Source organism: Henckelia pumila, chromosome 2, assembly GCF_033568475.1.
Source record: "Henckelia pumila isolate YLH828 chromosome 2, ASM3356847v2, whole genome shotgun sequence".
Classification (NCBI taxonomy): Eukaryota; Viridiplantae; Streptophyta; class Magnoliopsida; order Lamiales; family Gesneriaceae; genus Henckelia; species Henckelia pumila.
Genome location: NC_133121.1, coordinates 189020434 through 189092522, shown reverse-complemented (window position 1 = coordinate 189092522; position 72089 = coordinate 189020434). Strand labels below are relative to the sequence as shown.

At 36.3% G+C, this 72089-nt stretch overlaps 3 protein-coding genes across 15 annotated transcripts; 2 read left to right on the top strand and 1 right to left on the bottom strand.

Moving 5' to 3' along the window:
• The first annotated feature begins 19880 nt into the window (after positions 1 to 19880).
• On the top strand, positions 19881 to 22936 carry LOC140885027 (PHD finger protein MALE MEIOCYTE DEATH 1-like). The gene is made up of 3 exons (XM_073291945.1): positions 19881 to 20215; positions 20900 to 21143; positions 21235 to 22936. The coding sequence occupies exons 1-3, from the start codon at positions 19909 to 19911 to the stop codon at positions 22820 to 22822; spliced, it is 2139 nt and encodes a 712-aa protein (XP_073148046.1). The 5' UTR covers positions 19881 to 19908; the 3' UTR covers positions 22823 to 22936.
• A 2650-nt stretch (positions 22937 to 25586) lies between these two features.
• On the top strand, positions 25587 to 29276 carry LOC140885450 (protein RGF1 INDUCIBLE TRANSCRIPTION FACTOR 1). The gene is made up of 4 exons (XM_073292409.1): positions 25587 to 25715; positions 25845 to 26123; positions 27416 to 27583; positions 28829 to 29276. Exons 1-4 carry the CDS (start codon positions 25713 to 25715, stop codon positions 29066 to 29068), a joined length of 690 nt encoding a protein of 229 aa, XP_073148510.1. The 5' UTR covers positions 25587 to 25712; the 3' UTR covers positions 29069 to 29276.
• Positions 29277 to 48560: 19284 nt separating this feature from the next.
• Positions 48561 to 54495, bottom strand: LOC140880404 (uncharacterized). 13 transcript variants are annotated; one of them, XM_073284816.1, is made up of 8 exons: positions 54278 to 54495; positions 51506 to 53692; positions 51116 to 51383; positions 50802 to 50986; positions 50389 to 50500; positions 49790 to 49862; positions 48969 to 49066; positions 48561 to 48875 (listed from the first exon to the last, which is right to left on the bottom strand). In XM_073284816.1, the coding sequence occupies exons 2-3, from the start codon at positions 53540 to 53542 to the stop codon at positions 51363 to 51365; spliced, it is 2058 nt and encodes a 685-aa protein (XP_073140917.1). In that variant the 5' UTR covers positions 53543 to 53692; positions 54278 to 54495; the 3' UTR covers positions 48561 to 48875; positions 48969 to 49066; positions 49790 to 49862; positions 50389 to 50500; positions 50802 to 50986; positions 51116 to 51362. The 13 variants fall into 13 exon arrangements, with proteins under 13 accessions (XP_073140917.1, XP_073140904.1, XP_073140908.1 ...); XM_073284803.1 differs by having other exon boundaries at positions 51116 to 53692; XM_073284807.1 differs by having other exon boundaries at positions 48561 to 48802; positions 51116 to 53692.
• Positions 54496 to 72089: the final 17594 nt, after the last annotated feature.

Sequence of the window (72089 nt, the reverse complement as noted above, 5' to 3'; positions counted from 1 at the left end):
CCCTCATTCTCTGTTCCTCAAGCTCGCTTCTGCCCTGTTCCACTCCCGCCTATTGCCATGACACATACAATACAACAATAGCCGGATAACTCCGATGAGAAACATATTTCCCAGTAAAAGCAACTAACATGAAAATCATGTCATATATATCAAACTCAATATATAATAAAAGACAATGCATGTTTTAAAATAGGCTTCTCTTAGAGAATCTCTCATTTCGTCGGTTGGGATCCCGAGAAGAAGATATCGTAACTAAACCACCGACTCTCTCGATCGAGGTGGGGTTACTTATCTTACTTTCCTAGAATTTGAAGCCATTATATATATAAATCAGATGCTAGGCTAACTCAACCACCTAGGCCATACATATATAATCCCTCAAATCGTCTAATCGAACGTTACCGTTCATTTCAAAATCAAGAATAAGTCTCACAAGATGAATGCAACATATATCATCATAATAACATTCATTAACATCATAGACTCATTCAACAATTCATAGATGAGCACATAAAAGCAAACAAGCAAATAAGTATGTGATTTAGGGAACTCGATACAAACCATCTCGAGTTTTAATTCCATTCAAGTAGTAGTCCACTTTTACCTTTCAAATGTGAGGTTTCAAGATAACTTCAAGCTATCCAAATCTGTACAAAGAACCACACCATCTTGCATTAAAATTCTGCTCAAAACCAACCAAATTGTATTGTAGAATTACTTCAACCTTACTTCCAAACTCTATCGGTTCGAAGGTGACGTTCTCGAGCTCGATTTCATTCAAACCAAATCTGAAATGAAGTTTAAATAAGCCAAGATCTTCAGCTAATAAACCATGGAAAATCAGCTCAATACACACTAGCAAAATAGTCTCGAATCATAAGTTCGTCGGCGTAACGGTATAATTTCGGCAACCGAAACTCAAAACTATCAACACTAACAATCATAATATCTCATATCCATCAAAACCAGAAATAATTCTTCAACATATCAGCAGGTATAATATCAATAAACAGCTAAAATCATAAGAACATAATCGATATACATTCTTCAACCCGACTTCGATACAACAAGAATACAAGCTCATCAACCATAATTCAAAAACAAACAATCTGATCTCTGTCATTTTCGAATTCTCAAATCATGATGAACTATATAAAAACTTACATCAACGTGAAGATCTCGTTGTAAGGATTCCAGAACACTTTTCGGAATTGAATTCGGATAACCGAAACACAAGATACGGCAATTCGAAGATGAAGAATAAACTTGAGATTTCTTTTTTTCTTGCTCTCGGTTCCTTCCTCTGAAATTCTGATGAAATTGATGATATTACACGTGAATATGCATAAATCCAACAAGTGTCCCGCTCAAAATAAGGATTTTGCAATTTGGCCCCTCAAGTCTTCAAAATTTGAAATTTAGTCCTTAGTCTTTCATTTTATTCAATTCCAATCCTAATTAATTTAAGAATATTAGAATTTAAATCAAAACTCTAAATATTTCCAAATTAAATATTTTCGAATTAAAATTAAATAATTACGGGCGTTACAATTATTATTATTATTATTATTATTATTATTATTATTATTATTATTATTATTATTATTATTATATTAAAAATGTGAGTTGGATTGTTAATTATCCAAATTGTCTTTATGTTTAATTTATTATCATGAATTGATGTTTGTAATATATTAAAATTAGTGAGTTGAATTGTGTATTGTTCTTATGTTTAATTTAGTCTTAAATTTGTGTTTATATACACATTAATTGTGATTTTTATGTATCTACTGAATATTTTTATTTTATTTTCACTAAATTAAAAGGTTTCTTTATTCGAATTCCACCGTGTTTATTGGAGATAGAATGAAAAAATCAAAAATATAATTGTCATCATTTGAAACCTAATTGGATAAAAAAATAATAGTTGATAACATAAAAATAATTAAAATAATGGTAATAATGTTATCAATAAAAAATGATTGCGTCTACAGAAACATATTATTATTATTACAATTTAAAATTTACAATCTTAGATATCGAATTTTTATTTAAAATTTACGATCTAGATATGGAATTTTTATTTAATAATTTTTAGTTAACTATATTATTTTTTTGATTAAAATAAAAATATAATAATATTAATTAAAATAATTTGTTATGTTAAATAACTTACCGATAATAGCAATAATGTTATAAATAATTTTATTAAATAATACAAAAAGTAAATTAAATTTATCAAAATATCTAAAACAAAAAATCATATAAAAAATTGGGGAAATTTGTGATAAATCCATAATAGCAAACATGTATCTCTCCTCAGTCCCTGTTTCAGAAATACTTTGTTCTCAATCCCTGAAAAAAGTCTGCTCTTTGTTTCAACTCCTATTTTGGCCAATTTACCAAAATGCCCTGATATTGTTTACCAAAAAAAAACATGATTCTGCTGAGAAATCGTTACTTTTTCTCGGTCATTCTTCTTGATTCTCCTCTCTCGAGCCTTTCTCTGCCAATCTTGATCGTTTAATCCATCAACAAAAATGCCGCAGATATATGTTTACTCCGGCAATGTTGAAGATCTGCATTGATGTGAGTTGAAGGTAATTGCCCATCTTTGTGCTCAAAGTGAAATTTTCACATATTTGCATGTTAGATTTAAGATTTGAAATCTTTTAAATTTTGGGCGAATAAATTATTGTCATAGCTTGATGTATGTCTTAAAAATTTAAAATGTGAAATTGATGGAATTTTTTGAGTTTTTTTATGATTATAGAGGTGGTGTTGAGTTTTCAGGCATTGGGTTAGTTTTACAGATTAGCTTACCAATATCAATTTTTACGTATGTTGCTGGGAATGCAGTTCATTTGATGAGAATTTGTGATAGATTAGCTGATATTTCGTATTGTTCTCGATTAAAAAATTTTAATTCTTAATTTGGAGGTTTTAGTGATGTACTATTACATTTATTCACTGAATGAAATTATTAGAATTAAAATATAATATTCTGAAAAATTGTTATTTTATACTGTTTGTGTGTAATATATTATGAAAGATTGTATTATGCTTCGATTTACTGTATTGATGAACATTCCCCTTTTGTAGTTTGAGAATGATATTTGAAAGTGGTCCTTGAAATCTTTAGTTTTTGGGTTGCTGTAAATTCAAGAAGCAGTTGTTTGTTATCTCAATCTTCAGTGGTTGTAGCTCGATGGATGTTTTTGCGAGTCTGAGCAAAAAATGTGCAGAAATATCTCTAGAATCCATTATTCTTCAATACGTAGCTCCATTGCATAAGATGCTTGTGTCATTGAATGATGATGATGATGTCTTTAGTATGATTTATCTTCATCTGTGTGTAAAGCTTACGACGATTGAATTGAGGGCAGAGAAAAGAAATGAACACTTCAACAACTTGAATGATGGGAGGTAAAATACTTTATTAGACGTATTTTCATTACCCTATTTTGATATGTTTAGTAACATGTTTAATAAAAAAATTAAAGTTAAAATATTGTAAATTTCTTTGTATAATTATCAATTAGATGTTTGAAGCCAAGATTAATTTTTAAAATTTTAAATTTTTTTTGTGGTTATTGTTCTTTTTTATCTTATTAATTGTATATTAAACTGGTAAGGGTTGATGAGAAAGACACGCAGTCGAAGAGTAATAAAGAGGTTGAACAGGCCCCTTGCTCCAACATTATAGATGCCTGGATTAATTGCATTCGTGGTGTATGACAAACATTTAAGTGTGCCGGTGAATTTAGAAAATGTTTGGAAAACTTTTCTGTTGCTACAAGACGTTCATTTTTTTATGTAAAAACTGACAACGAGAAGGTTATTGTGATTTGTAGTGAAAAGAGCTCCACGTTTTGAATATCCCTTCTTTTACGTGAAATACTAGCAGAAACCAATGCACTCTCCTATTAATTGGGAAAATGAAGTATTTGCATCTCTTGAAAAAATCTCTGTTAATTTTCTGCAAACAATGCTTAAAGGCAGCAAAGAGTCCCGCAAAGAAAGAGTCGTACTCATTGAAATCTTTAGTTTTTGGGTTGCTGTAAATTCAAGAAGCAGTTGTTTGTTATCTCAATCTTCAGTGGTTGTAGCTTGATGGATGTTTTTGCGAGTCTGAGCAAAAAATGTGCAGAAATATCTCTAGAATCCATTATTCTTCAATACGTAGCTCCATTGCATAAGATGCTTGTGTCATTGAATGATGATGATGATGTCCTTAGTATGATTTATCTTCATCTGTGTGTAAAGCTTACGACGATTGAATTGAGGGCAGAGAAAAGAAATGAACACTTCAACAACTTGAATGATGGGAGGTAAAATACTTTATTAGACGTATTTTCATTACCCTATTTTGATATGTTTAGTAACATGTTTAATAAAAAAATTAAAGTTAAAATATTGTAAATTTCTTTGTATAATTATCAATTAGATGTTTGAAGCCAAGATTAATTTTTAAAATTTTAAATTTTTTTTGTGGTTATTGTTCTTTTTTATCTTATTAATTGTATATTAAACTGGTAAGGGTTGATGAGAAAGACACGCAGTCAAAGAGTGATAAAGAGGTTGAACAGGCCCCTTGCTCCAACATTATAGATGCCTGGATTAATTGCATTCGTGGTGTATGACAAACATTTAAGTGTGCCGGTGAATTTAGAAAATGTTTGGAAAACTTTTTTGTTGCTACAAGACGTTCATTTTTTTATGTAAAAACTGACAACGAGAAGGTTATTGTGATTTGTAGTGAAAAGAGCTCCACGTTTTGAATATCCCTTCTTTTACGTGAAATACTAGCAGAAACCAATGCACTCTCCTATTAATTGGGAAAATGAGGTATTTGCATCTCTTGAACAAATCTCTGTTAATTTTCTGCAAACAATGCTTAGAGGCAGCAAAGAGTCCCGCAAAGAAAGAGTCGTACTCATTGTTCTGGACCTTCATTTTTTTCCGACTCTTTCGAGGAGATTGAACACTTCTCTCTACGTTAAACAACACAAAATAACATGAAAAACCAAAAACCTAACTCAAATGTACAATAAATCACTGATCACGCTTTTACATTTTTACTAACCTACACCAAAGTGTCCATGTAAAATATTTCACTTCCATTATCCATACTGTATTTTTCCATCATGCGCATTTGAACATTGATAATTTCATGGCTAAAAAACTTACCAAACAAGAAACCACAGAACACGAACTCTGACAAATGGACAATTTCATCTTGCCAAACCTCGACTCTACAAAAATAGATGAATTCTATTGTATTAAACATGATCCTAAAAAAGTGATGAGAAAACAGAGCGAGCTTTGAGTGAGAAATTCATACGCTATGTCATCCCTCAAAAGATAATCCGTCAACAACTTTTTCTCTTCGGCAGTGGCTTCTTCATGTCCACAGAAATCTGTTCTACCTTGATATTGACTAGTCCACTTCTTATTCAAATCATTAATTGGTTCAAGCTTCTCAACATAAATTAATTTTCCTACCTATGTCAGGATATACAAACATGGTCAAAATCAGTAAAACAAAGTAAAATATAGAACTTCAAAATAAAATAACCAAGGTGAAAGTTGGTTCCGATCAAAGTCAAACCTTTTTCCTGCCCTTCCTCTTTGGTGTGGTACTAGGTAGAGTCACAAACATTGATGGCTTTCTTTTCTTTACCCGATCACCCCTCGTTCGGACATTGTCGATGATAGAAGATTGGAAATTAGTGCTTTCGCAACCTTCTCAAAATTATCATCACTCTCGTCTACCCCACGACTTTTTTCAGAAGTATATTCACCAGTATCCCTTTCAAACACATTGGTTAATGCAGTCGTTGATATATCAACCTCGGAAATATTATTTTCTTTAACCACTTTCGTTACAAGATTATCCAACAATTGATCAATATCATTTAGATCCTCAGTAAAAGAATTCTGTCCATCGTCTTCGGTACTTTTCATTCTCATGTGACCACTTTCTGCATTTTTTCCCCCTCAGGCTCAGCTCCAACAACACCTTTTCCATATCCCAAGTCATCAACACCTATAAATTTTTTAATCTCAAAATCGGCACCAACCACACCACTTTCTGTATTTTTTTCCTTCAACTAGTAATCAACACAATTCTCGACAGGCACATCAACAAAATCAAATAAATTACCATCTACGTCATGTCTCAGACTCAATTCCTTTTCCTCATCGGTCTCATTGATTCGATCAGCAACTTCATCAACACTCGGACTATTATCAACTACAAGATCCTTACCTTTGAGATTTTGAGAAACTTTTTTCTCCCACACTAGATTTTCTTTCGCATCAACCATCTTTATCTTTGGACTAACTCTCTCACGTTTAAATTGTGCACACATTAGTTTCAATATTTTAATCTCAGTTATTTGTTTATTCACAGTTTTTTCAAGTTCACAATTATCTCTCCTGCTTCTTTGTTCCTTCGAAACCGGCAGCAACAACTACAACAATAAAGAAATTAATTAGCAATGTTTTTTTTTTCTAAAACATTAATTAAAGGATGCTACTCAAATTACCTTGTTGTCCAACAAGATTTCTGAAACGACCCTAACTCTACTTTAAATTAAAATAAATAAAAAATATGGATTTTCAAAAAAATTTCGGCATGACCCCTCTATAAATATTCAAACCCGCCTGTCACAGAAAGCAAATTTAAAATGCAAAAAACAAGACTAAATAACTAAACCGAGAAAGGAACGAGAACCGGAGAAAAGATTCGACATTTCGAACATCAAAATATTAAGCAACTACATATTTACATGCCCACAAATAATTCTATAAATCCTTACAATATCATTTATCCAATCAACAAAATGAAAGACTTTAAAGTACTAAAATAAACTTTTACGGAAGAATGGCATGGTCAGAAGGATGTGTCGTGCCCGCATCGTGGTCCACTCGATACTCTTGCCCCTAGATCTGAATAATAACTTATACCTGCACCAAGTAGATGTAGTGAGCCTAGGGCCCAACAAGAATATGGGGGAATAACGAATAATAAATATACATGCACACGCCAATAAAAATAGCTTATAGTAAAAATACATTTTATTTTCTTAACTGAACCTCTGGCAAAGAGAGCAACTTGAAATCATCGCATGCAAGACTGAATCTAACTGACTGACACTGAACTTAAACTGCAAATGCATAGCAAGACTGAATATGAGGGCTGAAAGGAATGAACTGAGAAATGATAAACTGAAATGTTATCTGATAATATAAGATGTAAACTGATAAATTGAACTGTTAACATATAAACTGTAACTGTAAACTTAGATCATATATTGTGACTCTGTGATTTCGATCATGATCATGGCTGCAGTGCACTATGCCGCAAGAAAGTCAGGATATCTCCCATACTCGTCTTGCCCCTGATTGGTATGGGAAGTTGATAAGTTTATTTTATATGTGGGTGTTTTGTTATTTTTGTGCTTGCAGAGAATTATTGAATTATTTGGAAAAGAAGAAGAAAATGAGAATTTGTGAAGAGAAATGAATTAAAAAAATAAAAGAAAAAAAATTGAAGAAACGAGAAAGAAAAGAACAGGAGAAGAGTTAATGGGCTTCATAGTGGGCTTAAAGGTTAGCACTTATTTTAGCGCTACACAGAGGAGGAAGAAAGCTATCGCGCAAGTGAAGTGAAGAATTGAAGAATAGAGTCAGAGAGTCATGCGCGCCCGCCTAGAGTTTTGGAGCGCCCGCCCGTCGCGAGAATTCAACGTTTTAATTATTTAGGCAAGTATTTTCATGGGCTTTTATTTGGGCTTTTTATTGTGCGATATAAAAAGGGAATTTAAGTCTGAAAAACAAGAGCCGCCATACAAAATCACACGTACAAATCAGAGAACAGAGTTTTGATCGTGATTTCTGAAGAATCTGGAGCTTATCTGAAGAAAGAAGACGGAGATCGATAGACCGGACACGGCGTCGATGACGGATTTGTTTTCTTTATCTTTTATTTATTTAATTCTGAATATGTTTAGATTTTTGAATATGAATTGTTTTATTCAGAATTTTATTATGAACTAATTTTTAAGTCTAGAGGTCGGATGGAACCTGGTGTAGACACTTTCATGAATTTTTGATTTTATTGAATTGAGTTTCTTCTAGATTAATTATTTTTCTAGAATTTATTGTCTTTTCAATTATCTGATCAATAATTGATTTGTTATATTTATTTGAAATCTGGCACTCGGGAGAGGAGATTTTGAATAGGACCATTAGAAAATACACTGTTAATTATTTATATAACTCGGGAGAGTGTATAATTTTAACAGAGCTTTTGAAAAAAAAACATTTTTTTGAATTGATCACTGCAAGTAGATTCTTAATAGGGATATTGGAATTGAATTGTAGTTGATATATTTTATTCGGCACTCGGGAGAGGGAATAATACACGTAAGTGTTTTTGGCTATTAATTTATTGAAATTCATGAAATTTAATTAATTAGGATTGACTGTTGTTGAAACCAGGTGAAATCTAAACCTCTAAACCATTTTTCTCTGATTGATATTTATCCGAAATTTGTGTGCGTGCTATTAAAATTCATTGATTATTTTATTTTATTCTGCAAAATTCTGAGATTTTGATTTTCTAGATAAAGTTTAGACTATTTTACTTACAAGCACTGAATATTTTCATTTTACTCTATGTGGGATCGATACTTGATTTTATCATTATATTAAAACTTGACACTCGTACGCTTGCGAGTAATTTTCACAAGTTTTAGGCGCCGTTGCCGGGGAGTAAATTTTGATTATTTTTTAGTCTTGTTACCAATTAGTATAGATTTTAATTTAGAGTTTTTTTTATTTTATTTTTAAGTTGCTAATTAATTTCTTTTTATTTTTAATTGCAGTCTATGCAACGATCTCAAAGTGCGAATTCTCTACTTTTTGATCCGGAGATCGAGCGCACTGCACGTGCTTTAAGAAGAATTAGATGAGAAGAATTAAGGAACATGGCTGAAGAAGAAGCACAACAAGCTCCTCTGGTGTCAATCAGAGATCACTTCAGGCCGACGATCCAGGCTCACTATTCTGGAATCGCTCGAGGAACTATCAACGCCAACATTTTTGAGCTGAAACCAGCGTTGATCAACATGGTTCAACAGAACCAATTTAATGGGAGCGCCACTGCTGATCCTCACCTACACCTACGCACCTTCTTGGAGATAACTGATACGGTAAAAAATAATGGTGTGTCTGAGGATATTATTCGCTTACGCTTGTTTCTTTTTTCTCTCAGGGATCAAGCCAAAAGTTGGTTGCAATCACTGCCGCTTGGAAGCATCACTACTTGGGAGGGGATCGCAGAAAAATTTCTTGCTAAATATTTTCCTCCTGCCAAGTCCACCCAGTTGAAGATAGAGATTAGCACCTTCCGGCAGATGGACACTGAACAACTATACGAGGCGTGGGAAAGGTACAAAGAATTATTTAGACGTTGTCCTAACCATAATTTTGCAGATTGGGAACAGATCGAGTGGTTTTACAACGGACTGAATGCGCCTATAAGGATGAACGTGGAATCTGCTTCTGGAGGAACTATTTTTGCAAAGGACCCCGCTCAAGCCTATGATATGCTGGAACAGATGACGATCAACAGTTTTCAATGGCCATCTGAGCGTACGGGAGTCAAGAAGCCAGCTAGAGTGTATGCAGTGGATCCTCTCACATCCATCACTGCTCGATTATCTACACTAACTACACAGGTAGCTTCTTTGAATAAGATTAATGTTGCAGATTCAATTGGAGTTGAAGGATCACATACCCCAGAGGAAGTTAATTATATTAATCCTAATGACTACCGAGGTTATGGATCTTACAGAGGTAATCCTGTTCCCAATACTTTTCACCCTAATTTGCGGAATAATGAAAATTTTTCATATGCTAACAATATTAATAAGGGTGATGGTAAGTTGTCTTTGGAGGATATGGTTAGTACCTTTGTGCATGAATCAGGTAAGAGGATGGCGAGAACTGAGTCTTGCCTTGATAGCTTGGGGACGCACATGGCCAACATGGGTGTTGTATTGCAATCCATGGAGACTAGCATTGGGCAGTTGGCGAACGCACTGAAGGATAATAACAGAGGCCAGTTCCCAAGCCACACAGAGGTAAATCCGAAGGAGCAGTGCAATGCTATCATGTTGAGGAGTGGAAAGCAAGTAGATAGAGAAGAAAGCCAGTCATCTCAAAGGACTGAAAAAGCTGTAGTTGAAGAGAAGGAGGTCGAGAAGAAGGAGCCTGAACTTGAGCCAAAACCGATGTACAAGCCTCCATTGCCCTACCCGCATAGGTTCAAGAAGAAAACTTTAGATGAGCAGTTCTCCAAATTCTTGGAGATTTTCAAGAAGATTCATATCAACATCCCCTTTGCTGATGCTTTGGAGCAAATGCCAAATTATGCAAAGTTCATCAAGGAGATGATGTCCAAGAAAAGGAGACTGCTAGAGAACGAGGTGGTGAATTTAACTGAAGAGTACAGTGCGGTGCTACAAAAGAAGTTGCCACAAAAGCTGAAAGATCCAGGGAGTTTTACTATTCCTTATTCTATTGGTGGTTCTCATTTTACTACTGCACTATGTGAATTAGGGGCCAGGATTAATTTAATGTCGTTGTCTATTTACAGGGCCTTGAAGTTGGGAGAGATGAAATCGACTATGATTTCATTGCAATTGGCGGATAGAAGCATCACATATCCATTGGGTATTATTGAAAATGTGCTAGTCAAGGTGGATAAATTCATCTTCCCAGCGGATTTTGTGATCTTGGATATAGAAGCAGATCATGGTGCTCCGCTGATTTTTGGAAGACCATTCTTGGCCACAGCGGATGCCAAAATTGAAGTGAAGAAGGGGGAGTTGTCGATGGGTGTGGAAAGCGAACGGGTGATTTTTAAGCTATTTACGAAAGCACCTAATCCACCCATCGAAGAATTGTGCTTAATTGAACCGGTTGTGAAGCTAGAGTAATGTCAAAGAGCTGATATTGAGCCGGTTGTGAAGAAGAACACGCCAAATTTGACAACGAAAGCCACGAAAAAGAAAGCAAAATTTAAAAGGTGGTTCGTGGAATTTATTTGGTGTGTGAAAAAGAAAGGGAAAACTTAACACCGGTGAAAGTCGGGCTGACGACTATAAACCAAGCGCTTTTTGGGAGGCAACCCAAAATTTTTGTTTTATTTTTATTTTTTATTCTTTTTTTATTTATAATGTTTGCTTTAACTTTTATTCTTGTTCATTAGTTAATTTATGTTTTTTTTTAATTATTATTGGTAATTTTTGGAGGCTTGATATTTTAAATGTGTTGAAATTTTTTCAGGATTTTAAAAGTCTGGTCAGAACTTTATGCGCGCTCGCTCGTAAACTCTCGCGCGTCTGCGCACACTCTATGCACTGAAGCTCTCTCAACAACGCGCAACCATGCGCTATCACGCATCACAAGAGCGCTTCACATAGCGCTATCGCGCTCCGGAAGGGCGCAATCGCAAGCGCTATCGCGCAATCTAAGAGCGCAACATCAGGCGCTATCGCGCACGTGAACAACGCTTCACTAAGCGCTATCGCGCAACTTAAGGGGCCGCAGATTAATTCTAATTCCGAGATAAAAAAGCCAGTCTGCTCGTTTCCATTCCATCTCTAAATTTCATACTCACACTCTCGCACGATCTTGCCTTGGTAAATCTTCCACTCAAAAAAATATCACCTCTCTGGGATTTTGATCTTCATTACAAGGCCATCGTAAATTGAGATTCTCAGAAGTTGTTCTTGCTCCATCCATCCACGCTCGCACAGAAATAGGGGAATCTTGGAGGGTTTGGGAAGTTTTCTTGTTGAACGGTACAAAAGCTGAAATTTTCTCTATTACATTTGAGCAGTGTTAAATTTTGTGTGTTGAGGCTGTTGGGTTGTTTGAATTGTGTTGTGAAGAACATTTGATGCCATTGAATTTCGATATCATCGACTTCGTGCATACCAAGTGTTTGTTGAATTGCTTGGGTTAAAGTTGTGTTTAAACGTTGCTGGAATTGGTTGGAGTGTAGTGCATTGTTTGAGACATTTGATTTGAGTTGAATTATTCTGTTACAATGCCTCCGAAAACCAAAGTGAAAGGAGCACTTTCTTCGTCCTCTGCTGCCCCGTATGATCGACACAGATTTTGGAATGCCACAGCAGAGGAATACTACATTGATGTGATGGAGAAAGGGATGCACAAAGAAAGGGGAATGAGCTTGAGAGAGTGTGATGCTCCGGCGTTAATTGAAGCTGAGAGAAGAGGTTGAGAGACATTTGTCAGGAGTCCGACGGATGCTGTTATATCGTTGATTCATGAGTTCTATGCAAATTTGATGGTCAAAGATATTAATCTGAAAGTTCGAGTTCGAGGAAAATTGGTGGCTTTTGATAGGAGTACGATTAATAGTCTGTATGGAATGCCAGACTTGGACATTGAAGAGGATGAGTATCAGATATTCAAGAATGAGCCATTTCCAGATAATCTTGTACTTCAGACTTTGTGTCAGGATGGGGCGGAATGGAAGAGGAATGCGAAGGATGAAGCTGTTACATTTTCATCCATCTTTCTTAGAAGAGAACCAAATAATTGGCATGAGTTTGTGGCTACCAGAATGTTGTCATCTGGGCATACATCCGATGTGACTAAGGTTAGAGCTGGTCTTATGTACTGCATTGTGACTGGAAAATCTGTTGATGCTGGGAGGGTGATTCAGGAGTCTATTATTGCTGCAGTTAGGGGTTCCTCGACTATTAGTTTACCTCACTCGTCCTTGATTACTCAACTTTGTCGGTTAGCCGGTGTTGTGTGGGATGATACGGAGCAGCTTCTTCCGATACGAGGTCCTATAAGAATTACTGGTGCACTGAGACGGGATAAGAAAAAGAAGGCGGCCAGTACTTCTGAACAGGCAGCTGAACCACCGCAGCCCTCTGAGCCACTACCACACTTTGAGCCAGCACCTCCCCATTTGGATGCACCTATGTCATTACCGTCGCATCCGGTCAGTGATTATTCTACTCTTGATGATTCTAAGGCCGTGCTTGCTCAGATGAAGAAGCAGTGGAAGATTATGCGAGCACATATGACATACATGCATGAGTTAACTGCAGCTCTCGCCCAAATTATCCTCCCACAGTTGCGCCTTACCTACCTCCTCCACAGTGGTCACCTGATGATGCAGTTGCTGCTGCTGCACCTTCTTTCCATGGAGATTATGATGATGATGCCGGGTACTGATGCTCGGTGTCTAAGGTATGAGTCCCTTGTTCTTTTTTTTTTTTTATCATTAGGGACAATGATTACATTAAGTTTGGGGGGGGGGGAGGGGGGGGGGTAAATCAGTGTTTGATTTAGTTGGTTGGTTGATGATTGTTTAGTTGAGTTTTATTGTGTGCTTAATAGATAAAATTTTTGTTGAGTTTATTTTTTGTGTTAGTTGAGTTGAAAAGAAGTCAAGAAAGAAATGGATGCATGGCTGATGAAAGAAAAATTTTTGTGCTATAACTGAAATCCATGACTGTCTGCCTATCTGACAAATATTTTTGAAAAAATGGAACCAATTAGATGAACAATTTCTTATATAATCTGTGATTAATACTTGAATCTGATTTTTGAAACATACAGACATAGATATGATTGAGGCATTGTTTGAATTTTTGGGCCTGATTTTTATTGAATAAATTTATTCTTAGTTGCCCATTTGAGCTACACGTATATGAGTACCTTGAGGTACAAAAATCTGAAATTTGTTGTGAAAATCATCGTTTACTGCTGATGATTATTATTTTCTGCACTAATTGAATTTGTATGATTTAATTGTAGATTGAGACTTGTCTAGAACTAGTTCAAATACTCTTCGAGGCGAAATACGGGCAAAACTGTGATTAGAAATGATTTAGGCAATTTTTCTGAATTCGTTTGAGCCTTTCAAGCTACCTATTAATATATTTTATCCTTAGTACCTTGTTTGAGCCTTATTGAAAATCGAATGGCATGCGTGTAAACGTGTGATAAAACCCCCATTCGTCATTATTTCAAGGTCCTACATTGACTACCTGAATAGCCTATACACTAATTCCTACCTTTAAGGGAGTAATTTGAATGCTAAAATGTTATATGCTCCTAGTATTTATTTGTGAATATGGAATGGTGTGGTGGATGAATTGAAATGAAAAAGGTAGTAGATGAAAAAGAAAAATTGTGAAAGAAATCAAGAAGTTGTGAAAAAATTGAAAAATCATTGAAGTGAAGAAAAAAATAAGTGTGAAAATGTGAATGAAAAGAAGTTGAAGTTAGATTGAGCATAAGTATAAATTACTCCTTATTTTGAATTTTTATCCTTCTTTTGTAGCTATAAGCCAGACCTTACATTATAAGCTGATTAAGTCCTATTGACCGAGTCACAAATGCCCAATATACTAATGGAGAAGAGTTGCGAGAATTTAGCCTATGGACTGTTGATTGATGATTTTAATGATTATGAATTTTTATCGAAACACGCACACACTAATTATTCTTTGCATTTACCTATTTGTGAGTGTTTTTTATAGATATCCTTTATTTGATCCTATGCTACCTTGAAAAGTCCTCATGATCTATGAATGTGTGAATTGAATTTGGATAAGGGTGTTTTGAACGTGAGTTGCGGAGATTGTGAGTTTATGTGGTTATTTGGTTATGATTAAAATGTTCAAGTGTTAGCAGGTTGGATGAGATTGGATTTGAATTTTTAAAATTATTTTTGAGGTCATTGCTCCATAATATTTCTTGACTATTCTTGTTGGTTTTTGATTATTTGAGTTTTTTAGAATTTATTTGTTTTGAATAGTTTTGCTCGGGACTAGCAAAAGTCTAAGTTTGGGGGTATTTGATAAGTGTATTTTATACACTTAATTTATATATGATTTTAATTATTAATTGTTTATTTCGAGCAGATTTATGTGGGTGTTTTGTTATTTTTGTGCTTGCAGAGAATTATTGAATTATTTGGAAAAGAAGAAGAAAATGAGAATTTGTGAAGAGAAAGGAATTAAAAAAATAAAAGAAAAGAAAATTGAAGAAACGAGAAAGAAAAGAACGGGAGAAGAGTTAATGGGCTTCATAGTGGGCTTAATGGTTAGCGCTTATTTTAGCGCTACACAGAGGAGGAAGAAAGCTATCGCGCAAGTGAAGTGAAGAATTGAAGAATAGAGTCAGAGAGTCATGCGCGCCCGCCTAGAGTTTTGGAGCGCTCGCCCGTCGCGAGAATTCAACGTTTTAATTATTTAGGCAAGTATTTTCATGGGCTTTTATTTGGGATTTTTATTGTGCGATATAAAAAGGGAATTTAAGTCTGAAAAACAAGAGCCGCCACACACAATCACACGTACAAATCAGAGAACAGAGTTTTGATCGTGATTTCTTAAGAATCTGGAGCTTATCTGAAGAACGAAGACGGAGATCGATAGACCGGACATGGCGTCGACGACGGATTTGTTTTCTTTATCTTTAATTTATTTAATTCTGAATATGTTTAGATTTTTGAATATGAATTTTTTTATTCATAATTTTATTATGAACTAATTTTTAAGTCTAGAGGTCGGATGGAACCTGGTGTAGACACTTCATGAATTTTTGATTTTATTGAATTGAGTTTTTTCTAGATTAATTGTTTTTTTAGAATTTATTGTCTTTTCAATTATCTGATCAATAATTGATTTGTTATATTTATTTGAAATCTGGCACTCGGGAGAGGAGATTTTGAATATGACCATTAGAAAATACACTGTTAATTATTTATATAACCCGGGAGAGTGTATAATTTTAACAGAGCTTTTGAAAAGAACATTGTTTTGAATTGATCACTGCAAGTAGATTCTTAATAGGGATATTGGAATTGAATTGTAGTTGATATATTTTATTCGGCACTCGGGAGAGGGAATAATACACGTAAGTGTTCTTGGCTATTAATTTATTGAAATTCATGAAGATTAATTAATTAGGATTGATTGTTTTTGAAACCAGGTGAAATCTAAACCTCTAGACCATTTTTTTCTGATTGATATTTATCTGAAATTTGTGTGCGTGCTATTAAAATTCATTGATTATTTTATTTTATTCTGCAAAATTATGTGATTTTGATTTTCTAGATAAAGTTTAGACTATTTTACTTACAAGAACTGAATATTTTCATTTTACTCCCTGTGGGATCGATACTTGATTTTATCACTATATTAAAACTTGACACTCGTACGCTTGCGAGTAATTTTCACAACAGAAGTCATGATTTCTCCCAAACTCGTTCATACACGTCTGGTGGTATGGGAAGTCAAGACGTCTCTCAACTCGTCCATACACGTCTTTTTGTGGTCACAACCATCTCACTTCGTTCATAAAATATTTTCTTTCATTCTTTCTTGACTTGATTCACAGATTCAGCATGCAAATTATGGAAATGACTTTCTTTGAAAATATTTACTCGATTACTCGATTCACAAATGAATGATGAAATATGGTTGACAAGGATGGTGATTTAGGTGGCAACCATAGCTAATAATCCTAATATTTATTAAATTTAATGCATTTGATTTAGTAGATTAAATTTTAGGCGCCACAATTTCCTTCGCCGGAAAGGAATATTATATATATATATATATATATATATATATATATATAATGCTCCAGCATTCGACATAGGATAAGTAATATAGAAGATACCTTGGTTGAAGATATGACATAAAAAACCGCTTCAGCTTCACAGCATCCAAATGGGTCTTGCTTTTTCCAAAACGAAACAGGCGGGGGAAGATTTGGACACCACGTTGTACAGCTAATGACGACACTCTCTCATACAACCAAGCCTAAGCCAAAAATCATATAAGTAAACAAATTCAACAAATTAATAACACAATAACTCATATAACTATATACTCACCATCAGTCCAACTGCAACCATCCAGATAAAGTTTACTTACTTGATTATCTAATTCTCGATATAAAAACCAAAACGCAACATCTCCCCAACCAACTCAAAAAATGTGCTCAGTTCATCAATATAAGGAAAGATAAAACCAGGAGTAATATTGTAATTACCAGTCGAGAATATTACAGAATTAAATATGAACAAAATAAACATTCGAACAAAATCATCAATGTCAGCTTCGACATTACTGCTCGCAAGTGAAACAAACTTCTCTTTGATAACAATCCTGTGAGTATTGCTAATTTTTCCTCCAAAGTGTCGAGACAGGAAGCTTGATTCTAACTTCAGGTCCATATCAACTTGTTGCCCTCTATGATGCAAACCAAGCAAGATGGAGAAGTCTCTTGAAGTGAAAGATATGGAAATATCACCACCAACAATGAACAAGCATGAAGGGCTATTGAATCTTTTAAAAAGATAATCTACTCTGCCACTACTCACAGGTAGAACTGGTATATCTATCCATTTACGAACTGGAGTTTCTTTAATTCTACTCAGTTGTTCATTCCCTATAACCAACTTCAACTCCTCCATAACTTTTTTACAATAAGCAGGGGAACATCATGTAAATATTACCTTGCCACTTTTCATCGACTCAACATCATCACATATTTCCTCCTCATCAGACATTTCTAATATTTCAAAATCATTACAAAATATTTTCATTGTAAAAATAACATAATGGAATATTGCATGAAAAAAAAAAAAGAAAAACGTGAAATTTGAGAACAATTGGGTACTTATGTACAAAAATTTGTCATGTCTTCAATAATATAACACTATCAAATATATATTCAAAAAAAAAAAAAACCAAACCATCATCTTTCTTAACAATATACCTATAACATTCATTTACCAAAATTGATCCCTTTTCACCAAGATATACTTCAAAAACAAATTCAAGAACAAAACCCTACAAATTGGGGATAAAATATTTAAACTGAGGAACTGTGAAAAACAAATACGAAACTTAAGAATAATGATGCAAATATTTCAAAAAATATATGCAAACAAGAACGGTAGCAACACATTTGACCTACGAAATCCTAAAAATAATGAAAACACATAAATATGAAAGATTCATACCATGAGGACCCAAATCACTCCTCTAAACGATAATTTTTCTCAGATACTCAAGACAAATCATATATAGTGGTCGATTTCAAAAATGAAAAACATGGTTCACCTATTTTCGATTTCTTCGACTTCTTCACAGTGCCCGATTTCTTTTCCTTCCTTACTCCACGAGCTCCTTCAATTGACTTATATTTTGAATGTCTGCTTCGTCTCGTCATCGGTGCCATTTTTTGAGATGAAAATCTTGTCGCCAAAGATCACTGTTTTCCATGCGAGAAGAATCGGTTGGGTGAGGGAGGGAACCACCGATCGTCCCTATTTTCTGGTTTTTTTATTTGAAAATTAAGAGTAAGGGGCATCTTGGTAAATTGGCCAAAATAGAGAGTTGAAACAAATAGCATGCTTTTGTCAGAGATTGAGAACAAAGTATTTCTGAAACATGGACTGAGGAGAGATACATGTTTGCTATTATGGATTTATCACAAATTTCCCGTAAAATATTTACTAACCAAGGTTTGAAACTTATATATAACAATATATGATGTAAATATATTTTTTTATATACTCATATGAAAAATTCGTACAAAAATATTTATTTAAAATTAGTTAATGACTCATAACATCAATGAAATACAAATTTGTGATAAGAGAAAAACAAACACAAACAAAACGACAAAACCTAAGAGAATCAAATCCAATCATCCCCAAAAAAGATAACTCAGATATTCAAGATGATGAGAAGATTACTGATATTAATAGAAGAATGAAGAAACTCAAAAACAACATCATAATCATTACCAAAAAGTAAAAATTAAGCGGCAGAAGAATTAATAATATTTTTTAATATTGAGAGTTTAGAATGAACACCATTTTTTTTTTATTTTAGCTTCAATGGAAAATGAAAATTTTGCTTTCCCAAATAAATCTACATAAATATTTAATTTCTTTTAACTCCTTGTAAATTTTTTCTTCATATCGTATAACACAACGCATGTCGCACTTATTAGAATGTAAAAAAGGAAAGAAAAATTAAAAGTTGAGCTAGATAATAGCACATAATATTTCATGCTACTTACAAGGACATTACCCTCATGATAGATATAAGATGAACATGCATCATTGTGGTTCATTAAAAAATAGTTGACCTCACATGTATAAATCAATGTCAACCCTTAAATCTATGTCAAGGCATCAATATCAATGCGTGGACAAACCTTGTACAACAAACTCGCTCAAAAGATTTACCATGGAATCAACTCGAGACCAAATGCTCACCTATTCACCAACTCAAATACATCTTTGTCATGTTTTTATCTGTATTTTTACGCATACAAAATATGCAAACAAATTATTACAAAATTCACCTCTATTTTTACGCATACAAAATATTCCCATAAATTAGTACAAAATTCACCTCTCCTCCTCTAAATATAATACCAAAATATAGAGTCCAAGTATAACAAAAACAATACTCGAAAACAACAATCAAATTGTAGGAACCGTAGCAACTCACCGTAGAGAACCAACCGTAATCCACCTTCACGCCCACGTGAATCAGAATCGTTCATGCTCAACACTTCGTTACTACACCAGATGAATTACCCGAAAACCCCCCAACCGACCCAAAACTGCCGGCATATTTCCCTCCAGGTCAGGGCTATTTTAGTAAATTCAGTCTCTGAGGTTTCAAGCGCCAAGATTTATATAACCTCTTTCTTCCTCTCTTCACTCGGAATTTGAAACTCAAAAATCGAAAAAAATAAAACAAGAAAAAAGAAAAAAAAAACTGTGAAGAAATTGCAAGATTCTCTTTAATGGCGTCCAATTCATTCAATGAAGCCTGCAACATGAGGATAAAGAAAATCAACCCGAAGAAACTGCTTCAATTCGAAGATTTTGCGGGCCCTGGTTTGGTTAGCAAGACTCTGTTGGGATCTTTCAGAGAAAACGTTCTGTTATTCCTTCAGAATTTCGCGGAGATTGAGGATTATACGGTTGATGATATGCCCGTTTGGTGCACGTCTCTTGTCACTGAAAACGATGGAGCTTTCCCACTGTTTGTTATTGAAGAAACAGTTTCGAATTCAGATAATCCTTACTGTGATCATTGTAAATTATCAGGTGATTTGAATTTGATGGATACTGTTGTGGTTACAGTTTTCTTGGTGAATTTGATTTTTATAGTTCTGGGTTTTTCGTATAAATTTCGTTGAGTATTTGCGCGATTGATTCTTTCTTTCGTTCCACTTGTTCTTGGTGAATTTGATTACCGGATGCTGTTCTTTGGGTCGGCTTCGTTGTGCTTTTCAAGAACTTTCTGTGATCGTCAGTTATCATGTAATTGAATCGTCTGGAAAGTTTCTTGATGGTTTCTTTGTTTTCATAAATCTCTTCATGTTAGTTTTTTGGGTTTTCGAGGCATAAGGAAATTAATTATGAGATTCCTTACTGTAATCATTGTGCATTATCAGGTGGTTTTAATTCGCTGGGTACTTTTATGGTAATATTTCTTTGTGGAAAATTTGGGTAATCCAATTTGGCTGAATATTTGCGAAATTGGTTCTTGATGAATTTGAACGTGGATTGTTGATTTTTTTTTATTTTTTTTGGTTGGGGGGTGGGGGAAGGGTTTCGTTCTTTCTTTTGCTAACTTTCTGTGATCATCGGATACCATGTAATCAAATTTTAATCTGTTGGTCCCTTTGTTTTCACAAGTTTCTTGGTGTTATTTTTCTTGTGTTTTCGAAAGATGAGGAAATTAATTATGATTTTGCTTCTTTTGTTCTTGTGATGTATGCGTTGTAGGATGGGGCCACCATTTTGTCTGCAAGAGAAAGTATCATTTGATAATCCCATCTTATGAGAATTGGGATAAACCATTACATGGGAATTTTTCTCAGTTCCACAGCCATAGTTTGTATGGCTTGATTCACTGTAATGGATATGGACATCTAATCTGTGTCAATGGTATAAAAGACGGCACAAATTTTGTCGGTGTCAGTGAAGTTATGGAGTTCTGGAACCGCCTTTGCACGGTTCTTAGAGCCAGGTTAGTTTATGTTTGGAATCTTGTAAAATTTAATTTGGTTAATATGCTTTAGGTTGAAAGTTTTGTTAGATGCTAGTGTCTCTTTTTGCAGGAAAATTTCTGTCCGCGATGTTTCAAGAAAGGGATCGATTGAGTTGAGATTAATTTATGGTGTAGCTTATGGGCATTCATGGTATTCAAAATGGGGTTACAAATTTAGTGATAGATTTTCTGGAATTACAGACCAAGAACTGTGTTCCGCGATGAAAGTGCTGAGCTCATTAGATCTTGATAAAATTGTCAGTGATTTCAAGAAGAGGAGAAATGGAAAGGAAATCAGAGAATTGATAAACAAGTACAGAGAAACGAGTGATAAATCATTAGCCACAATCGGTGATCTGTTAAATTACATGATGAGACGTAAATCAAGGCTTGTGGTTCCTGTTTTCAGACCTTCTGAACTTGACTCAACAACCAGAGAAAACACAACCAGCTTAGAGTCATTCGTGCATTCAATGGCGAAAGGTGATTGCAGGTGGTCTACAAAGAGGCTGGAGGGAGTGCTCACAGTGATTGTCGATCTGTTGAATGAACACAAAACAAATAACTTTGATGGTAAAGAGGGTATGACGAGGCATGAGTTGAGGGAAGAAGCAAGAAAATCTATTGGAGATACAGGTTTGATTGATTTCGTGCTCAAGTGTATCAGGTGTTTCCAAGTGGGGAATCAAATCATTCGTCGCACCATAAATCCATACGGTAGGTTAGTGGAATTCACCATCCATGACATTGTGAAAGAGGCAGAATCGATGAAATGGCCGATTCCAGTAATGAATTTTAACTGCAGATGGTCTAGAGATAAATTGGAGCATGCAGCGAATGCAATTGTGAGTGTTCTGAAAGAAAACAAAGGAAACAAGGCCATACCACGGCAAGAATTACGTGACAAGGTTAGAGACCTTGTTCGTGACACAGGGTTGATCGACTTCGTTCTGAAATCATTGGACAATTCAACAGTGGATAATCAAATCGTATATCGCTCCAAAAACCCAATTACCAAGAGCATCGAGTTCTCCCTCATGAGTGTTTCTGAAAATCTTGAAATGTCAGCCAACTTAAATGGTTCCTTAGGCTTGAATCTTTCAGAAGAAGTGCTGTTTCTTTATAAAAATGTGCTATTAGGATATTCTGAGTTGAGCTCAATAGGTTTAGCAGCTAGGCTAATCTTGGACTCTAAACTATTTGTGAAGGAATGGCCGATAGAAAAAGAGGTTGTGAACCAATTCATGACACTGACATGTAAAGTATTCCCAAGTTTCGATGAGTTGGAAACGGAGCTAACTCGACCACTGTCACCAGGTGAAGTCGTGGTGGTACCACATTCGATTGCAATCGGTGAACTTAAAGTGGTGGCACAATGTGCCTTGAGGGATACGTACTGTGTGATGGATAACCTTGTGCTGACACAAATTGGAGCGCTAAAGCGAATAGAAGACGAACTGATGCTGTCTTGTGTTGTGCATCCTGGTTCAGAGGTTTGGGTGAGAGGATCAGGACTAGATTTGGTTACGAGCCTGAGATATGAAGATGGATGGAAGAATACGATGGATGACACCGTGTCGTATGAAGAGCTGGGGGGGACTTTTAGGAGCAACAGGAAAATATACAGAGGTATAACTGAGAAAGAATGTTGTGGATGATACACAAATCTTCTTGTGTATCAGATTTTAAGCACAAGAATGCAATAAGAGAGGCAGAAGCAATTTGTTTTCATTTTTCATTTAGCTGCTGTCCTTATTATCAAGCTGTGTAAAGTTGTGGATTCAACCTTAGTACATATTGCACATTCATTTATAGGGAGCTTAATTAGTAGATTCATTAACTTTTGGTAAAGGAAAAATCAGTATTGGATCTTGACTTTATGTTTCATGGTATGATCTTCTAGAAGATGACGTTGTATATTCGAATCTATTTTTGGGACGAGACGACTGCCCAAGGCGTGCTCTTACTATAATATAAAATGATAAAATCATACAAGGGAGTGATGTAAACTAGGCCAGGATCTCTTCTTCTCGAGGTTAATCTCGAGTCTCGATGTTAGATTTCGAACACTTGATTCAAATTAAAATTCATGTATTTGAAATTCTTTGTCTTTCAATTTATGGTCATTTTCGATTTATTACAATCCATTTTCAAATTCTTATTCAAATGAATAGTTCTAAATAATACTTTTTAAATTTCTTATACGAATCAAAAACATTTAATCCAAATTGGAGATTTTTAGTTTAATAAAGTTTTAAATTTTCCGATTGGGCCCGCGTAGGCTGAAGAGGTAGTTGGATATTGGAGTTGCCGGCCCTCCACATTGGACAGCAAGGAAATGTTCATTGGGTTTCCAATTCTGCTCGGCCCAACTACAAATGTGGTTGCAATCCATGATGACTAGATAAATTACAATCCATGGAAATTAATTTGATTTTGTTCACATGGGCCCCCAACAAGTTCGAGACCCAAGCACATGGTCTCTACCCGAGTATATAAGGACATGATCTCTGCTCCTTAACGAGATAATTTATTATTTGTTTGCGTATATGGGTGTGAATTATGACTATAATATAGTGCTATTTTGCTTGAGCAAAGTCTATGGTATTGATGGAGAATTACATCGAAATGACAAAAAAAAAAAAGAATTTAAGGAGTTCGAAGGCTTAACATTTCTACGTCATCCCTGTTATTGATCCGACCCAGATCACTTATTAGTCAGAATTTTAAGCATATAATTAACTTAAGTAGATAAACAATATCAAAGATAACTACGAAAATTAAATGAACTACTAACCCGGTAGAATACAAACCCGAAATAATAATAGAAACTCAATTAAACATTAGATAATTATATAACTCAATCGAATTAATCGAATAGCAAAATAATAACTTAAACGAAAATATTTGAAACATTTGCTTCCAAGCTCTTGTCACCAACTTAATGCCAGATATCATTATCAATTATTTTAGAATCAATGTTCATAGGAAAGAGAATTGTGGGTTTTTTTTAGGACAAGGGGTATTATTGAAATTTATGTGGATGATTAATCTATATGGATTATTAGTATTGAGGGGTACATGAGTTTGTTTTATCCATTTGAGTACCAAACTAGAGATTAATCACAAAACCAAACACAACGGACTAGTTTAATAATTCTTCCTCCAAATACTATTCCTGTTTTAAAGACTCATTTATCAATAACATCGAAAAGGATTTATAAATCCGAATCCCATCGAATTTCATGATTAACGGCTCGATCTACTAAACTGGTGGACGTTTCTCTTTATTAAATTCTATTTCCTAGTAAGAGTAATCATTTTGTGAGACTGTCTCATAGATCTATGACTGTGAGACAGATCCATCCAATCTATATTTTTAACTTAAAGACTTAAAAACTAATACTGTTAATGAGTTTGGTCAGAGTTCTGTATTACAAAATTGATCGATGAGATCATTTGATAAAAAAAAATTAACGTTCTAAAAATTAAAACAAACTTTAACCATAAATTCTAAATTTAAATCAAAATCTGATCAAACTTTCCAATCAAGACATATATTAAAAAATTGCACAGTGAAAGAGGAGGCGCATCCATAACTGCGGAAACAACGGCCGAGATTAGTGGGATATCCTTATTCTTTGGACCCCACTCAGATCCAACGGCCATCATTACTTCTTTTTTCCCGCCAGTAGCAGGTCCAAATCCATTATTGTGTGTGAACATATCATTAGCTTTCTTTTGCTTTTGACAAAAATGTCAATACTTAACTATATTATAAAAAGAACAACTTCCTAGTAAGCCACGCAAATCCCACAAAACAAATCACTCATATACTTACAAAATCATTTATACCAAAAGTCAAAATTCTCACGAATTACAAATATTTTTAACATGATCACACCCTTATTTATGTTTTTTTTTTAAAAAAATAACAATTACATAAGATAACAAAATAATTAGAAATACTTTTAATATTTATATTTGTAGATTTATATCAAACTTAACTTATAAACACCATAGAAAATCGACTGCACAAACATGAAACACGTCTAATTATATAAACATACAACGTGTGAACAAGGGATGTTCACGGATCGGTTAACCGTCCGAATCGAAGCGAAACGAAACCGAGAACCGAACCGAAAATTTTGTTCGATTTTTTATTTTTCGGTTCGGTTCGATTTTCTTATCCTGGTTAACTGAATCGAATCGAAAAAAAGTTTTTTTTCTTTTAATTTTTTAAATCATTTTTTTTATTTTTTATTAATAAAATAAATAATAATAAATATAAATAAATAATAAAAAATGAATTTCGATTAAAACCGAAAATCAAACCCATTTTCGGTTTTTCTACAAATCGAATTGTTAAATTCGATTTGTATCAGATTAAATGAACACCCCCTGTGCCGTGAACAGGTCCGAGACGGGTATATATATCATGTATGTCTACCGGAACCACCGGGTTTGAAGAATTTTAGCTCACTCTAAAAAAATCACTTTTTTCAAGTCATTTCGCTCCACTATTTTCCTGTCTCTCGATTGAAAATGGTAAATCATTGGATTGTAAATGGAACTCGAGCATAACAATCTGCATTCAGCCACTTATGGGCGAATTTGAATTGATTTGGATCGTAATAAATCTCCTTGTTAATCATAGTATTTGTTTTGCGCATGCAGATTGGACCCAGAATCCGATTGAAGAGGCGGAAATCAGCGGAGTGGGTTTCCGATTTAATGCGCAGTAAATTCTTCAGCGCGTGCGCGGATCATGGAGATTTGAGGAAGAACGAGATGAAATACTTCTGCATCGATTGTGTGGTTTGCTTGTGTAAGCATTGCGTCACTTCGTCGGATCACGATTGCCTCCATCGACTGGTCCAAGTCTGCAAGTATGTCTACCACGACGTCGTTCGGCTGCAGGATATTCAGAGATACCTCGATTGTTCCCAAATTCAAGTTAGTCTCTGTTTTCTGTTTTATTTTCGTTTTGATTTATTGGATAATTAAAAATGGTGGATTGATTGTTCTCTATATAGTTATCATCTTTTGGATTGGAATTTTACTTAATTCTTAAGGGATATTCTAAAATCAGATACGAAATTTGGGTCGATATATGTATATTTTTTAAAGAAAAATTGATTTGTATGTTTTTGTTTTCGCAATTGTATGATACGGTGATGAAAAGGATGAAATATTTTACCAATTGATTTGATCGAGAGCTTGCTATTTCATGGTGAAAAATTGTTTTAAAGAAACAGTTTTTTTATATGGAAAATTCATTATCGTATGCGAAACAAGGTATTTATTTATGAGTATAAAATATTAACCCAATTTCGGAGCATCTCTCAATAAATTTCCAAAGTCAATAACGAGTTCTTTTTTTTCAATGATGTTATAGGGATTTATGATTCGACCCGACTTATGAAAAATATTATTGTTTATATTAAAGATATTGCTTTTGATTGTATATATAGATTGCGTTGACTCATCTCATGATTATAGAGTCGTGAGATCATGTCACATTTCTCCAATTTGATTAATTTTAAATTTACAATAGTAAATAAATTAATTTCTTTTATAGTGATTTATTTATTAATGAAAGGTCTTTTGCATTAGAAACACGAGAAATCGAAGACAAACCCTCCCTAAATTTCTGTTATTTGTCTATGATTTTTTAAAATATAATAATGGTTGATGTTATCTAATAGCATTAATAAATTTTTTAAAGATGATCAAAAAATATTTTAATAAAATTTGGTCGCAAGAAATATATAAAAAGTTGGTACGACAAGTCGATATTGAATAGTCAATAGTCCACTGTCGTCCAATATTAACTAGTGATCGGACCTTATACATTATTTTAACATCGTATATTGTTGTTGTAATAAATTGATTGTTTCTTTATATGAAATAAAGTATATTTTTTCTAATATTTAAATTCAAACATAACTTTACAATCATTTTCTGTCAAAAAAAATATATATTTGTATTTTTTGATCCACAAAAAAATATTTCTACACTCCTCGACCACATAAAAATCGTGCAAGATAGGATTTGCAACTAACCCTAGCATTCCTGCTCCCGAAAATGATGTTAATTAATGGGATGACATAGATTTTAGGATTTATTTCATTAGTTCAATTTTATTTATTTTTTTGATAATGATGAACTCGTTGACATTAATTAATTTTCTATGTACACATATGATAAAGTATCTTTTATTATATTGACGTAAATCATTGATCCAGGCATACAAAATCAACGGTGAAAAAGCAGTTCATTTGAAGCCCCGACCACATTTAAAAGATGCAAAATTTTCAAAAGCTAAGGTCGGCGGCGGAGGAGGCGCTTATTGCAAAGCATGTGAGAGGCACTTACAAGACTCCCCTAATCGCTTCTGTTCTATTGCTTGCAAGGTATTCATCTTATCAAGATTTAGGATAATTTCATCACGCACTTCTCAATGATGTTTAAGTTTGGAGATTTATCAATATTTATGGGATTTACTGAAATGGATTCACAAGTCACATGTATCGATAAATCTCAATCCTTAAATATGCATTGAAACAGTACTTGTACATGTAGCATTTCACTTACTAGTGTTATGCGATGCCTGAACATATTCATCTTATCAAGATTTAGGATAATTTCATCACGCACTTCTCAATGATGTTTAAGTTTGGAGATTTATCAATATTTATGGGATTTACTAAAGTGGATTCACAAGTCACATATATCGATAAATCTTAACTCTTAAATATGTATTGAAACAGTACTTGTACATGTAGCATTTCACTTACTAGTGTTATGCAATGCCTGAACATATTAATTTTTTTTTGGTTTGATAATTTGTATTAAAATAGAATATTTTTTTATTAGGATATGATACTTATAGATTAGATATGATTTTTTTGTTGAGATAATTCGAACTTTGAAATATAATAGAGAGAAGTTGGAGGAAAAATATCAGAAAATATTAAGAAAGGTAGGAAAATTGCTAATAAACTCACATTAACAAAGTTATATAACAAATATTATAACGATTGAAGGGTAAAACTGTAAACAAACTTTGGTATCACATTCACATACGAAAGTTAGTGAGTATGAGGTGCTCAAGTTTAATAATATAATAACTAGCATAATCGCACACGCGTTGCGTGTGTATAAAATCATATAATATATTTAATATTGTATGTTATATATAAATATTATTTTTTCAATAATATTTAAATTTATTTTTTAACATTTATAAAATAATATAAAAATAAATTTAATTTGTTTTTATCAATTTATCTTATCTACAATGTTTAGTTGAGAAAAATATGGAAATTTGAAATTTCAAAATTTCAAAAAAAAAAACAAATAAAAATAAAATTGTAATATTTATGTTACATAAGGGCAATTTCGGCAATTTAAAAGATGATTTTTAAGGGGGAGATTTTTTATATATATAGAGAGATAATAATAATATAGATAGTATAGAGAATGCCGATCATAATCTTAATGGACTTCAATTCTTTCCGAATTCGAGATATTATATGAAAAAAATTGTGGGGTACATATGAGAATGCTTAAAATTAAAGTTTTAGTGAGGTTTTTAATATCATATTGCCTATTGATTTCTTATTGAGAAAAGTTTTATTGAACATGTACGTACGTAGGTGTCGATGGATACGGGAACTGTCATAAATAAAACGAACAAGGTCGTCTCGATGCCAATCTCCAAGGGTGACGATCTCGCGACATTCGACTGCGAAGGTACGAAGGAAAATGGATACGATTCATCATTTTCTTTAACCGAGTCTTCGGAAGTGGTTCAAGAGTGGTTTGATTCATCTTTAAGGCTCAAGAAGATGTTGAGTAAGAGGAAGGGTTTGCCTAGGAGAGCTCCTTTGTTTTAAGAACCTCGTGAATACTCTTGCGAAGAGAAATTTACACCATTTTTATTTATTTATTTTTTGATATATTATTATAAATCACAATAAATTATTAAAAGAAAAAAAAATTTGATACGATATATTTGATTTGAATTAAGCACATTGTGGATTGTATATTAAACGTGTATTTTTATATTTTTTTGGAATCATATTAAATATGTATTTTAGGGGTGTGTTTGGGAGAGTGTTCAATGATTTATGAGAAAGTTATATTGGATTATCATTGGAGTGTAACTAGGCGCTTTTTTTTTCTTCTATAATTTATTTAATTTTATATTTTGACGACTCGAAGAAAATATCAATCAGTACTACATTTCACAAAGATGCCACCTCTGTGGCACCCGACTCGGAGTCTAACATTTGTTAGATGCTACATTCCCTATCAACACTCTCTGTAGGAATTGTGTCCCTAATAGAAGTGCAGTAGGTAGTAACAGATCATTTGAACTAATAATATATGCGGAAGCGAATTATAAAAATAAAATTATCATAAGGTACTTTAATACAACAAGACTGATTCTTAACAAATAGTAGTACATAGAATATTGGAAATAACATTACTTTATTTTACTAGGTAAACGGACTCTGATGAACATAACAGAGACTACATAAAACACAAATCCAGAACTTATTCGAGGCAAAAGATGGATCACTCACTGCCATTTTCTTTATTTTTCATTTCTGGGAACCCTGACTCTAGAAATTACAATAGATTGAAAATATAGAGGTTAAGTCTTTAATGACTCAGTGAGAATAAATAATTTTTCATAGGATGATATATTTCTTTGAAATAGTAGTAACATTAGAAATAACAAAGCTCATATAAGTGTGTAAGAATTCAATAGTTAGTAATAACCATTCCGATAATGATGATGATGGTGAGCCAAAGTGAACAAATATATCCGGACCGAAGTCACGTTATTCAGATGAACCATATATCCGGGTTTAACTCGTTGTTCATTGGACTCAATATCCATACTAAAGTCTGTTGTCCAGTGGACTCAATTGCAGACCGAAGTACATTGTTCATGGCTCTTTCTTTGGATGACAATCTTTATTCATTCAATCATTTGATCTTTCGATCATTCATTCATTCGTTCGATGATGAACCAAGATATTATTTCATTTAGATAAATGCAATAATCAGGTATAAACAAAAATAAATCAATAAAATAAGATGAACAATATTTATGATGATATTATATTATAATTTCCAGGCAGAATGCCAAAAGGGCTGTACAAAAGATAATATTCTTCACGAAATGAAACCTCACCTCAATACTTACTATCCGAATTAGTAGATGTACTTCAAATTCCTATAATTTTAGGATATTTTATATGTTAGTAATACTACCGGATGCTAGACTAGTTCATGATAAAAATTTGTACTCAAACAAGTGTGGACCTCTTTTATAATTTGCAAGAAAATTCATAAAAATTTGAAAGTAGTTCCAAAAATTCTGAAACTTTGACGGTAGGTATAACTCATAAAAGTTCTACAACTTTTGTATTCAAAGTGTGTAAAAATTCAAAGTTGATTTTGCCCAAATTTAACTTTTCCAAACTGTTTTTTCTAGGTATATTGACCACCGAAAAAGGCAGTTTCTGGCAAATTTTCCGATCATCGGCCGACCCCTTAGAATACTAGACATTACAAGGAAAAAATTCGATTTTTATCCTTTTTTCGTAGATGTGTTTCGTGATTTCCTACATTTTTCCTTCAATGAGTTTCCTTAAATTCCTAGCCGAACAGTACCAGAATTGGAATAACCTACTGTGACTTACACTCTACTAGACTTAAGAAAAAAATACTGTTTCCGACGTCATTTCCGGGAATCCGCCAGTACTTGCGAAAACTTGGACACTTTTGAAGAAACTTTCATTGAAACAACCCAAACTACTACTGAATTTTTTTTTTATACTATATATATATGCCCATACATATATATATATACCATACTTAAATAATTTTACATAACTTAATATACACTATATAAAAATATAAGTATATTACATGCAATCAAATAACATAAAATTAATTGCTAAATCATGATAAAATCTTATGCATAAAAATCCCACAACTAAAGTGTAGTGACCCTTACCGAGATCATCCACTAAACAGAACTTAGGCATGCAATTAACTTAATGAAACAGTAAACCAGAATTAAGCTGCGGAAACAATAAACGTTATACAATCCCAAGAAAAAGAATCTGTAGATACCCAAATAGTTATACAACCAAATCGAAAGCTGAATCAACCCAATAAAATAAGAATAAACCCTAGGCGAAGCTCCAGCTGGCCAACCACTGCCTAGACCCTCTTGGATCCACCCGCCTCATCCAATCGCAAACCTGCCCCATGGAATAGGGTGTCCAGAAACACAGAGTACGAGATATGAGCATAAAACGCTCAGCACAAGAGTATGAGTATACATAAATGCAAGTGTACCGTCTACTGACTAGAGGTCAAGAATCAGATACCAAAGATAGACCGGGCCCTGGTATGTAGCACGCTGTGCCGTCGCTTCAGGAGGTGGCTCACATATCAAAAACCAGTGGATACTCCGGACCCAAATCGATGAAAGTCCATCCACTAACAGGATAGGGTAAAACCCTACTAACAGACATCTCAAAAAAGATAGCTCAAGATGCAGATGTATGCAGCATATAATCATGTCATATAAACCATGCAGTCACATAAAACATGCATACTCAGTCAGGATATCTCGAACAGTACTTTCATACCTCAAATACTAGGCGCGCTCTACCAGCTTTAGGTCTACGCCTATAATCCGCACTACAAAGCCAAATGATACTAATATCATTAAAGTGCTCTAAAATCCTTAACTAAGCTATTGCATACTCCTAAATATTTTTAGGAAGCAAAAGCTATACCTACGTCCGTCGTTAGCTTGTTGATGTCACTTGCCTCAAAACTAGGCCACAGCTCCGCTACGACGCCTGGATCTCTACGCCACTTTTGGATTCCCAATGGGACGCCTAGAATGCCCTAGATCTAAGCTGGAAGACCAAGGAATCGAGAGAAGAGAGGTGATTGGTGCATCTGAAAGTGAATTTCGGCACCTCTATTTATAGACATGGAACGGAACGTCCGTTCCTCATCGTTGCGTTCGTTCGTCCGACGAACGTTGCTTCCGTTCCCCTTCGTTGCTTCCGATGTCCCATCAAGTGCGTAAGAAATGATGCATTCTGATGGCACGAACGTTGCGTCCATTCCGCCTGATCCTCCGGAGCATTTTTGATCATTATGGGTCTAATTCCGGACTCCGTTTATCCATTTGAAGTCCCCTTAATCATGATTTGTTGGATTAATAACACTTACTCATTAATTCTGGGTACGGGCTACTACATTCTCCCTCACTTAAGATATTTCGTCCTCGAAATCAGATCTTAAGTACTGATTTCGAAACAACATGCAGAAACATCTTTTATTCAAGCAAACTTTACAGAGTTCATAACTGAATACAACTCAAAAATGAAATTAAAATAACTCAGGATGTTCTGAACGCATCCTGCTCTCGAGTTCCCAAGTGGCTTCTTAAGTGCCTCGACGCTGCCACTGAAATAAAACCAGATGAATGACTTTATTTCGCAAGACCTTATCCTTATGATCCAGGATACGAATATGTCTCTCAACGTAGGTCAAATCCGTATCCACCTGAACCTCAGACGGCTGCAGAATATGAGACTGATCCGCCACATACCGTCGCAACAGAGATACGTGGAACATGTCGTGAATACTGGACAGATACGGTGGCAAGGCTAGCCGATACGCTAAATCACCAATGCTCTCTAAGATCTCAAACGGACCGATAAATCTGGGAGACAACTTGCCCTTGAGGCCAAATCTGAGAATCCTACGGAAAGGTGAAACTCTTAGAAACACCTTCTCCCCAACATCAAACCGCAAAGGCCTACGCTTAGTATTAGCATAGCTGGCCTGACGATCTTGTGTAGTCTTAATTAGTTTCTTGATCTGATCAACAATATCTGCTGCCTGCTGGATTAACTCCGGTCCTTCAGCCTGTCTCTCCCCCACTTCTTCCCAAAAGAGTGGAGTACGACAATGTCATCCGTACAACGCCTCAAAAGGTGTCATCCCAATGCTACTATGATAGCTGTTGTTGTACGCAAACTCAATCTGTAACGACCCACTGTATCAGAGACGGGTCTTTTCAGCGTGCTTATGTCCTCACTCACACGCACCCTGAGAAACTTCCCAGGGGGTCACCCATCCTATAATTGCCCCAAGTCAAGCACGCTTAACTTTGGAGTTCTTATGTGATGAGCTCCCGAAAAGAAGATGCACCTTCTTGATATGAGTAGTACATATGAAATCTTTTATGCCCTCCTCAACTATGTAGTCCCATACCTACACAGTCTCAGAATCTCCTCTCATTCCGGCACGGGATCGGTTCATTCATGTCACCCGTCGCCCATTCTTTGGTGGGGTTTCCATCTTTCAGGTATTAACCACCCATATTGCGGACCATGTACCGCCCTAGGACTTTTTGGCTCCGGATGTCACATGCCCACCAGCTTCCGCTTGGTTCGTCCCCGAACCATACCGTACTAAGAGAGGTCGGCTCTGATACCATTTGTAACGACCCACTGTATCAAGACGGGTCTTTTCAGCGTGTTTATGTCCTCACTCACACGCACCCTGGAAAACTTTCCAGGGGGTCACCCATCCTATAATTGCCCCAAGTCAAGCACGCTTAACTTTGGAGTTCTTATGTGATGAGCTCCCGAAAAGAAGATTCACCTTCTTGATATGAGTAGTACATATGAAATCTTTTATGCCCTCCTCAACTATGTAGTCCCATACCTACACAGTCTCAGAATCTCCTCTCATTCCGGCACGGGATCGGTTCATTCATGTCACCCGTCGCCCATTCTTTGGTGGGGTTTCCATCTTTCAGGTATTAACCACCCATATTGCGGACCATGTACCGCCCTAGGACTTTTTGGCTCCGGATGTCACACAATCAATGGAAAATGATCCTGCCAGGCTGAACCAAAATCCATAACGCACGCTCAAAGCATATCCTCCAAAGTACGGATAGTGTGCTCTGACTGACCATCCGTCTCCGGATGATAAGCAGTACTCAAACTGATAGTAGTGCCCATCGCACGCTGAACACTTCCCCAGAACCTAGAAGTAAACCTGGGGTCTCGATCGCTGACAATGCTCACAGGCACTCCATGAAGTCGAACGATCTCCTAAATGTACAACCGAGCCATACGATCCACATTGTACTCTCAGCTATAGGAAATAAAATGAGCTGACTTGGTGAGTCGGTCCACCACAACCCAGATAGCATCACAGTTCCTCGAGGATACCGGCAAATGGGTCACAAAATCCATCGTGATAAGCTCTCATTTCCACTCAGGAATAGACAGACTGTGAAGCAAACCTCCAGGTCATCGGTGCTCTGCCTTAACTTGCTGGCAAACCAAGCTTTTTTAAACATACTGATACACACTGCATTTCATTCCCTTCCACCAAAATCGAGTATGCAGATCCTTATACATCTTGTTGCTCCCCGGATAGATACTCAACTTAGTACGATGTGCCTGAGAAAAAATCTCCTCTCGCAACTCTTCATCCTCTGAAATCACAAGTCTACCAGACAAACACAGAAAACCATCTGACTGATAGTGAAATCCAGACGTGCTACCCTCGTTGGCTAGACGAGCCAAACGCTGGGTCTTCGAGTCAGACATCTGAGCATCTCGAATCCGTGAATACAAAGCTGGCTCAGATAATATCGCAAACATCTGGATACTCTTCATACCTTTCTTGTGCTTGAAGGTATACCCTAAAGAACAACACTCCCCGATCGCACTGGACATCGAACAAGTCTAAAGTGCGGATAGTCGCACCTTGCGACTCAAAGCATCAGCAGTGAGATTAGCAGTTCCCGGATGGTACTTAATCTCGCAATCATGGTCCTTAAGCAAGTACATCCAATGCCTCTGCCTCATGTTCAACTCAGCCCGAGTGAACAAATACTTAAGACTCTTGTAGTCGGTGAAGATCTCAAATTTCTTGCCATACAGATAATGACGCCAGATCTTCAAAGCGAACACAATAGCTGCCAACTCCAAATCATGGACTGGATAATTTTCTTCGTGCAACTTCAACTGTCTAGAGGCTTATGCGATTACATGCCCATTCTGAGTCAGAACACAACCTAACCCCTGAAGAGAAGCATCTGTGTAAACCACATACCCTCCAGATCCTGACGGTAATTGTAGTGGCCCATATTCAGAATTAACGATAATGAGTAATTATCGTGTGATTGTTAGATTTAGTAAAACGTGATTAAGGAGACTTTTAAATGGATTAACGGAGCCCGAAAATAGACCCAAAATGATCAGAATGGTCCGGAGGGTCAGACAGATCGAAAGCTCCGAAGTTAGGATCGGATGCTCCGAAGGTGATCGGAAGCTCCGATGAACGATCGGAAGCTCCGATCGAATTACGTCATCCATGACGTGTGGTTGATCGGAAGCTCCGAACAGGATCGGAAGCTCCGATCACCCCTATCCGAAGTCAACCGATGAGATTTTGACACGTTGTAGATGAGGATGTTCAGAAGCTCCGATGGCAGGATCGGACGTTTCGATCAAGGATCGGAAGTTCCGATCGAGGATCGGAGGTTCCGATCGATGCCTATAAATATAAGGTCCGAGGCATTCATTTCTTGCCAATTCCGAGTTCCTCTCCTTCGCTTGCAAGGCTCTATTTAGTGCTTTGGGTACTCTTATTTTAGAGTTGGAGTAGGGAACATATTTTATTATAGCCAGACAGTGTCTGACACAGTAGCGGAGCAATGCTCGTGTAGCGGAGCAGTGCTCGAAGCTGTGGAGCTGCAGCAGGGGTGTACCCCTAGTTGCGGGATAGTCGCCATCAGTGGGCTGACGACGGATGCAGGTATAGCTATGGTCTCCTTAAATTATTTAGGAGTATGCAATAGCTTAGTTAAGGCTTTTAGAGCTTATTGAATGATGCATGAATATTTGCATTGTAGACTTGATGATAGGCTTGGAACCTAGAGTGGAACTACTAGGACTGCCTTAGAAAGGTACGTAAGTACTGACTGAGATTGCCAGCGGATATGCATGCTTATATGTTGCATTTATGTGTTTGCATGTTATTATTGTTATGCGGTATATGCATATCATCTTGTGCCTATACATCTGTATATCTTTCGAGATGAGCCAGTTAGGGTTGCTCAGCCCTGTTAGGACGTTTGATATCGAGTATCCTTAGGTACTGATACCTGAAGGACTCCGTGGTCCGCGTCCGTGATTTGGGAATGAGTGGTCGTGCACAGTGGTTAGCTACCCCGATGTGACGAGCTTATATTCCAGGCGCCAGTCTGAGCAGTTCGTATACAGTTATCCCAGATATGGATACCCTGTCATTTGCATGCATCATATTTGTATGTTTATCCGTGCTTTCTTATTGAGCTTAGAGCTCACGTCCAGTATTTTTTGTGTATCTGGATACCCTATTCGACGGGGCAGGTGTAGGTGCAGGATTGAGCACCAGGAGCCTGGAGTAGCCAGTGACCTTGAAGACAGCAGAATTAGCTGTAGGTTTTATTTAAATTCGATTCGATTGGGTTGTATAATCGAGTTTGTTTAGCCGGTTGTATTCCGCCGATTTATTTGTATTTAAGTCTTCCGCATCGATTTTATTTAATGCATGCTTAATTATGCTCTTAACTCTGATTAGGTAGTGGATCCGGGTCGGGTCGCTACAGTAATGCCAACACCGGCACAAAAGTCAATCGTCGTCGAAGTTCACAAAAATTCTCCTCGCACTCTGAGGACCACTCGAAATCAACACCCTTGCGGGTAAGCTGCATCAATGGTCGGGCTAGATGTGAAAAGTTCAGAATGAAGCGACGATAGTATCCTGCTAGACCCAAAAAACTACGGATCTCAGCAACCATCGTCGGACGCGACCAATTAAGCACAACTTCAATCTTGCTCGGATCAACAGAAATCCCCTCTCTAGATATGATATGGCCAAGAAAGACCACTCGATCCATCCAGAACTCACACTTACTTAGTTTGGCATACAACTGCTCATCCCAAAGAGTCTGCAGTACCAACCGTAACTGAGAAACATGCTCGTCCGCATTACACGAAAACACCAGAATGTCGTCAATGAAAACCACGACAAACTTGTCCAAATACTCCCTGAAAACAAGGTTCATCAGATCCATAAATATAGCCGGTGCATTTGTCAATCCAAACGGCATCACTAAAAACTCGTAATGCCCATAGCAAGTGCGGAATGCAGTCTTGTTTAAGTCCTGATCTTGAACTCTCATCTGATGATACCCAGATCTCAAGTCAATCTTGGAGTAAACCGAAGTACCCTGCAACTGATCAAACAAGTCATCAATACAAGGCAAATGATACTTGTTTTTCACAGTAACTCGGTTCAGCTGCCGATAGTCAATGCACAACCACATAGACCCATCCTTCTTCTTCACAAAAAGAACAGGAGCTCCCCAAGGAGATACACTAGGACGAATGTACCCCTTGTCCAAAAGGTCTTGTAACTGATTCTTCAACTCTCGCATCTCTGATGGAGCCAAACGATACGGTGCTCGCAAAATAGAAGAAGTACCTGGCATCAACTCTATGCCAAACTCAACTTCCCTAACAGGAGGAAAACCTGGAATCTCATCTGGAAATACATCTGGAAATTCATCCACAACCGGAATACTCTCTATCCCAATGCTCTCAGCAGTCAAATCAACTGCATAAATGAGGTAACCTTCCCCGCCAGACTCTAGAGCACGACAGACTCTCAAAGCTGATACCAACGGCATCGTGGGTTGCGCTCCCTCACCATAGAAAAACCAGCTATCACTCCCATCCAGATGAAAGCGTACTAATCTCTGATAGCAGTCCATTGAAGCTCGATAGGTAGTCAGCATGTCTATCCCCAGAATACAATCAAAATCGTCCATAGCAAGAACCATGAGATTCACTATCAGAATGTTCCCTTCAAACTCTAAAGGGCAACCCATCACTAGACGCTTAGCCAAAGCAGATAGACCCGTCGGAGTTGAAACAGAAACTACTACGTCTAGTGCAATGCATGGTAACTTATGCCTCTTAACTAAACGTGCATAAATGAAGGAATGAGATGCACCAGTGTCAATAAGTACAAGAGCAGGTATACCATATAACAGAAATGTACCTGCGATGACCTTCTCATTCTCCTCCACTGCCTGATCGTGTCTCAAGGAAAACACCTGGCCAGAAGCCCGCGGCTTCAAGTGAGAACTCCCAACAGACTATCCCTGAGACCTCTGCTGAACGGTGGCCTGAGAACCTGATCCCGAACCAGAACCAGAACCGCCTCCCCCAGATAATGGACAATCCCTCCGGAGATGACCAACGTCTCCACAACGGAAACAAGCTCCAGAATCTTTACGGCATCTGTCGGTCGGATGGTTCTTCCCGCAATGGTCAAACTTCTCCTTCTTCCCAAAACGAACAACACCAGCGGAACCAGAGGAAGAAGAAGTAGATCCGGACTTCTTGAAAGACTGAGCACGGGGAACCAAAGAACTCGCAGGCCTAGACTAAGAGAAAGACCTGTTACGCCGAATGCTATCCTCCGCCTGGTGACAACGACTCACCAAACCCTCGTAGGTCATATCATCACCAACCGCCACACGATCATGAATCTCTGGGTTAAGGCCCTGAAGGAACATATTATACTTCATCTTAGAGCTATCATCAATCTCGGGGCAATAGGATAACATATCAAAGAACTTCTGCTGATACTCCTCAATAGACATGGCTCCCTGACGTAAACTCAGTAGCTCACCTGCCTTCATCTGACGGAATGCAGGAGAAAAATACAGCTTCTGAAAAGATGTGCGAAACTCGGCCCAAGTGGCAACTCCTCTCGCCGCAACAAAGGGTGCAGAAGTGAATCTCCACCACTTCCGGGCTCGCCCATCCAAAAGATAACCAAGAGTCTCCATCTTCTGATCCTCAGTACAGTGAAACATCTAAAACGTCACCTCCATACGATTTAGCCAGTTCTCCGCATCCTCCGAAGACTCGCCTCCAACCAAAGGCTTAGGACCCATCTGTAAGAATCGGCACACACTGAAACGCTGATCATCATGGCAACGATGATGGAGTTCCCGACGACGCTCCCGATCAGCATCGCCCCAACGTCCACCAATACTTCCATGACTACTTTGATCATCGCGGTCTACCATCTACAAAATTTACCTCACGGTTATCTTATGCAGAATCTAAATCCCAAGAATACTATGCATGCTCTGATACCATAAATGTAGTGACCCTTACCGAGATCACCTACTAAACAGAACTTAGGCATGCAATTAACTTAATGAAACAGTAAACCAGAATTAAGCTGCGGAAACAATAAACGTTTTACAATCTCAAGGAAAGGAATCTGTAAATAACCAAATAGTTATACAACCAAATCGAAAGCGGAATCAACCCAATACAATAAGAATAAACCCTAGGCAAAGCTCCAGCTGGCCAACCACTGCCTAGCCCCTCTTGGATCCACCCGCCTCATCCAATCGCAAACCTGCCCCATGGAATAGGGTGTCCAGAAACACAGAGTACGAGACGTGAGCATAAAACGCTCAACACGAGAGTATGAGTATACATGAATGCAAGTGTACCGTCTACTGACTAGAGGTCAAGAATCAGGTACCAAAGACAGACCGGGCCCTGGTATGTAGCACGCTGTGCCGTCGCTTCAGGAGGTGGCTCACATACCAAAAACCAGTGGATACTCCGGACCCAAATCGATGGAAGTCCATCCACTAACAGGATAGGGTAAAACCCTACTAACAGACATCTCAAAAGATATAGCTCAAGATGCAGATGTATGCAGCATATAATCATGTCATATAAATCATGCAGCCACATAAAACATGCATACTCAGTCAGGATATCTCGAACAGTACTTTCGTACCTCAAATACTAGGCGCGCTCTACCAGCTCTAGGTCTACGCCTATAATCTGCACTACAAAACCAAATGATACTAATATCATTAAAGTGCTCTAAAAGCCTTAACTAAGCTATTGCATACTCCTAAATATTTTTATGAAGCAAAAGCTATACCTGCATCCGTCGTTAGCCCGTTGCTGTCACTTGCCTCAAAACTAGGCCACATCTCCGCTACGACGCCTGGATCGCTACGCCACTTCCGGATTCCCAATGGGACGCCTAGAATGCCCTAGATCTAAGCTGGAAGACCAAGGAATCGAGAGAAGAGAGGTGATTGGTGCGTTTGAAAGTGAATCTCGACACCTCTATTTATAGACACAGAACGGAACGTTTGTTCCTCATCGTTGCGTGCGTTCGTCCGACGAACGTTGCGTCCGTTCCCCTTCGTTGCTTCCGATGTCTCATCAAGTGCGTAAGCAATGACGCATTCTGATGGCACGAACGTTGCGTCCGAACCGGACGTTGGGTCCATTCCGCCTGACCCTCCGGACCATTTATGATCATTCTAGGTCTAATTCCGGACTCCGTTTATCCATTTGAAGTCCCCTTAATCATGATTTGTTGGATTAATAACACTTGCTCATTAATTCTGGGTACGGGCTGCTACATAAAGACTTCAATAATATTTCTTCAACAAATCCATGCAAACTTGAAAATAAATACGTAAATCTAAAATCCATGCATACTATCAAACTTCAAAACCAATAAACTGCAAAAATATTAAAATATATGCGAAAATAACTGTTTAACTCTCAAAACATCAATATCTTAAAATAAGCTATGGTCACGGGTACTAACTGCTGCCATGAATGCTCATATGCCCTCGCCACCATTTAGGACCACATCATCCTCGACTGACTCATGCTCACCTGCACCATTTAAATTTAGTAAGCCTAGAGGCTCATCACGTTCTATCCTTATATAACAACATGAAACCATATACAAACATTCATCTTATAAAATATCATACATATAACTTATACATGCATGTTCTTAAAAATGTTACATAATGATGCATCTTAAACATCATCATCATCATATCTCATCATAAGCATTAACATCATAAATTTATACTTAGTACTTATCATAATATGGCATGTCTTAAATTCTTAAAACTCAATAGGTTGCATCCATGTCGGTGGTCTCATACTTAACAATTGATCAATCAAAAAAACCAATGTACGTAGCGGTGAGATCTTCATCTCTTATGCCACTTTATCAGCACTCTCAGCTGGATCCATAAGCTCATCATAACATTAACAGGAAGGTCACCGAGTCCGGTATCCCAGCCTCCAACCACATCACTTTCCACCTTCACTTCAACTTCCTTAAAAACTTTATTTTTCTTAATATGCCCTTAAACTTCACATTAAAAATTCTTACATGATGCATGAACTTAAAAATTCTTCATTCTTTCTTTATTTCATGAAAATTCTTCCGTAAATATATATTTAATTTATTTTCTCAAAAATCATACTTATATATAATAAAATATATGCATGAATTAAATATATATTTACTGACCATTTATTTTTCCAAGAACTTGTTCGAGCGGCTGACCCCTTAGATTTAAGCCCATAAATTTCTAAACTGACCAATTAAGCATTTAGCCCAACATGACTTGGCCCAATAATTCTCATGGACCCCCAGGCCCATGAAAAACTAATGCGCTCACTTAAAATATTATTTAAGCTCATTAATTAATTAACTCAAACTCAGTTAATTAAAAATACCCGAGCTCTAACTAAAATAACCCGAACCCACTTACTTGACCCATGAAATATTCTGATCCGACCCGGAACCAAAACCCGAGCCCGGCCCGACATAACTCAAATCACCAAACCCTAGCCTCTCCTTTCCCCCTCTCGCGCGCATCCTGCTCTTATCCCTTCGGCCACCTTGCTCCGGCCACCCCTGGCCGGAGCCCCACCGACAGGACCACCTGCGACGTCCCGTATTTTAAACATTGAATGAAAATAATTGCGGAAAAAAGGGTGGAATTTTTTTTCAAAACATTAAACAATGCAGGGGATGCACCACATTAACTCCAAAAGAATTTAAAATCTAAATCTATAACAATAAAACTTGTGACTCAATGTTCATGAAGTTTAAGAAACACCGATGCAACCCTACAACAAAGACCATGTAAAATACGGCACGCCAAAACCTACTACTAAAATTTAAATGAGATAAAGGAATATGAGTTTAATTGATTAACAATACGCATAAAATACATTTGAAAGTAAAATAAGAACTCACACAACGATGTCAAGCTAAAAGAACATTTAAAAGATACATATTTGAAATTCTCAAACTCAATAAAAAGACTTACAATAAAATAATCAAATCTTAAATCTTTAAAAGTTGAAAATAAGTAATTAAAAAATAATATAACATAAATATAGGAAAATATTTAAACTTTAAAAACATCGAAACTATGAAACTGTCGTGCCATGCAATGTCTTCGCCACTTGGACCCTTCAGCCAATCTACCAAAGTCTTTAAATTAATTCTGCTAATCCAACTGCACCATTCAAGTATAGTGAGTCTAAAGATACAGTAGAATTAAAAACATGCATATCGATATTATCATGGTTTCAAAATAATTTAAACTTAAAAGAACATGAACATACATATTATAATACCTTAAACTTGAAAACTTTGACATAAGCATCATAGTACTTTAAACTTAAAAACCTTAAACATGATCTTCAAAACTCTTAAAATGCAAAAAAACTTAAACATGGACTTCATGCATATCATGAAACATTACTTCTTGTTTTCTTGAAGAAATATATGCACTTGAAAGCCTATGAAAATCATGAACTTGGCAAGACCACATAACATGAATCGTAACATAAAAACTTAACATTTGGGTGACGAATTATGTGAAATTGTGGCAACCGTCTGATAGGTCTGATCTCATCATTCATGTTGATCAACAAGTAACTGGAAATTCCCCTTCAGAGCTTATCCAGAAGTGACAGTCCCGTGTCTTTCCGTCGCTTAACTCATAATTGGAAAGGTCCATCCGGAGCTTATCCCGAAGTTCCAGTCTCGTAGATTTGGAAAGGTCCCTCCGGCGCCCATCCTGAAGTACCAATCCCGTATTTTCCACCACAAAGGCACATAAGACATCAAAAGTATTTTACATTCTTCATAGTATCATGTCATCATGATTCATCTTACATCATCCGTCATATCATTTCATCATCTTGTCATCGTATCATCATAACATGTCATTCATTAGGAAGCATAATTTAAACAGCGTAATTTCCGTCTTAAATTTCATTTCATGAACATAAATATTTACTCGATAACATCATGCATGCCAAAGATGATAAAAATCATACTTGCATATTGAACATAGGTTTCATGAATGAAACTTAGACATGTACATGCATACATAACATAATCGATTCACGTGAGTCGTTCTTTTTGTTCGTGACGTAAAACTTGAAAAAGTTTTGCATAGGAACTCTTAAAAATATTTTAAAAAACTTAAAAGGTCATAACCATGAATTTAGGACCTTAAAATAACATTAAATTCGAAGGCCATGCGCGGGCACGCTAGTCCTGCGCAAAGGTATCCTATTGCAAGTGTTCAAACTCTATTTTGCGGCCTGAATTTGGAAAAGTGGTAAACATGAAAGTTGTAGTCCTTTGTCTTGGCATTAAAATGCCGCTGGTTTCACCTCAATTGGAGTTTTCAATAAAAATTTATGCTAATTCTATCAAAACGTGTTAGTGTAGAAATTGTTTCGAGACCACACACGGACCCATGCATGGACTATGCACGGAACTTGAGCCACCTCTGTGCCTTGGTCCGTGCATTAAAGTCTCAAAAGCTGATGGCACACAGACCTTGACCCAGAGGGCCTTCCAGGGTCCGTGTCCTGCAATATTTTTCTGCGAAAATGAAAGAAACTTTGCTCCAAACTCATTCAACACTCATCCTTCAATTACACACTTAAAAGCTTGGTTGAACACTTCAAAAACATCAAGTTTTACAAAGAGTTGGATCAAAAGAAATACTACAAGTTGAACAATTTTGCTTCAAAACAAATCAATCTAAAAATACCTCAACACTAACTCAACTCTTTCAAAATCTAAAAACTCATACTTTTCATGTTACAAAACTTGAATAAACTTTCATCAAAACTTCAAGAACACATCAAACCTTCAAAAGATTAAACTTCTCAAACCATAATTCAAGACTTGTCAAGAACGATCTACGTTTCACGATTACAACAATTCATAACTTCATACTCATTATTTCATGCTTCTTCAAAATCATAAAACCATTAAAACATGCACATCAACATACATTTTCATATCAAAATAATTATACTCTTGAATGGGTTTCAAAACTTTAAAACTTGCTTGAAAAACTTGCACTTGCCTTGAAATGAAGATGAAGTTGATCCAGAGTCTTGAAAACAAGCTAACATCGGCACGAACGAGATTTTTGGAAGCTAAAATACCTTGGGCTTAGTGGAACCGATGAAAAATAAGAAGAACAAGAAGAAGAATGGAGAAAGGAATGAAGATAGGAGGGGTTGAAGTTAGAAGGGATGAGGGAAAGAGAGACCTGCCTTAATGAAGTGGGGAAGGGAGACAAAATAATAATGAGGTGGGGAATTGAGTAGTTAAGTAGGGAAGGATAGAGATTAATACAAGACGTGTGATGACTACTTAGAACGCAGTCAGTCTAACATGCCCTTACTCGGACTAATAAAATATACTACTACTCGAAGTTTAAAATAAAACTATGACAATATTATACTTAAAATACTCGTAAGAATATTTCCTACGATCTCGTGCATAGGTTAGTCTCGTTCCTTGAGTCCATAATCAACCTCAACCTTAAATCAGTAATATTAGTTTACGGCCATCGAATAATAGAGAATTTAAATATATTTTACAATTATATATATATATCAACACTTAAAACTCAACTTGAAAATATAAATTCTCATGCAATAAAGATCGCACGACAATTCTTTAAATACAACTTTTAAATCGTTAACGCAACACGTAAAATCATTTAAATAGCAATAACGTTTAAATCATAAATAATCACATGAAATAACTTAAAATTAATTTAAAATTTCTTTAAAAATCATGAATAGAATTATGGATTTTTCGGATACTACACCACCCTAGGGTCCTGCCGGTTCTAACCAGACCAGCCCAGTCCTAAGCATCACCTGTATGGACCACCCGACTCCAAGTTTCCCCAAGCAGCCGCGTGCGATCCCCCCTAGACTCAACTGGATTCCAGCCTTCAACCACCAACTCTCACGACTCAGCCACCCTAAAACTATGACCCTAGGGACCCTGAATCAGACCCCAAACCGGTGGCGCAGCTCCTCGAATAGCCATGGGTCAGAAAACACTTCAAGTCCAAACTACATGTGCAAAAACATGAGATGCATGCATGAACCATGAAATTTATCATTCTAATCCACATACACATGCATAATCTGATCATTCATGCTTAAAACAATGTGTTATGACTTAAATGGTGAGCAAGAATGGATTTGAGACGTGCCTTTGCATTAATTACGTTCGAAAATACGTTACCGACACATAAATTGGTCTCCGGGAAGAACGGGACGTCAAAACCTTGCTAAATCTTCAATGAAATCGTGTGTTATGTGTGTAGTGAAGGGGAAGGCGTCTAGAAACTGATGGATGGCGGCTGGAGTGAAGAAAACATGAAGGAGGGTATGGAATGAGGCTAAAATCTTGAATATGTTTGTGCATTTAATGAGTTGGGCTCAATTAATAAATTTAACTAAGTTAAAAAACACTTAAGCCGATTAATTATCAGATTAAAACTTATAATTTTCGTAATATATAAGTATGAATTTTGAAAACATTTTAAAAGCCCTTAAAATGGCTTATTTTTGTGAGAAATAGGTTTCTATATATATATTAAAACTCTTATTTTCTTGGCTAAAAAAAACTCTTATTTTCTAAAAATAAAATATTAAAATAATAATTTATAACTCTTAAAAATCCTAGTCATGAATTTTGGAAGAAAATTTTTATCTCGTTCGTCCACGGTCCCGTCTACGCGATCGCAAAATAACATTTATCAAAGAAATTCATAAATTTCATAATAGCGGGTTAAATGCTAAAATAACATTTAAATCATGAAAATAAATCACATAATTCACATTAAATTTATTTAACCCATTTTTAATTTTTAAATCTTTAAATTCCCTAGTTATTCATGCGGGTTTACGTAACGAATTTTCGGACGTTACATTCATGTTTAGACTAGGTTCAAATACTGTGAATAAAGGTATGAAAAATGAAGGTGAAAACAGTACCTGAAGATGGGTTTTTGGGCACTGTTTTCCTTCTCGGACAGCGGTAGTTTATGAATTTTAACGGAAAATTGGTTGATCTTTTTTTGACACCTCCTTCACCGATAGGCTTCGATTTCTCAATTATGGAATCCGTTTCTGGTCTAGAGTTTAAAATCGAAGTTGTTCACTGTAATGTCTAATATACTAAGGGGTCGGCCGATGATCGAAAAAGTTTTCGAAAACACCCTTTTTCCGGTGGTCGATCTACCTATAAAAAACAGTTTGGAAAAGTTAAATTTGGGCAAAAACGACTTGGAATTTTGACACACTTTGAATACAAAACTTGTAGAACTTTATGAGTTATACATACTGTAAAAGTTCGGAATTTTCGAAACTACCTTCAAATTATTATGAATTTTTTTGTCAATTATCAAAAAGGTTCATACTTGTTTGAGTACAAATTTTTGATCATGAACTAGTCTAGCATCCGGTAGTATTACTAACATATAAAATATCCTAAAATTATAGAAATTTGAAGTACATCTACTGATTTGAATATTAAGTATTGAGGTGAGGTTTCATTCCGTGAGAAATATTATATTTTGTATAGCTATTTTGGTATTCAACTTGGAAATTATAATATGATATCATCATAAATATTGTTCATCTTATTTGTTGATTTGTTTCTACTTATACCTGATTATTGCATTTATCTAAATGAAATAATGTCCTGGTTCATCATCGAACAAATGAATGATCGAAAGATCAAATGATTGAATGAATAAAGATTTTAATCCAAAGAAAGAGCCTGGGATAACGGACTTCGGTCTGGAGATTGAGTCCACTGAAAAACGAACTTTGGTCTGGAGATTGAGTCCAATGAACAATGGGTTAAACCCAAATATATGGTTCATCTGAATAACGTGACTTCGATCCAGATATATTTGTTCAGTTTGGCTCACCATCATCATCATTATCGGAATGGTTATTACTAACTATTGAATTTCTACACACTTATATGAGCTTTGTTATTTCTAATGTCACTACTATTTCAAAGAAATATATCATCCTATGAATAATTATTTATTCTCACTGAGTCCTTAAAGACTTAACCTCCATATTTTCTATCTATTGTACTTTCCAGAGCCAGGGTTCCGAGAAATGAAAAATGAAGAGAATGGCAGTGAATGATCCATCTTTTGCCTCAAATAAGTTCAGGATATGTGTTTTATGTAGTATCTGTTATGTTCATCAGAGTCCGTCTACCTAGTAAAATATAGTAATGTCATTTCCAATATTCTATGTACTACTGCTTGTTAAGAATCAGTCTTGTTGTATTAAAGAACTCAGTGTTCTAAATGGCGGTCGAGGGCCACCTACCGCCTAGGCACCCTTGGCATGAGGCGGCCTTTTCAGGCGGCCCAAGCTGTCCGACGGGCGAGGCAAGTGAGGCGACGGTGGCGGGCGCTCGGGCGGGTGAGGCGGCCAAGGCGATCAACTCATTTTTAAATTCAATCAAAGGTCAAGAGTTAACTAATTTTAAAATTCTAGTCAAAAGTTAATAAATTTTAAAAACCTAGTCAAAGTATACCCATTTTGAAACCCTAGTTATTGACTTATTTCAAAAACACTAGCCACTTTCCTTTTGTTTTTCATTTTTGCACATTGTATAGATGGTATTATATTTATGAAGTTTTTTTTTATGCATAAAGATTATTTAATTACACATCTTACATAAAAAATTATGACTATTTTTTATTACATTGCATGACTATATATGATTACCCATAAAAAATGCTTAAAAAAAATTCAATCGCCTAGGGCGGTAGGCGGTCTCGGATCGCCCCGCCACCGCCTCCCGCCATTTACAACACTCAAAAGAACCTTATGGTAATTTTATTTTTATAAATTGATTCCGCATACATTATTAGTTCAAATGATCTGTTACTACCTATGACACTTCGATAAAGGATACAATTCCTACAGAGAGTGTTGATAGGAAATGTGGCATCTAACAAAGGTTAGACTCCGAGTCGAGTGCCATAGGCCCACATTATTCAATAAGAGAACAAAATTAATAACATAAAAAAAATTCACTTAACATGATTTTTTTGTCTACAAAAAGGTCTGACTCTAAAATCAGTAGGATCTGTATGACTCACACAAAACTCCAAATTTAGAAACCACGTTATTGTGTTTTCTACCGCATCATTGACAAAAATCATTTCAAAATTCGGTCGATCAGGTCCATCCGCTCCACAAGAACTCTATCAACCCAAACTTTTACCGTTGGATCTGTGGATGCAATTCAACCTTCTACAACAACACATCACCACACAAATGAATCATTTTCAGGTATATCTTTCCGACTGACATTCTTCAAATTCAACTGCATATCACAATACAATGATATAAATTCTACCATGTCTATTTTTATAGCAAATTTGTGGTTTAGATAACAGATAATTTTAAGATGGTTTACCTCAATTGCAGCTTGAGGTTGGTTCACATTATCAACATTTACAACTTTTTTTTGGCACAACCCAATATCACTACCATACCACCACCACCACTCACAACCTTCAAATTGAGGTAAAGAAAAAACACATCAACATAATTACTAAAGCAAAAAACACCCACAGAATGACAAAAGTCAAATCCAGAAAAACGGAATCGCATCACAGTAAGACATTAACGTTAATTAAACAGATCTATGGAACTATTATTATCAGTAACGTTAATTAAACAGATCTATTAACCAAAAATGCGTGATGTGGAAATTGGGTATACAAATAACCCAGAAACTAAGAATATTCTCAAAAAAACACAAAGAATAAGTACGTCAACTGTTTGACGTAAAACAATATCAACATATACCTGTACAAATTGAAATAAATCAAAATCAAACAATTATCAAAACTTAATCAACTCTCATCAACACATTTAATTATTTAAACAAAACAATAAAGTATATCATACAAACTACTCAATTCAAATTCTTCATTATATGCAAACTTTGAAAAAGTATCTCAATTTCAAAACTAACATCATTTCTCTTTCCAACCAAAGTAAAAATCAGTCGAGTATATCAATCACACAGGACTATAAAATCAGTGGGATGTCAACACTGCAATTGCCCATGCAGAAAAAAATTCATGCTCACCTAGCAATATAGCTAGGAAAAAATAGGAAGTTATAAGACGTCAATTAGTATTTGTCATAGCATTTACCATAGCACAATCAAAGAAAGATAAAAAAACTCATCATCGATTCATTTTCTATATTAATTGAAAATGAGCGTACCTTATTAGTTTAAACCATCGAAAAATGGCTACTGATGACCAATCCGACTTTTGCCGATACTTTCTGAAATTTTCTAACATAACAAAATGATATCTCAAAATTAATGTAACATATTCAGAAATAATTTATTAGCAAGATGATAAATGCATATTTTATTACCTTTTAAACCAACACCGTACAAAAATAATTATTTAAGCGCAATTTTAATGTGATACTAAACTTCATGTACCTTGTAAGAGTTCTCTATTTCATCTTTACAACATGAGATTAAAGAAAATATACCCATTATTTGCATTATTTTTTCACGATTGGAATGACTAATTTGCATTATTTTTTCACAAACTTATGTTTTCAAACTGTTTTAATGTTATTATTTTCTTTTAGCCATTCTAGAGTAGAAACTTCTCTTAAAACAAATAAATTGATAACACATTAGCTCCAAAAAGTGTGTTATATACAACAAAAGAATCTGCTATACTTGACAACATTGGATGAGTTTGAACAATACTCTCATAGCAGCAAATATTAAGCTCCTGAATCAAATATGGGTAAAAACAATTAAGAATATAAAACTAAAAGGAAAAAAAACAAAGGCTAACCATATTGTCGAAATAGTCCTCACAAAGTTACATTCTTGCCACCTTTGGAAAACTGCAAGTTCAAATACCTATTCTCAGGTTAAACAATAGCCCAGAACAACTTCATTTGACCCTGCAGGTTTCAGGGAATTGAACAGCATGAGCTAAATAAGGTTAAATTGTATTTAATTAATTCAATTTCACTATCAGCCTCTCGAAGTGCGTTCATGATGAAAAAATGAGTCTAGATTGCATTTGCAAGAGCTACTTTACTAGTCTTCCATACAGACTATAAGGTTCAAAACTTGAAGCACCATGAACAACAACAGACACAACTTCCAGTTAATAATACTGGTTCTAGCACAGCTAAAAAGGCAAACAAAAGGACAGAATGGGGAAAAACTGGACAAATCGAAACAACAATTAGAACATACCTGGAGGAAATCGGGGTAGAGTACTGGTTTTTGGTGCCTAGGTCCTTAAGCTCGCCTATTTTCCCACCAGAAATGGGGCCAAGGAGACCAGGAAACGAATAGAGATACCTATCTTCTGCTGTGATTTCCTCAATATGTCCTTGCCATGGCCCAAGAGCTGTCAACGGAGCTAATTTAGCAGGATTCTGCAATAAAATGAGTCAAGAAAGGCCAACCGGACATCAAAAGTGTAGGTTGCTTCAATGAATTCAGTAATTTTGACAAATGCAACCTTTTTTGTCTCGTTCATAATATAGGAAGAAGTTGTGACTTACTAATGGACAACAGTATGATTAACTGAAAAGAGTCCGACTGACGAAAATTCCTGGAGGAAATGTAGTATGTAGCACTCTTTTGGCTTTTCCTGTCTCCCCTTGATCCACAGGAACATGGAGCTAGGGATTTGTTTGGAGGTATACGGAGACAAATTCTGTCTTTCAAGCCATTCTTTGAACTTATGCAGGGATTGCTCTTCATGTTTTGAATGTTAACGTATCAAGAACTACCCCCCTCCTTTGCACTTCATCGTATAACTGCTGAGCTCTGTCCACAAATCCAAGTTTTCGGTATCCACGAATCAAAACAGAGTACATAACAGGATCAGGGCACAAATTTTTATGACTCATTTCTTCCACCAACATAATAGCCATGTCCATGCGATTTACCTTGAAAAATCCATCAATTAGGCATGTATATGTAACAACAGAAGGTAAAATGCCTATCTGTACCATCTCTTGGAACAACTCCCACGCTGATCTCATATCTTTGCTCCTGCAAAATCCAGCTATCATTGAGGTGTAAGAGATTTTATCTGGATTTAAACCCTTTAAAATCATTTCCTTGAATAAATTGTATGCCTCTTTCACCCTTCCCGTGGTGGACAGGACATTAATGAAAATTGTGAATGTGACAGGATCAGGTGTAACCCCACCCTTCAACATACTTGAATACAGCACAACAGCCTTCCTTAGATTTTCTTGTCTAGCAAAAGCATCGATGAGCATGCTATAAGTTACAACATTAGGGAACGTATTACATTTAAGCATCACAGGAATAAGTTCTAAAGCCTTCTCTGTCTTACGATCTTTGCACAACATGTTAATGATCATGCTATATGTAATCGTGTTCGGGATTGTTCCATGTTTCTTCATTTCATCAGTAAGTTTTAAGGCATCCTCCATCAGCCCTTCATTGCAGTATCCATCTATTACATGGTTGCAAATAAAAGTATTGGGGAAAATACCAGCTTTTGTCATAAAATCAAAACACTTGAAGGCTTTCTCAAAGGAACCAATTTTACAGAATCCAAGGACCAAACACTCATAACTCACAGCATTAGGAGAGAGATTATTTTTTATCATCTCCTCTAAAAGTCCATGAGCAGATTCCACGTCTCCTTGAGTACAAAATCCAGTAATTAAGATGTTGTAAGCATGCTGATCATATTTATATCCAAAATTCCCAACCTTTCTAAATAAATCAAATGATGTCTCCATTAATCCTCTCTTACAGAAACCTTTTAAAAGAGAGCAATATGTAACAATGGAAGGTTTGATATTACAGTTTTCCATCTCTTCAAACAAGCTAAGACCTTTCTCAACATCTCCACATCGGCAAAAACCATCGATTAAAATACTATAACTATATACATCTGGTGCAATCCGACAAGTCTTCATTTCGTCAAAAACTTGCAAAGCTTTATATGGCTCTCCACTACTGACAAATGCACTAATAACGCTATTGTAGCAATAACAGTTGAGCAGCTGACTGTTCCTTCGTAACTCACGAATAAAGTTCAAAGCTACCTCAATAAGTCCAACTCTACAAAGTCCAAGAATGTACGTACTATATGTCACAATAGAAGGGTTAATACCAACAGCCTCCATTTCTTCCAGAATATCAGTTGCTTGCTCCATACCAACTCCATCTTGGCCACAATGCCTATTGCAGTAAAAGTTCATCATAATTGTGTAGGTGTAAACACTGGGTACTGGTCCATGGTTTCTCATTTCTTTGAATAAAGTCATAATAAACTCCTTTTCATTGGATTCCACCAAACATTTAAGCAAAAAATTGCTTGCACGAATGCCTGGTTGAACCCCAATTTTCTTTGCCTGGGTGAAAGCATCAACTGCATTTTCAAGCATGATACTTGAAGCAAAAACCTTGATAAGTGCATCTGCTAGAACAACTGATCCTTCTATTTTACAAGGACAATCAAATACAGTGTAGAACATACCAGACAAATCGAGCCCAGCTTCTCGATAATAACAGATAATATCCCTCAGCAAGGCACATACTTCCAGCTCCATTCCAGCACGAGAATATGTTTGTACAATAATCTTAAAACCCATAATCGAATTGTCAAAGCCATACTTTTTCACAGCTCCTGTAAACCGTATTTTTCTTGCAACGGACCAGTTTAGAGACTTAGCCACTCTAGCAACAGCAGAAAACAACTTAATTCTTTTAAGATGACCAATATTAAGTCTCAGAACATCACTTTCATTTTCCGAATCGCTTTCACAATTTGAACTGGAATAATCAGTCTCTTCCAACAATGAAACTGCAGGAACACTACTGAACGTATAGCAAAACCAGCTGTTTTTAGCAGTTATCCACCTACTCCTCCAACCCAACTTATGAAATATTCCAAATCTTACGCTGAATGACGTATTTCTAGCAAACAAGCTGGCACCCATAAAATAAAAATTTGATCTTTGTAGTTTTCAGGTCAGCAGAAATACAATCCGCCTGCTGTTCTTCCATAGCATGAAGGAAAAGTGGAAGATGGTGAAAAGAGTTGTCGACGAATGCAGCGGTGGCGAAAGATGCCGGTGGTGGCAGCAAAACTGAAAAAAGGGGGAATCCTGATTGATATAGCAACTTCTCTATATTTCCATTTTCAAAGCAATAATTCAATATTTACAAACTATAACACAAATCAAAGTCATTCATTATTTAAAAAAAAGTAAATCACTAATAGTCGATAGTCAATTATTTCTATTACTATTAACTTTTTAGGCGTGAGTCGTGACACCAACATCTATGAGCCAGCCGATACACTCACTTCCCATTCATCTTCATAGCAACCTCAGTAATTTTAAATTTATCCATTGACTGTAAACAGACTTTTCAACAAACAGCTAATGGACTCGAAACATCATCATGAAACAACTATTCATTCAACAAACAACTAATATAATATAATTGCACGCGATTAATTTTACTTTAGCAGTACAATTTAATAATTTCGCTCACAATCGGAATCAAACTGTAAATCATTACAAACTACAAAGTTGGATCGTAAACCAAATGCCTCCCACCCATCACTTTCCCCGGCTTGCACTTCAACTTCGAGCCTGCCCCGCAAATCAAACAAAAAAAATGAAATATTGAACACCGAAGTTTATTCCGTCGCAAAATTAAAAACGCACCAGTTTCGTTGATTTCTACCACACAGTCATCGGAGAAAGGAAACCACACGGGGACAAGTGGCGTCTGCTCGGATAGCAGGAGAAGCAGCCTCGTTTTCTGGCTTCAAATACCAAATCTTCAGCATATTTTCAATGGATTCTGAAATCGAAAAGAAATGTAGAATGGAGCTCAGCACTTCTTCGACGCAGAGGAAGAAGAAAGAAAGAAAGAACCAAGAGCTGAGCGGCGGGCGGCTTTGGATTTGGCCCCCTTTTTTTATTTATCAATTAATTAATTATTGCTATTGTTATTAATTATTATTTTAAATTACTAATTATTAATTAACGTGTAAAAAGTAAAACAAATAAAATTAATAATATTATGAATATTGGAAATTATATATTAAAATTAGATTAAAAATTATTGTGATGGTGATTTGATGATATTTTAATTTTTGATTATGTAATGGATGACATATTTATTTTTAAACATTTCTCAATTGAGGATCTATAAATAGACCTCAATATTTGTGAAGAAATAATACAAGTTTAGAGAGAAGATTTTATAAGTGTTTGGTTTGATATATATTTTGAGTTTTAGAGTTTTTAGTTTTTACCATAAATTTTTACTTTTCACAACACGTTATCAGCACGATCGCTCGAAGGTTCTCTATAATTTCCGACGCTCCAAAACACAAAGAGAAGACAAAAATATTTAACAAGTAAGTATATTTATTTTATTGTTTATTTATTTGTTATGTATATATTTAATATATAATATCATGTTATTATCATACATGATAAAAAAAATAATAAGTTTTTTTAAAAAACTTGTTATAAATCCTGGGAGGATGTTAAGACGACATCTCACACTTCCAGTAAGGGATACGACAAGTATAAAAGCTTCTAAGGTTTTTAAATAATAACGTGATATGATTATACATTATTGCTTATATAATTTTATTGTGTAATTATATTTGTATAATTTCATGTTATTATATAAGAGGCTGTCTATGACACCGACCTTATAATAACGTGATATGATTATACATTACTGCTTATATAATTTTATTGTCTAATTATATTTGTATAATTTCATGTTATTATATAAGAGGCTGTCTATGACACTGACCTTATAATAACGTGATATGATATATATTTATTATGTATATATACTAACTATATCAATATATAATTTCATGTTATTATATAAGAGGTTGTCTAGGACACTGACCTTATAATAACGTGATATGATATATATTTTATTGCGTATATTTAATTATGATTATCATTATATGATCACATGATTATCACGAATTTTTATTCAACACATACTCGATTTTTTCTTACCCCCAACGGTAACAAACGGCTAGTTTTTGCCCTATAAATATGTTCACTCAAACTTATTTTTCAATCACACAAAATTCACTCTTTCTCTCAAAATAATTTCTCCTCGATTTTTCGAAGATGAAGATGATGACATTTATAAGGCTATTTTTCATAACGACTATGATCATCATGCTCACGAGTCTTGTACTCACCAGCGATTTTTCACCACATACTTTTTTTCTATTTGTACATGCACTTGTAATCTTCGTTATTCTATTATTTTGTATTTCGTACTAATAAAAATTAACTAATAAAATGCATTGTTATTTTTTTAGTACCACCATGTCAAATTTGGAAAAGATTGAATTTGTTGCGCTCGATATCACTGAAAATAATTATATGCCATGGACTCTCGATGTAGAGATGCATCTTGAGTCATTGGGTCTAAGTGATACTATCAAAAAAAATAATATATCATCCTCACAAGAAAAGGCAAAGTCTATGATTTTCTTACGTAGACATCTTGATGAAGGATTGAAATGTGAGTATCTCACAGAAAAAGACCCAATGATTTTATGGAAAGGGCTGAAAGAAAGATTTGAGCATATAAGGGAAGTTATACTTCCGACCGCCCGTGATGAATGGAATACGTTGAGATTCCAAGACTTTAAAAAAGTCAGTGATTACAATTCTGCGATGTATCAAATAGTCTCGAAATTGAAATTTTGTGGGCATGTTGTTACTGAGATGAAAATGCTTGAAAAAATATTTTCCACATTTCACGCATCAAATATAACTCTACAACAACAGTATAGAGTGCGTGGATTTTCGAAATATTCTGAACTCATCGCATGTCTTCTTGTGGAGGAAAAAAACAACGAATTGTTAGTAAGAAATCATCAATCCCGACCCAATGGTTCAACGGTATTTCCAGAAGCAAATGTCGTAATTAAAAATAAAAACCAAAATCAAAGGCATAGACAATATTTTGGTCGTGGACGAGGTCGAGGAAGTGGGCGTGGACGTGGACGTAAAAATTATCGCGGTCGTGGTCGTGGCCGTAGATATGAAAATAATCAAGATAGTTATTTCAATAACTCATCTCAAAAGAACGTCACGAACCACCCACCAAAAAGGCAGCATGAAAATACCAGTGAAAATAAAAATCACTCAAAAAGATCTGAGAGTGTTTGTTATAAATATGACACTCAAGGACATTGGTCACATATTTGTCGAACCCCTGAGCACCTATGTAAGCTTTATAAAGAATCGACAAATGGGAAAGGAAAAGAGACCAATTTTATTGAAAATAATGACCATTTAATTGGTTCAACTAGTTTCAATGCTGCAGATTTTTTGAATGATTTCGAAAACATTGATTAAAAGATTGGTGAGACTAGATTGTAACAAATTTGTATTTTTCATGCATTCTTGTATTATAAAGCATGTTATATTTTGCATTTTTATTGTACTTAATTTTTCTTTATTGCATTTTTGTGAAGTTTGATATGAAAAATGCTATGAGCAAACATGGAAATAATATCATGAAAATTTGCATACCGGATAGTGGTACAACGTACACTATTCTGCGAGATGAAAAATATTTCATGGAAATAAAACCAACAAAAACAATAGTGAATACCATATCAGGTCCTGTAAACTTGATTGAAGGTTGTGGTAAAGCACAATTTTTGTTACCAAATGATACAAAATTTTGGATAAATGATGTTTTATATTTACCACAATCGAAAAGAAATTTGTTGAGTTTTAATGATATATATTCTCATGGATATGATACTGAGATGATAACTGATGGAAATCAGAAATATATGTGTCTTACCACATATAAATCAGGAATGAAATATGTGGTTGAAAAATTATCAATGCTCCCTACTGGATTGCATTATACACATATAAGGTCAATCAAATCAAATATGGTGGTTAATAATTCTTCAATATTAACCAATTGGCATGATCGATTGGGACATCCTGGTTCAATAATGATGCGAAGAATTATTGAAAATACACATGGTCATCCATTGAAAGACCAGAAGATCTTTCAGAATAATAAGTTTCAATGTAAAGCATGTTCTCTTGAAAAACTTATTATAAGACCATCACCAGCTAAAATCCAAACAGAATCACTCATATTTCTTGAACGTATTTAGGGTGATATTTGTGGGCCAATTCATCCACCATGTGGACCATTTTGATATTTTATGGTATTGATCGATGCTTCCAGCAGATGGTCACATGTATGCTTATTGTCAACTCGGAATATGACATTGCAAGATTAATGGGTCAAATAATAAAATTGCGGAATCAATTTTCCGATTATACAATCAAGAAAATAAGACTTGATAATGATGGAGAATTTACTTCCCAAACTTTCAATGTCTATTGTATGTCAATGAAAATTACTGTTGAACATCCTGTTGCTCATGTTCATACACAGAATGGATTAACTGAATCATTGATTAAACGTCTACAACTGATTGCTAGACCAATGATTATGAGAACAAAACTCCCTATTTCTATATGGGAACATGCAATTTTACATGATGCGGCATTAATTCCCATCAGACCAAGTGCATATCATAAATTCTCTCCATTGCAACTTGCATTTGGTAAAGAACCAAATATTTCTCACCTGAGAATTTTTGGATGTATGATGTATGTGCCTATTGCACCACCTCAACGATAAAAAATGGGTCCTCAAAGAAAAATCGGTATTTATATCGGTTATGATAACCCATCAATCATTCGATATCTTGAGCCTCAGACAGGCGATGTGTTTATAGCACGCTTTGCTGATTGTCATTTTAATGAAGAAATCTTCCCAATGTTAGGGGGAGAAAAGAAACACATCGAAAAGGAAATCACATGGTATGTATCATCATTGTTACATTTGGATCCAAGGACCAAACAATGTGAGAAAGATGTACAACAAATTGTGCACTTGCAAAGAATTGCAAATCAAATTCCAGATGCATTTGAAGACACAAAAGGGGTAACAAAATCATAATTACATGCTGTAAATGCCCCTGCTCGAATTGAAATTCCAAAGAAACAAATTGAAGACACTCATGATGTCATAAAACGCTTGAAGCATGGAAGGCCAGTCAGTTCCAAGGATAAAAATCCTCGGAAAAGAAAAGGCATAAAGAAACACGATGATCATAAAATAGAAAATGGTGTTCCAAAAGAAACATCTGATGATGAAAATATTCTGTCAGAACCACAAACTGACGAGAATCGTGAAATCTCTATCAATTATATTAATACTGGAAAAATATGGAACCGAAAAGATATAGAAGATATTGATGAGATATTTCTTATAATGTGGCATGTGACATCATAAATGAAAATGAGGATCATGAACCAAAATCTTTTGGAAAATGTAAAACTCGTCATGATTGGGCCAAATGGAAAGATGTCATCCAGGTTGAATTGGATTCGCTAAATAAACATAATGTTTTTGGACCTATAGTCCTCACACCTAAAGGTGTAAAACATGTTGGATACAGATGGGTTTTTATTCGAAAGCGAAATGAGAAAAATAAAATAGCAAGATATAAAGCTAGACTTGTTGCACAAGGTTTTTCTCAAAGGCCTGGAATTGATTATGAAGAAACGTATTCTCCTGTTATGGATGCAATTACGTTTCGATATTTGATTAGTTTGGCCGTGTCTGAAAATTTGGAAATGTGTCTTATGGATATTGTTACAGCTTACTTATACGGATCACTTGATAGTGATATATACATGAAAATCCCTGAAGGATTTAAGATGTCTGAAACACAAAGTTCAAAACCCAGAGAATTTTATTCTGTAAAATTGCAAAGATTATTATATGGGTTGAAGCAATCCGGCCGAATGTGGTATAATCGGCTAAGTGAGCACTTGATGAAAAAGAGATATGTAAATGATCAAATATGCCCTTGTATTTTCATAAAGAAAACAACATCCGGATATGTAATTATTGCTGTATATGTTGATGATTTAAATATCATTGGAATGAATAAAGAAATTCAAGAAGTTATGATGTACTTGAAAGAAGAATTCGAAATGAAGGATCTTGAAAAAACCAAGTATTGCTTGGGTTTGCAAATTGAACAAAAAAATGTGGAATTTTTGTTCACCAGGCAAATTATACAGAAAAGATCCTTAAACATTTTAATATGGATAAATCAAATTCATTAAGTACTCCAATGGTTGTAAGATCATTAAACATAGAAAAGGATCCATTTCGTCCAGGTGAAGATGATGAAGTTATTCTTGGTCCAGAAGTACCATATCTAAGTGTCATTGGTGCCCTTATGTATCTTGCAAATTGCACTAGACCTGATATATCTTTTGCTATAAATTTATTAGCAAGATTCAGTTCATATCCAACAAAGAGGCACTGGAATGGAATTAAACATATATTTCGTTATCTACGAGAAACGACAGATTTGAAACTTTTGTACTAAATAAACACCAATCAAATTATCATTGGTTATGCTGATGCTGGATATTTATCTAATCCACATAAGGCACGTTCTCAAACCGGATATGTATTTACTCGTGGAGGCACATCAATTTCTTGGCGTTCACAGAAACAAACACTAGTAACAACTTCATCAAATCACACCGAGATTATTGCACTGCATGAAGCAAGTCGTGAATGTGTTTGGCTAAAATCAATGACACAACATATCCAAACTTCTTGTGGATTGTCAGTAAACAAGAATCATGTGACGCTGTATGAAGATAATGCTGCATGTATTGCTCAAATGAAAGAAGGATATATCAAAAGTGACAGAACCAAACATATCCCCCCCAAAGTTCTTTGCCTACACTCAAGAGCTTGAGAAGAATAAAGATATTGATATCTGTTACATTCAATCAAGTGAGAACTCATCAGATCTCTTCACAAAGGCGCTTCCTACGGCAATATTCAAAAAGCATATATATAATATTGAGATGCGAAATCTACAGAGTATGTGAAGAATCGATCGTATTAACATGAGGGGGAGTTTACGTGGCTGCACTCTTTTTTCCTTGCTATGGTTTTTATCCCACTGGGTTTTTCTTAGTAAGGTTTTTAACGAGGCAGTATACAAACACGTAATATCACGATCATCATCACAAGGGAGAGTATTGGAAATTATATATTAAAATTAGATTAAAAATTATTGTGATGGTGATGTGATGATATTTTAATTTTTGATTATGTAATGGATGACATATTTATTTTTGGACATTTCTCAATTGAGGATCTATAAATAGACCTCAACATTTGTGAAGAAATAATACAAGTTTAGAGAGAAGATTTTATAAGTGTTTGGTTTGATATATATTTTGAGTTTTAGAGTTTTTAGTTTTTACCATAAATTTTTTACTTTTCACAACAATGACAATTATTTTATTCATTTAGAAAGATATTAACCAATGGTTAAAGTAATAAATTATTATTTTTTAAATAATAAATTATTATTTTAATAGTATTTTTTATTCAACTAACATAAATTTATTACGAGATAATTCCCAATTTGGTCCCTCATTTTAGGTCTCGGTCCTGATTTGGTCCTTCGTTTTTACATCGACCCAATTTGATCCTTCATTTTTCACCATATTTCTGTAATTGGTCCTTCCGTCCAGTCAAGTGTTAAAATTAATGGAGATGACCTGTTTAGACCGATAAAGCTTTTCCTCTCACCTATTCAACATGTAAACCCACCTTCCTCGTTTCCCTTTTCTCTTAAATGCATGAACGCTAAGTCAGAGTTCGTTCCCTCGAATTTGGCCGCTCAAAAACGTAATAAGTTTCCTTCTTTATTTTTTGGTTATTTTTTCAAGTTCTTGGTGATGAACTGGAAATATTTAAGTTTTATTGCCTTATTCTTCTCGGTTAGGTTTTTTTTCTTAGCATTTGTTGAAAATTAATTTTTTTTTCTTTTTAAAAAATTATAGCAATCACACGTTTCTTGTGATCGATTGTGATCGATTATAAGTTGGTTTTATTCCTTCTTTTTTTATTTTTTTCCCCCATGAATAATAACCTGTGTGATTTATTATTTAGTAATAATTTTTTAAGAAGTACGGTTTTTATTTGATTTGTGAAGAGATAAGATCTGTATAAATCATCTTAGCTTTTAACATTGAAATATTGATTATGCATTCCAAGGTGGGACTATAAAAATCAAAACTTTAGTAACAAAGCTGAAAAAGCAAAATAAAAAAAAATCTGAAATTTAATCCACCGAGTGGTTGAAATGAAGAAAACCTAAATAAGGTGAAACTAATATAAATCAAAAGTTTGGTTAAACAAATGTTAAGCCTAACAAGGTGGGACAGAAAAAATCAAAACTTTAGTAACGATGCATTCCCAAAAGCAAAAATAAAAAAAAATTGAAATTTCAACCCACCTACTACTCGCTTTGAAGAGTCAATTTAGAAAGAAACAAGCGTAGATTCGAGCTAAAAGAGATAATCGATCTTACTCAAGGACAACTCCAAATCAATCTACGTACGCTCAAAGAGAGATTTAAAAAATTTTAATCTAAACCCTATGCTACTCGAATAAGGGAACCATTGCAGATGGCCGCCGGTGGAAAGACACCATCATGGCAGATTGGCCACCCAAAGTCTACAGAATAGAGGGAATAGATGGGTTTAGAGATTTGGGGAGAATGAAATTCATAAAAATGGGTTTACCGGTTCTAGAGGTGAGAGAGAAAGCTTTATCGAGCTAAGTAGGTCATCTTCGTTAGTTTTAACACTTGACTGGACGGAAGGATCAATTACAGAAATATACTGAAAAATGAAGGATCAAATTGGGTCGATGTAAAAACGGAGGACCAAATCAGGACTGCAACCTAAAATGAAGGATCAAATTGGGAATTATCCCAATTTATTACATAAAAAATAAATAATAATGTTTCATAATGTCGATATCATATGTTGGGATCGGTTCAGAGGGTAGAGGGGGGGGTGAATACACTCTGAAACTTTTCTTCTTCTTCTTTAAAATGATCAAGTGAGGTTTAGTTCACTTAATCTGTTTTCTCAACTTCTAAAACGTTTTGAACAACTTAAATAGTGCGGAACTAGTTCAGAGGTTTTAGTGATGCAAAGTTTATAAAGCAATGTATGAGCAGGATGTAAGATAAATGGCAGTAAAGGCTAAAACACGATTTTATGGAAGTTCGAAGGCTTAATCCTTCTACGTCTCCCCTTCTTCCACTTAGGAAGGAATTCACTAGAAGACTTTGGTTATTACAACGTCTTGTAATACACCCACTTCAGACTTAGGACTTATCCAATGCCTAATCCGAAACTCCTAGATTTACACAGATAAGATTCTCAGTTCTTATCAGACTGGTGGAAGCTTTCAGAGTAGCTTCAAGTCTCTTCAACAATGAGTATAGTTGAATTGAGCTTCTCAAACTGCAGAGCGGTCGAGAGGCTTGGAAACCCTAGGATGATCCTTGACGATCAGATATGTGAACTGTAGGCGAGGGTTTATTTGAGCAGCAAAATGAATGATCTTGTAAGTGTGCTCAAGTATATCAGATCAGGACTTCTGATATTATTCAAGTGATTGAAATGTCTCTCTTCGTTGTCTCGTATCACTTGTTGTTGTTCCTTTTTTGTTGTTGTTGTTGTTGTTGTTGTTGTTGTTGTTCACTTCTTGAGCAATCCTCCCTTTAAATAGGTCAATCATCAACGTCTTTATTTTGAACGTTCTGATGCTGCATTGAATGCACATTTAATGCTCATAAATGCATTGATGATTCTGCATGAGGATCGTACACTGCAGACAACTTCCAGGGTCCAAAACTGGAATAAACGGTCGAGTGCTTTATCTGCAGTCATTCTGTGTTTTTGCCATTTTGGTACAACCTGTTGTCTTGATTTGCAGGAGTCAACAAATCTTCTGATACGCCGGTTCTGCTTTTAATAAAGGATCCTGCAAAGAACATCTTGTCACAGGTTCTTGTCTCGAGATATCTTGATAGGCAGTTGGCATTCTACCGGTAGGGATATTTGTCCTCTGCTGGTTTGAATAACCAGTCGATAGGCTTGAGACTTCAACCAGTCGAGAGACATAGGCGGTTGACAAGCTTCCGGTAGATAGATTTATCCTCTGCTGGTTTTGATAGCCAGTCGATAGGCTTGTGACTTCAGCCGGTCGAGAGCAAAGGCGGTTGACAAGCTTCCGGTAGAAGTTGTAGTAGATTCCTGAAATACAATGGTTGGCAGCACATTCCTATACGATGAGTTGTTGTTTGTTATCACCAAAATATCGGATTCAACAATTTCCCCCTTTTTGGTGATGACAAAACTTAAGTGCCCCAAGAACAATATGAAAGCAGTACAATGAACTTCATTGAGAGAATGAATTTCATTAAGTACAATAAACATTTTTATTACACCTACAGAAGAAAGTCAAAATGAGATGCAGCTGAGATAAGTGAAGATTGTTCATCTTTTGAACCAACTGGCTCCTCCCGACCTATCGCCTGACCTGTCGCCTTCTCTTCTTCTTCTGTCGGCTTCTTCCTTTCTTCTGGACTCTTCTTCTCGTCTTCTTGCCTCTGCTGCTCTACGTTGCTCTTCTTCCCCCTTTTTGGCATCACCTTGGTTGAGTCGAACGATGATCTCAGTGAGTTGAGTGCCAAGGCAGGATTGCATATTGTCAATCTTTGCATCGAGTTGAGCAAGTAGAGTAGCTTGCATAGTGTCCATCCGATCATTCAACTGCTTGTGAAGGCGATTTTCGGATCGGACAACTTGTTCAGAGACGGTAGAGAGCGTGTTGATTTGAGTGCGATGATGATTAGTGATCTCTGTGGTCATACGAGCAAGGTCTCGAGACACGGTCTCGAAATGCCGAATCATCGTCTGGCGTGAATTATCAATGGAGAAGGAGGAGTTAGTGATATCTTGAGAGAAGGACCTAACCGTTTGCGTGAGCTCATGTAGCCTATTAATCAAGGTATGATCTAGAGCTGCGGCCATGGCGTCAATCAAAGAATCATCAGTCTGAAGCATTTGCCCTTGTGGGTCATTTCTTGGTGAAACCGGGCTTGACTCACGATGATGTGGTGATGGTGATCTGGCTAGAGAGCTAGATGATGGACCCTCCAATAATGGTACAGTTGGAGATGTAATAGTCTCGACTGCAGCCAATATGGTTGGTGGAGTATCAGGATCAGCACTTGGTTCATCCATAATGAGATCTTCCATAAACTTTTCAGTGGATGGAGACGGTTGATGTGCTTGATCAGCATCAGTCACTTGCTGTACTGGAGATGCAGGTGATACAATAGTGCTTGGTGTCTCCATTGGGGGCACTATTGCTGCACTACTGCAAGGAGCCTCTGTCACAGAGGTGACAGGTATCTCTTGTGCTACCATTTCTAAAACATCTTGTGGACGACTGGGAGAGGTGTGAGCGGTCGTCACTGGAGAGGAGTGAGCAATCACAACTACTTCCGGTTGAGTGACTGCTTGGACTGCGGTGGAGGAGGGGTCGACCGATGAAGAGGCTGCCACACTCGATTTTAGAGCAGATGATTGAAAGAGGTCGGCAGTGATGAGATCGGTCAGAATCCCATCTGAAGAAGAAAAAGCATAGACGTCTTCCTCACCCTGATCTTGAGTGAGAAAGGTCTTCATCATCACTTGTCCTTCCAGCACATAAGCTTGTAAACAGGCTGCTGAAGCTGGTGTGTTGACATTGTTGAGAGCTTGGAAGTGCTGAAGTAGTTGAGTGATTTGACGTAGACTATCCTGTAGTCCAGTCAAAATCACAAAGTCATCGGCAGCGGTAGGACTCTTGGATTTGAAATTCTTGACACGCTCATTAATTAGCAGAGATAGCAGGCTTCCTCGAAGCTTCAAGTCTATGAGCTGTCTTCTTCCCAAAGCCTCCACGATATCTTCAGTATCAGCAAATAGAAGCATCTTCTGCTCAATGACGTTTAGAGATTTCCATTTAGGAAATATTTGAGCGAGTGTCAAGTGAGTGCGGGAGTGATGCCATTTGTCAAAACGTTGTAGATGACGCTTGACAGTACGGAGCACGTGAGAGATGATCAAATTGAGTTCTACCGTAGCTGCTGGTTGAGCCTTGGGTGTGTAGATCATCACACCTTTCCCTTTGTCTTTGGGATCAGCTAGAGTGACCTTAGGAGCTGATAAGGCACCTTCCCGGATTGTCACACCCTTTGTAGGATGAGGAGCAGTAGAAGCAGCAGCGGTAGTGGTCTCGACCGTTGGCAGGGTAGGAGCAAGGCCAGACAGAGACTTTAGCTTCTTGTGCTGCCTCTTCTTCTCGCCTGCAGGCGTAGATGACACAGCTGCTTTGGATAGAGAAGGAGATGATTTGCTGAAAGCTTGAATCAGTGGAACATTCTCACGTGATTCGTCTTCAGAGTCAGATTCGATGATCATTTGGCGCTTGGCAGACTTTTTGGTGTCGACTGGTTTGGCCACGACCGGAACCGTTGAAAGCGGTTGTGGGATAGCAATAATCTTTGCGGTAGAGGGCAAGGTGTCGACCGCAGTCTCCTTTTTGTTCAGGAATTTGTGAATCGTGGACTTGTTGAGCCATTTGGTGGGATGCAGAGGCTCAGTTTTGGAGAAGTCCACTCCAAGGACGCCCAAGATATGGCAGATTTGCAAAGCAAATCCCTCGGATTGCCCTTTGCCCCTGATCATTTCACATAGAATATTGAACAGAATGTCTGACCAGTTTATGTTGATCTTGGAGGCAATACACGCCATGTATTGAAATTTCTCCAGTGTCACTTTGTCGTAAGAACCAGCCTTGGCCAGAAGATTCTTGGCTACGATGTTGGTCAAGAGCCTGAATGGAGCTTTGAGAGATGTCTTCTGGGCCGGCAGTTTGATTGGAGCATCAGTGGTTGAGAACTCCTTCAACCAGTAAGAGCAGTTACCGTCTGGAAGATCCGAGCATTTTGTCAAACCCCTGGAGGGCAGATCAAAAGTGCTAGCGAAGAACTGCTGATTGAAAGAGTAGACTTCTGTCTTGATCACGCATTTGATAGTCCCATGCTCGATTTGAGCGGTAGTGAAGAACTCCTTCAAAACAGGCAAATCGCAGATGGCACTGCATTCCAGAAATTTCTTCAGTCCAGAGGCTTCAAGCATGGTGAAGACCTCTGTAATTCCTGCATTGTTTGCCTTAACCACGGAGTCAAAGTTGATTGCCAGGCAGGTCTTCTGGATCGACATGATAGCTGTAAATAGGAACTAGAGCAGAAAGTAAGCAAAATCTAGAGAGTAATTCGATGATGCGTTTAATACAATATGAAAGCTTTTAGCAAAGGTGAAAGATTGATATACGAGTATGAAGCAGTATATATAGGAATCTATGGGCCATAGGGTGACGTCATGAAAAGTATTTTTGAAATTCAAAAAGTTTTGAAGAATATAATCACCGCGCCCAATTAATATCAACTGGTTCAAAGCACAAGGCTGCTAGTACTAAGCCTGTCAGAGACTGGTTAAAGGCGGATGATATGCCAATATTTATGGCAATCTAATAGCTAAGCTTTTAATGGCATAATGGCAATCATTCTCCCTAAAAACATGCATACTAACTCAGATCTACTAAGCCAAGAATATTTCGAAAATATGAAAACTTAGCGTCCGGTAGAGGCTTGGTGAATATGTCTGCTGCTTGCTGATCGGTAGAGATGTATTCCAGCTTGATTTCTTTCTTTAAGACATGATCTCGGATAAAGTGATGCCTGACATCAATGTGCTTTGTCCTAGAGTGCATCACTGGATTGTGAGTGATGGCTATGGCACTTGTATTGTCACAGTAGATTGGAGCTTCACTCGACCGGATTCCATAATCCTTAAGCTGCTGTTGAATCCAAAGTATTTGAGCACAACAGCTGCCAGCAGCAAGGTATTCTGCTTCGGCGGTCGAGGTAGCAATTGATGTCTGCTTCTTACTTGACCACGAAATCAGTCTATCTCCAAGGAATTGACATGTGCCGCTTGTACTTTTGCGATCAATTCTACACCCTGCATAATCTGCATCTGAATAGCCAATAAGATTAAGATTTGAATCTTTGGGATACCAAAGACCCACATTAGTAGTTCCTTTAATATATTTAATGATTCGTTTGGCAGCAATGAAATGAGATTGCTTAGGTGCTGCTTGAAATCTAGCACATAGACAGACTGAATACATAATATCCGGTCGACTGGCAGTCAAATAAAGCAATGAGCCAATAAGGCCTCGATACATGGTTACCTCGACCGGAATTCCCCCTTCATCTTTATCAAGCTTGATTGATGTACTCATGGGGGTAGATGCAGTTGAGCATTGTTCCATTCCAAACTTCTTTACCAATTCCTTGGAATACTTGGACTGATTGATAAATATTCCAGTTTCAAGTTGCTTCACTTGAAGTCCAAGAAAGAAGTTTAGCTCGCCCATCATGCTCATTTCAAACTTCTTCTGCATTAGCTTAGAGAACTTTGAGCACAACTTGGGGTTAGTTGACCCAAATATAATGTCATCAACATAAATTTGTACTAGTAACACATGATCACCTTTTACAAATTTAAACAGGGTCTTATCGACCGTTCCAATTTGGAAATCATGTTCCAGTAAAAATTTTAGTAATGTGTCATACCAAGCACGTGGTGCTTGTTTTAATCCATAAAGAGCTTTGTCAAGTTTATAGATATATTGAGGATGAGTAGGATTGACAAAACCTGGTGGTTGTTCAACGTACACCTCTTCTTTAAGTAGACCATTGAGGAATGCAGACTTCACATCCATTTGATAAGCTTTAAAATTTTTGAAGGCTGCATAAGCAAGAAAGATGCGGATTGCTTCTAGTCTTGCAACTGGCGCGAAGGATTCCTCAAAGTCTATGCCTTCTTCTTGTCTAAATCCTTGAGCAACAAGTCGAGCTTTGTTACGCACAACAGTGCCATGTTCATCGAGCTTGTTACGAAACACCCATCTAGTTCCAATCACATTTTGATTTTCCGGTCGAGGAACTAGATGCCAAACATTGTTGAGGGTGAATTGATTCAGTTCTTCTTGCATTGCCTCGATCCAGCTGGCATCTGATAGGGCTTCATCTATCTTCTTGGGCTCTACCTGAGATATGAAAGCTGCATGCAAGAATTCATTAATCATTTGACCACGTGTTTTTCGAGGAGCAGAAGGGTCACCTATGACCAACCCAGGTGGATGATTTTTGTTCCACCTAAAATAATTCCCTAAAGGGTTGTCATCAATTGGTTGATGAACGTCCTCGTTTACTGGATCATTATTGGCAGGAGGATCGTTATCCACCGGTGGATCCACTTCTGGCCTTGTTTGATCACAAACGGTAGAGGGAGCTGGATCATCCTTCTTTGGAGGATATAGATCACTGTCACTCTCTTCCTGTAGATTTGTGTTTTCCAGTCTATGACTCAGATCATTTATGCTCCCTTGAGTTTGTTCTGTACAAAGAGTAGATTCATCAAAAACAACATGAATGGTTTTCTCGACCGTTAATGATCTTTGATTGAACACTCGATAAGCTCTGCTAACGGCTGAGTAACCAATAAAAGTTCATTCGTCTGCTTTGGCATCGAAGGCTGTCAAATGGTTTTTGCCATTGTTGTGGATAAAGCATTTGCACCCAAAAATTTTGAAGTATGAAATATCAGGTTTTGTGCCATTCCAGATCTCATATGGAGTTTTGTTAAATCGTTTATTAATCATAGATCTGTTTTGAGTATAGCAAGCTGTGTTAACTGCTTCTGCCCAAAGCCTTTGAGAAACATTTGAATCAGCAATCATAGTTCTGGCTGCTTCTTTTAAAGTACGGTTCCTTCTTTCAGCCACCCCATTTTGCTGTGGGGATCTAGCAGCTGACAACTCATGCTTGATTCCCTGATCATCTAGATAAGTCATAAGAGTGGTGTTTAAAAATTCAGTCCCTCTATCACTCCTGATCCTATCTATCACAGTAGATTGTTCATTTTGCAAGCGTTTAAAAAGCTTAATCAGGTGAGGTGCAGTTTGATTTTTTGAAGAGAGAAAGATGACCCAAGTAAATCGAGAAAAGTCATCTATAACAACAAGAGCATATCTCATTTCCCCTAAGCTTCTTACTGGTATAGGACCAAATAGGTCCATGTGAAGTAAGTCTAAACATTTGGAAGAAGACATACACCCTTTATTTTTAAAAGTTGCTCTCACCTGCTTTCCTAGTTGACAAGCAGGACAAACTTTGTCTTTTATAAAATCTCCTTCGGGCAGTCCAGAAACCAAATCATGCTTCCTCAAGTTAGAAATGGACTTAAAATTTAGATGATTTAATCGCTTATGCCACAGCCAATGTTTATCATGATGAGCAGTAAGACAAGTAGGTGAGGAAATATGTGAGCAAGACCAGTTTACCTTGTAGGTGTTTAGGTCTCGTACACCGGTCATAAGAGTCTCACCTTTGTCATTTTTTATGAGGCAAGTGTGTTTGTGAAACTCGACCGAATGATCATTGTCACATAGTTGACTAATACTTATCAAATTATAACATAGTTTGTCAACAAGTAACACATCTTTAATAATGATGTTACCATGGATAATCTTACCCTTACCCATGGTTTTACCTTTGGAGTTGTCTCCAAAGCTGATCTTTGGTCCTTTGCACAACACCACTTCTGTTAGAAGTTCTGGATTCCCTGTCATGTGTCGTGAACAACCGCTATCTAAATACCAGGTAGTGTCCTTGATAGAAGTGGTTTTCTCGCCTGTTTGGACTTTTAGTACCTGCAAAGGGTGAAGAACTTTTGGTACCCATATCTAGTAGGGTCCAGGTCGGATTAGCCCTTTCGGGACCCACACCTGGAACACCCTTACAGGTTTGCCCGTGTGTGTGTCCAGAAATCTGTGCGGTCGATAGGCAGTAAATGTGTGTGCTTGTGAGGTTACTGTGTGCTGCTTGCTTTTTTGATTTTTATCAGTTAGCCTGTACCTCTTTTGAACTGGCCTGCAATTAAAGTACTGGTAAGGCTTCTCCTTCGACCATCTTTTCTTAGAGTAGTTAGGCTCATTCCATGGCCTTTTGAAATTAGATTGGTTTCCCTTTCTTCTTTCATTAGGTTTAGGTTTGATCCAAGTTCCTCTTTGATTAGAGATCTGGGGATCCACATATCCCAGCCCTCTATGCTTAGAACTTCGTTCATTAGATACTTTCTGATTTTTGTCAAAGCTGCACTTATCGTGTTCATATATCGTGCTGGACCTGACAAATCTTATTTTGTTAAGATTGCCTTTGTCCAGGCTTGACTGAATACAGGACTCCATAGACTGTTCATTTGTTCCAAACCCTAGACCGGTCTTATCATGTACCGGTCTTTGGATTTCTTGAATCTTGTCAATGGTTACAGAAGATTTATTCCAAGCCTTAATGGTTTCAAGTAGTTTTTTATTCTCAATCAAGGTAGCTTGGAATACTCTTTTCAAGGTGTCGTTCTCAGTAGCCAGCAGACTTAGCTTGACCTTAAGACCATCAAGCTCTTTTTGCTGCATGCAGCTTGATTCGCTTGACTTATCTTTTAGGTCGGCTCTTTTTGCCTTTACTTCCTCGAACTCCTTGGATAAAGCTTTGTATTCATTAGCCATTTCGTGTAAAGCAGTAACCAAATCACTGTGAGTAAATTCAGGTGAGCCAAAGTCAAATACCTCCTCAGCTTCTTCTTCGATGTCGGCCATAAGGCATTCCACTTTTTCATCATCGCTGTCATCTGAAGAGCTTCCGGTATTGGAGTTGTCGGAGTCAGACTCGGTCCACTTGCTTTTGCTTTCGTCTGCTACTAGAACCCTTTGGTCTCTTCCTTTTCTAAGGGTCCTCTTGTCCTCCTTGCCCCTTCTTCTTTCAGAAAATTGCTTCTGATCATTGCTCTTAGGCTTGGTACACTCTGCAATGAAATGGCCTGGCTTGCCACAGTTAAAACAAGTAGGACCATCGTTTGTATGGTCCGATTTATGATAATTTTTAAAATTAGAATTGTTTTTACGCATAAATTTACCAAATTTCTTGACAAAGAGTGTCATGGCTTCATTGCTGATTTGTTCAGCTGATCTCTTTGGAGCTTCCTCGACCGGTGGACGTATCACGGTTGAGGTTAAGGCCTTGGTTGGTTGAGAGGTAGATGGTTCATCTTCTGTTCTCATGTTGAGCTCGAACTCGTAGGCTTTAAGATCTGCAAAGAGATCATGCAGTTCAACCTTGCTCAAGTCTTTCGACTCTCTCATGGCCACTGTCTTGATCTCCCATTCTTTGGGCAGAGCTCTCATAACCTTCACAGCAATTTCACGGTTAGTATAAGTTTTACCTAAAGCAATAAGATCACAAATGATACTACTGAACCGTTCATCAAATTCAGCCATGGTTTCCCCTGGCTTCATTTTGGCGTTGTCATATTTTTGAATTGCCAAGGTGAGCTTGTTTTCCTTTGTCTGGTC

Bases quoted from the DNA above. Each gene is read 5' to 3' on its own strand.
- LOC140885450 (XM_073292409.1), top strand. The intron at 26,124-27,415 runs GTTAGTCTCTGT...TCATTGATCCAG, and splicing joins TCGATTGTTCCCAAATTCAA to GCATACAAAATCAACGGTGA. The intron at 27,584-28,828 runs GTATTCATCTTA...GTACGTACGTAG, and splicing joins TCTGTTCTATTGCTTGCAAG to GTGTCGATGGATACGGGAAC.
- LOC140880404 (XM_073284805.1), bottom strand. From the start codon at position 53,542: ATGGGTGCCAGCTTGTTTGCTAGAAATACGTCATTCAGCGTAAGATTT.
- LOC140885027 (XM_073291945.1), top strand. From the start codon at position 19,909: ATGGCGTCCAATTCATTCAATGAAGCCTGCAACATGAGGATAAAGAAA. The intron at 20,216-20,899 runs GTGATTTGAATT...TATGCGTTGTAG, and splicing joins TGATCATTGTAAATTATCAG to GATGGGGCCACCATTTTGTC. The intron at 21,144-21,234 runs GTTAGTTTATGT...CTCTTTTTGCAG, and splicing joins TGCACGGTTCTTAGAGCCAG to GAAAATTTCTGTCCGCGATG.